Source organism: Lycium barbarum, chromosome 3 (genome assembly GCF_019175385.1).
Source record: "Lycium barbarum isolate Lr01 chromosome 3, ASM1917538v2, whole genome shotgun sequence".
Lineage (NCBI taxonomy): Eukaryota > Viridiplantae > Streptophyta > Magnoliopsida > Solanales > Solanaceae > Lycium > Lycium barbarum.
In genome coordinates, this window is record NC_083339.1 from 126,039,101 (window position 1) to 126,111,189 (window position 72,089).

Here is a 72,089-nt window from a genome sequence, read left to right on the forward strand (position 1 = left end):
AATTACTTTTTTATAGACGACATACTTCTCCAACCAGTTTGCGCGCGAAATCTCCAAATATGTGCTCCTTGTCTCTTCCCAATCGCATCAAAGAAAGCACGGGAACATACACTCAAACTATTAACGAAGACTTGTACAACTTTTTTCTCTTTCTTGAGCCTACAAAACAATAAAGATGGACAAAATCTTACTCCATAGTCAGTTCACTATTAATCTCGACCCAATTTTTTTTTTATGGGTGACGTGCTTCTTTAACCAGTTTGCGCGTGAAATCTTCAAATTTGGGCTCCTTGTCTATGCAAAATCGCATCAAAGAAAGCACGGGAACATACACCCAAATCATTAACGAAGACTTATACAACTTTTTCTCTTTCTTGAGCCTAAAAAATGATAAAGATGGACAAAATCTTACGCCATAATTAATTCACTATTAATCTCGGCCAAATTTCTTTTTTTATAGAGGACGTGCTTCTACAACCAGTTTGCGCCCGAAATTGCCGAATTTGTGCTTCTCGTCTATGCCCAATCACATCAGAAAAAGCATGGGAAAATACACCCAAAATATTAACGAAGACTTGTACAGCTCTTTTTGGCATAGGCTTTGGCTCTCTTACAATAATGGGAAAAGTTAATCTCTTATTTAATTTGCAAGCTTTGGTTCACAATTGCTGTTAGTTTTCTTTTCGTTGTTCTAATCCATATATGTGTCAAAGAGATTAACGTCAATATTATATAGCATACTGTTCGAAGGGTTGTGTCTGATTGTCTGTTAGGAGTACGACGCTTGGCTGGGATTTTTGCAGGTGCAATTTATTTTTGTACGGTAATTAGGTTTTTAAGCTAAGAAGGGTATTAAAGTAATTTAACTTTTTAAGTAAGGGGTTCATGTTTTTAATATAGTATAGATATAGATAGATAAATTGTCACAACCCGACTAGGGCCGCGACGGGTACCCGGAGCTAATCACCAAGCACCGCTCGTTTTCTCACTCGTCATAACCATTTTACATTTCTTTATCATTCATAATCTCATAATCATAAGACAACCATTTTTCATTTGACAACACAAATGATTTTATATACATATGCCCCTTAGGCCATCAAAATAACATATACAAATATAACATAGTAATCTTGTGAGACCATCTAACCCACACTGCGCGTCTACGAGCCTCTACTGACATATTATACATATAGATGGAACAAGACTCCGTCGTGCGCGAAATGCATAAAGGAACCAAAATAATAAACATAAGCACCTCCGAACAATGGAGTGCTCTCAATCAGCTGACAGCTACTAAGAATCTGGATCAAGCTCACCTCCCTGTCTACCTGTGGGCATGAACACAGCGTCCGAAGAAAATGGACGTCAGTACGAATATTGTACTGAGTATGAGAGACATAAACAGTAACAATATATCAATGAAATATGAAGGCATCAATGAGATAAGGAGGCATCAAGAAAGAGCAATCTGTACTGGCTATCAAGTATAACTGAAATAATGCATGCTGACTTACTCATAATCATTATCATGTCATGTATCTATACATATATAAGCTGCCCGTCCATATAGGTACGGTGTGATAATGTATAAGCTGCCCGTCCATGTAGGAGCGGTGTGATAATCATAGCCTGCGTCCAGGCCTCCCGCGTCCGGGGTATAAGCTGCCCACTATAGTGGTGTGCACATCTACGTGCCTGCCCGGCCGACTATAGCGCGGCGCGGTGTGATAAAATACATACATATATATAAAGCATGCATAAGAGCCCAATCAAAAGCCATAACTATATCGGAATGACGTAAGATCGGTGGCTTCCGACGTCATTATGGAACATTCATTGACATCCTGCCTCACCTTGAAGGAATTAGCATATAAGGTGAGTGTAAGCAATAAATAGCATCATTAACATCATAGGATCATCACAACATGAGTATTGGGATTTCTATACTTTACTCATTACCTTGTGCGGCTAATTATGGACATAGACTCATATTTTCCGGAACTTAAGGGAACTCATGGATAAAAAGAGAGTCAAGCTATAAGATTCATGCCATAGAAAGAAAGGACTAGCCTCACATACCTTGAACTCTATCTAATGTCCAACGTCTACTTCTCGAGCTCGCAGGTCTAAAATTAAGATAACATAGGCACAGTTAGATTATCCGCATCACTAACTAACCAATCCAAGTACGAATGAAACTTAACAAAATTCGGGCAGCATTTCCCCTGTAAACTTAACAATCCTCGAAATTCCAACTTAGCCAAACATCAATAAAAATACCAACAACAACAATACCAACAATTTCATATCAAACTAGAATTAAATCCATTCTTAAATTACTCGCAAAACAGCCCAATATACATTCGGATGCCAATGCTTGTATACACTTCTTTATTTCCGTATATCCATAATATAACAGCAACAACTACAACCAATCCCCCGATATTCTAGCCCACAAAACAGTCCATAAAGACCATAAAACAGTCCCGAAAATATCATCGCAAAACAGCCACAAATATTATACCAAACAGCTCCAAAATATAGTCACAAAATAGCCACGAAAATTACATAAAACAGCCCCAAAATATTGCCACAAAACAGCCACGAAAATTACATAAAACAGCCCCAAATATCGGCACAAAACAGCCCGGTATACGCTTTGTATACAATATATTTATACACTTTATTCTCCCAAATTCAGAACAACAACTTATTATCACGACCCAGCTAGGGACCGTGACGGGTACCCGGGGCTAGCCACCGAGCACCACTCGCTCTAATACTCATCTTACTCATTTAATGCTCTTTTACCAATTTTATACACTAATTGTAGGAAAATCATATTTTATATAGAAACATAAATACTTATATACATTTGCCTCTCGGCCATCAAAATAATATATATATATATATAATAACATCTTGTGAGACCATCTGACCTACACTGCGTATCTACGAGCCTCTACTGACATACTAAACATATAGACGGAACAAGACTCCGTCGTGCCCAAAATATGCATATATACCAAAAGAAGAATCATAAGCACCTCCGAACAATGGAGTGCTCTCAATCAGCTGACAGCTACTAAGGGTCTGGACCAAGCTCACCTCCCTGTCTACCTGTGGGCATGAACACAACGTCCAATGAAAACGGACGTCAGTACGAACATTGTACTGAGTATGAGAGGCATAAACAATGAAGAAAGACAGTGATAATATAATGTGAACATCAATATGAAACATCTGAATCTGAATGACAATCATAAAAAAAGTAATGCATGTTATCTTACTCATACTCATCATAATCTCATATATGCATAATATGCAAGCTGCCCGTCCATATCGGAACGGTGTGATAATCAATAACATTAGCCCGCGTCCAGGCCTCCCGCGTCCGGGGTACCATCTCATGCCGCCCACTAGTGGTGTCTGCCCATGCCAAAAGGTCATGGTGTATCCGTATAGCTGCCCGCCTTGGCGGTGACTGCCCGACCAACTAGGCGCGGTGTAATATGATCATGACATGCTCATCAAAAATACTTGTAATAATATGCTTATCATAATATGCTTATCATAGTACATGCATAAGACTCAAGATCAACTGTACTCTATCGGGGTGGCGTAAGGTCGTGATCCCCCGATTTCATTATGGAGCAATTATTGACATTCTGCCTCACCTTGAAGGAATTAGTACATAAGGTGAGTGTAAGCAATAAATAGCATCATTATCAATATGGCATCATCATATCATATCTCTTATCTTATATAGACATTTATGGACTTAGGCTTCTAGCTTTCCGGAAAATAGGAACTCATGAAGAGGAAAAGAACTCATGCTATAGGATTCATGCCATTAGAAAGAAAGGACTAGCCTCACATACCTTTGTCGTTTAGCTATGTTATCGTTCACTTGCCCTCCCCTAATGTCACGTCGTTACCTTCACGGGAGAATTTGTATTAACATTAGTTAATCGATTATATGAACGCGTCGTAAATTCTAGAGAAAATTGGGCAGCATTTTCCCTGTAAACTTGACAATCCTCGAAATTCCAACTTAGCCAAACATCAATAAAAATACCAACAACAATAATATCAACAATTTCATATCAAACTAGAATTAAATCCATTCTTACTTTACTTCCAAAACAACCCAATATACATCCGGATGCCAATGTTTGTACATACTTCTTTATTTTCGTATATCCATAATATAATAACAACAACAACTACAGCCAATTCCCCGATATTCCAATACACCAAACAATTTATAACAACCACCAAACAGTCCACATGGTAACAATAATAATTTATCCGATTTCCGGCATAATTTTTGTATTTCTTTCATCTAGCAATCTAGATACGACTTGAATAAATCAAATACGTCTAGGAGAGAAGATTTCTTACCTTATATGCCAAGAAATACTTTTCTTCCACCTTCTCTTTGAAAAACAATTCTCTGATTTGCTAGGATTCGGAGGAAACCGATGTTATAAACGTAAAGTCGACGGAGGAGGATAACTATACATGGTCTTGGAGCAACTCTCCCCTAGGCCAAATTCCCCATTTTCACGTTGAACCAATGGCTTGAAAATACCATGGTTGGTGCCCTTTTATTAGCTATACATGGAAATGTTAATCTTCTTGGATGCTATGGTTCTACACAACTAATAAACATATATAGCAACATACGGTGGTGCTAGATATCTAGAGAACCTTAATGTTTAAGAACTAATATATCAGATGTGTATATATATATTTATATCCTAGCACAAAAGGAATGCAACAAATATAAACATATGTTGGATACGGTGGTGATTATTTCTATGTAAAGAAATGGTGTCCCACGTGTCTTAATAGAAAGTATATCTTATCTCTTTGTCACCACTTTATGTTGGAAGACGTTCCTTGGTAATAATGATCTTAGCAAAATGACAAAATATCATAAGTAATATTGTCAAATAGAAAGACTTCAACCTTATTCAAATATATATAAAAAATATCTTATAACAATTGACACGTAAATATGGAGATATCTAGAAGAGTATATCGTGTCTAATTTTCCAATCTCATATAAGGAGTACAAATTTTTGTACCATAAATTTTTAAAACGGTAAAAAGATAATTTCTTTTCTTATGAGAAAATAATCTCTATCTTTACAATAAAGGAAAAATCACATTTATAAACTTCCTCATATAAGGTTTATAATTTAAATCATATCTAGAAGTAGTAATTTTAATAACTTTATAAAATCATATCTATCAAACTTTCTACTAAAATATTTCACCTAAGAGAAAAATACGGGATGTTATAGCTTGGACCGTATCTCACTCAAATAAATTTTAAACCTCGACGAAACTTATTTTCTTCTATTTGTTTAACTTCTGATATTTAGAACACATCTGTACCATCAATCTAACCACCTATAACCTTGGGGGATAACCTCATGTCCATTACTAATATCATTTAACTCGTACACTTTCCAACGCATGAGAACACGGGATGTAACACTTATCAACAACATCAACAACAATATCAACAATTATTATACATCATAACTCAGCTAATTCCATCCCTTTAATCCACCTAAAACAACCCCTTAATCCATAAATTCCAACAAAACAACAAACGAGCTTATAATGTTGTTTTCTCCGTTCTAATCCGTTAAAACTCTAAATAAACTTGTTAACAATGAAAAATGGACCTTAATCTTACCTTAAGTATGCAGCAACCACTTCCACCCTCTTCTTATTGGTTGATTTTTAGCTCAAATTGAAGGCAACGCGACGTACAACACTTTTCTCTTCATGAACTTCGCGATTCGGGACTTAGATTGTGGTCAAAATTTGGTTTCTCTCTCTACCTCTCCTCTCTCTCTCTCTCTCTCTATCTATCTCTGAAAATTCTGGAAATTTTGGTCTGAAAAATGAAGGAGAAAGCTGAAAATTTTCATTAAATATCATGGGTAATTAGCCTGACCCGAGTTGGAATTGGGTTGGGCCGAATTCACTGTTCATCTCGACCTTTCTGCCTTAAAATGTCCATATCTCCTTATCCCGATGTCATATGCAGACCCACGACCTATGGTTGGAAAGCTATTTTAATTATCTACAACTTTCATTCTGGGAGTTTTTCCAAATTCCCAAATTCTGATAGGGTTATGACCTCCCGAAGTCAAATCACCCGAAAACGTATATTAAAAATATTATTTTGGAGGGCTTTCACTTTGATTTGGCTCAAGGGTCCTTCTTGGGTTGTGTTTAACTTCGCATATATTATTCATATAACTTGTAATATGTCCTAAAAAAAAAATCTCAACATGTGAACCCCACCTCAGCTTATGAATAATCCAACGTACGAAAATACGGGATATAACATAAATATACATATAAATATAAATAGATAAGAAGAATGTGAATAACCCATCTTAAGTGAGCCTATAGTTATAAGAAGAATGAGAAGTAGAGTGCTTGAGATTGAAGAAGTAAACAAGACAACAATGATAGACACTGCTCCACTATGTTTGAGTGTCCCACGTCGGTTCTCGGATTAGTATTTGGTGTTTCTGTATAGTTTTAGGTAGTGATAAGTCAATTTTTGTGATTAAGTTGGACATAATATCTTTATCATACTATGCTGATGGATGACAATTAGAAAATCGAAAACTGAAAAGCATAACTAAAATTTGATATAGTTGGACCAAACAGACCGGTCAATACCCATAATTTTCATCCGTTTTCTTGCTATCATTCATATGCATTTCTAATAAAATTTTCAGTCACAAATTTTTATGAATTTTAAATAAGTAATATCTAATCTCCCAATTAACTTTAGATGAATTAAGAAGAACAGTTCGGTGCAATAATAATTTTGCAAGCTACATGTAGGTAATAAATAAGGGAAAAGGACATAAAGGGCCATCCGGCCCAACTATTCCCCCCGGATGGCCCATGTTTCTACAACCCAAAGTGTAGCCAGCGCGACCTTTTGTGGAGGCTAAAGTCCGCTGCCAAAAAAAAAATAAGAGGACTAGTTGTGGCAAATTTAGTTGCCACTAAAGATCTTTTTTTTTTTCGTAAAAGCCACTAAAGATCAACTATGTATAGAAAATGTACCATACGTATAAAAAAAGTATCATTGTTGTATAGAATATGTATCCCTACCGTATATCTACAAAAAATGTATCATAGGTTCGTATCATTGTTATGTAAATTGTGTATAATATATGTATCATCAACGTATACGCACTAATCATGCATATATTATACATTGTTTATACACTAATGATTCACATATTATACATACTCCATACATAAGTATAGAAAATGTATCATTGTTGTATAATTTATGTATAAACTGTATCATTCTTGTATAGAAAGTGTATCATACGTCTAGACAATGTATCATACATGTACAATATATAAACTGTATCATTCTTGTATAGAAAGTATATCATATGCATAAAAAATATGTCATACATAGACGTATAGAAACCGTATCATTGTTGTATAAAATATGTATCACTACTGTATGTGTATAGAAAATGTATCATACGTATAGAAACTGTATCATTATTGTATAACATGTGTATAATAAATGTATAATTCACGTATAATTATGTAAAATAAATGTATAATAAACGTATAATTTATGTTTAATAAATGTATAATTAATGTATACTTACTAATTTTATTAGTTTGTAGTTGATATATTTTAGCTTGTTAGGTTTTTGATGATGATTAATTTAGTATAAAAAATGTATAATTGTTGTATAGAATATCTATCCCTACTGTGTATGTATAGAAAATGTATCATAAGTATTATTATATATGTTGTAACACCTCGTAACTTCGGACGAAAGTTTGACTCATAAGATGATAATATAATGGAACCAATATGAGGATTATAGGAAGTGTTTTGAAAACCAATTAAGTCATAAGAAATGTCTTTGGGCAAAGCAAAGTTGAAAACCACTCTACGGAGCATGTTTGCAAGAGAGTTTATGGAAGGTCATACTTCCAACGATTATAACCCCATTATTAATTTGGAATTTGGAAAAACATCCGTGATTAAAGTTGTAGCCCTTTGAAATAGCTTTCCAACGGTATATTATGGAGGTCAAACGGACATCTTTGCAAAGAGTTATGCCCATTTTACTGAAGCCTGTCTTCGCTGGAAAATGGGTGACTTCGACGGGAAGATCGACGTTTCGTCGATCTGATCGACGGTTCGTCGATCTGATCGACGATTCGTCCTTTGAACCGTCGATTGTGCATTGTTCACTGGAAATTTGACCAATTCGACGGAGCAGATCGACGCTCCGTCGATCTGATCGACGGTTCGTCGTTTGAACCGTCGTTTGGTCCGTTAAGTACGTTTTCGGGTCAAAAGTCGGGTTTACGCGTTTTAAGCTATATTTAGGACTTGGGGTTATTTCCCCAGCCTCCCCATTCACGAAAATACTCTCTAAACTCATAGAGAACAAGTCCCAAATCTCAAGATCTTCCAAGGTAAGTTTCTATCATGATTCTAGATTGAATCCAAGTCCCTAATCCCGTTCTAACTTGAGTAAACCCTTCTAATCTATAGAGTTATGATTGGAACATTATAGTTGGAGGTGAAAACCCTAGAACCCGAACTCAAGAGGATTGGACTTCGAAAAGGTAATGTTTCTACTCTCTGAACATTTATAGTTGTGAATTGATGAGTTCTAGGGAGAATAGTAAATGGGTTTGATAAAGAGGATTATATGAACAATGCTAGAGTTTTGGATTGTTGACTTGGGATTGTTGTATTCATATGGGTGATGAAGGATGATGTTAGTTACATCTAATTAAGATTGTAGAATCACCTAGAAGTAATAGAATGGGAATTGGGTGAAGAAATCACCATTAATGAAGGTTGTGGAGCTTCATGCCCACCAAGTGTTTGATAAAATGCTTAGATGAACAAAATATGGATATGATTGCTAATATAGAATCCCTATGACTTGTATTGCTATAGATTGAAGTTGAAGGGGTTGAAGTACATTGTGATACGCTCAAAGGCGGAGGTTAAGGTAAGTAGAACTTCCATCCACATGTGGGAATCTCTACATTCTTCCCCATGATCCGTTTCGTAAAATCCATGAAGTTCAAATCCTAGGGCATTAAACCCAACATATTGGTAGCCCGTAATTATGTATGTATGTACATGAATTTTGTATCTATGTTCGTCATTGTATTCCTAATCTTCCATTACGGATATTAGGAATCCTAGCTAAATCCATGAATCATGAATTCTTCCTCATGTGTTCTCATTATGTTTATATGAAACTTTATGATTTCATCCAGCAAGTTACAAGCATGTTTTCAAGACAAGTATATATATATGATTTCGAACTATTGTTATTACTCATGAACCAAAAACATGTTTTGCAAGACTATGACAAGTTATCTTATGAAACTATACAAACAAGTTATGATTCATGAAAACCATGTACAAGCAAGTTATGATTCATGAACACTATGTACAAGCAAGTTATGATTCATGAACACTATGTACAAGCAAGTTATGATTCATGATATACCATGGGCAGAAAGTGCCACTATTTTACATGTTCATGTTTTGGGAGTTGCATTAATTACCGAGGAGGGCTTCAGATAGCCTGAAACTACGTAGCCACCGTAGGATGAGGATCGCTCCACCCATGTCCCGGACGATCTCTCATAATGACTGGATCCTTTCATATTTTAGCAAATCTCATGTTCCCTGGCAAGGACTGAGTGTTCTGCTGGCGGGACGCAAGCACCAGACCATGGATCGGTTATAAGTTATTGCTCTCCCTACTTATCATGTTTTTACTAATGTTATATATATACATATGTACTCATGCTCATGTTCATGTCCAAGTTTTTCAGTTTCAGTTCTCATCATGTTATTCCATGTCCCATGTTATTTCTTTCAGTTGCTATACATACTAGTACATTCAATGTGCTGACGTCCCCTTTTTATTGCCCGGGGGCCTGCATTTCACAATGCAGGTACGAACTTACAGGACGACGCCTCTGCTCATTAGGATCTGCACGTATCAGCTTATTGGTGAGCCCCATCTCATTCGGGGTTTAGTTAATTTTTGTTTATGATTAGTTATGCATCTGAGGTATGCTGGGGGCCTTGTCCCAGTAAGTATGTTTTCCAGACAGACTCATGATAGAGGTTTCATAGACTAGACAAGTCAGTTATGTCATGTCAAACATTTGTAGTCGTATAACCATTTTGGTTCACTCATGTTTAATCAAGTATTTTATTTAGTATTGTGACTTACCATGTTTTATAAAGGCTCATCATGCATTCACGTTATATTCCGCTTATGTTATGTATTATGCTGATTCAGCAAGCCATGTGGTTCGCTCGGTCACATGCAGTCAGGCACCGAGTGTCGTGTTACGTCTAGGCCATGGTTCGGGGCGTGACAAAGCTTGGTATCAGAGCCTAGGTTCAAGAGTCTTTAGGGAGTCTATGAAACCGTGTCAAGTGGGGTCACTTTTATATGTGTGAGGGCCCCATACATATAAACAGTTGACCACCAAGACATTCAGGATTTGTCTCATTTCTTTCTACTCTAGATCGTGCCATGAAGCTTAGAGCAATAAGTAGCTTCTCTTCCTCTCGAATTACGTACGTTTCGAATGCGCAAGAGATGAACAGGTAATTCAAGGTCCAAGTAAGCATGTTTACCCATAGGGAGTACAATTCTGCAGTACTTGCTGGTAACGAATGAGACTTCAAGTGCTATTGAAAGTGGAATACAATGTAAGTTGCCCGAGAATGGGTGTAGTGGAATGAATAGTATGTTGAATGATAATGATGTTCTTGAGAAAGGAGAATGGGATACCACAGGAAGAGGATATTAGAGAAATTAGAAAAGGAGCTAAGTCTACAGGGAAAAGGTAAATCATGGAGGATCTCAAGGAGGTGGTGGCAGACAGTTTTCTACCGGAGGTCATCAGGACCCACTCCATCTGCAGTTAAAGATTGAAAGGGAAAATAAACAGGAAAGTGTAACAGGTACAATTTGAGTTGGACATATGAGGTAAGTTCATCATTTTTATACTGCTGTTGAAATTGGGAGCCCTGTGTGGCTATGATATGATATGATATATATGTATATATATGTTGGCCTTGTGAGGCATTGTTGGTATTTCCTGCGTGCAGGTTTTTGGGATAGTAAGAAATACAGATGAAACTCTGCCAAAATTTTTCTAGAAATAGAAGGAGAATGAGATATAAGTTCGTAATATGTCTGGAAAAGCCATATCAACAGTAATGATAAGATTTGACTAAGTTACGAGTACGACTGACTTTGAGAAATATGATTTGATTTCCCATTCAGATGAACACCTCAAGTGGGTGACAGTTCGGATACATCCGAATGTGTGTTAGAAACCAAGGGCTTAAGTTAAGTTCAGAGTAGAATGATTAGTGGAAGAAGAAATCAGCTAAGCCGTAAGAGAGCAAACCACAGAAGAATAGCCTTTAAGAGTTGTCAAAAGGGGTTGACCTAAGATTTACAATGTGAGCAGAGTAAAGTCATTAAGATGGGGTATGCCAGTTATGAATACAGTAGCAACCGTTCATGTAAATAAATTTAGTTTTTCCCCATGAGAAATTGCTCAAATGGGAGTCGAAAGATTCATCAATGTTGTAGAGTACAAAGGAGTTACAGAAGATAAGGAATGTTAATTGGATCCCATCAAAGGAGAAGAGTTTGTAAGTATAAGACGTTAGCCTTGGTCTAAGAGGGAGATGCATAAATCTCCAGTAAGTCCAGTGAGATAATTGGAGACCCAAAGGGTTAGTATGAGATATGAAGAACCTTAATTCAGTTAGGTTGGCATAATGAGATAGCCTCCATAGGGAATATGCCTAACCCGAAATGAGTAGAATGATCGTCAAACGAATCGTGTCAAGTTCAATTACTATCAATTAGGCGATCATAGAAAAGCTATAAGATCATGCCCAGTTATGTGTCACAAAGGTAGTGTCATTGCATGAGACTCTAATCTTTAGGGTGCTAGTCATAGACTTAGCGCACAACAGTACTATGAGTATTTTAGGAAGTATCTAAAATCAAGTATGGGAAGTATGGCTCATGATTTAGACAGACAAGAGAACTATGGTGAAAGAATTTCACCGCTTATCCAAGCTAGGAATTCGACTTTCAGGCTCCGAGGTAGGTGGAGTTGTTGCCCAGAAAATGGCTTATTCCTCCTTAGTCATCGAAGTTAGAGAGAAGCAGTTTGGTGATTCCTACTTGCTGCAGATGAAAGAAGGGATTCATGAATAGAAAGCCTTAGCTTTTGAACAAGGGGGAGATAATTTTACCTTGAGATATCGAGGCAGATTATGCGTTCCAGATGTAGATGGGATCAGAGAGCGAATCATGTCAGAAGCTCATAACTCTAGGTATTCCATTTACCCAAGCTCCACTAAGATGTACCATGATCTCAAGGAGATTTACTGGTGGAACGATATGAAGAAGAATGTAGCAGATTTTGTAGCTAAGTACCTGAACTGTCAGCAGGTGAAAGCCGAACATCAGAGGCCTGGTGGTCTGGCTCAGAATATTGATATTCCTGTCTGGAAATGGGAAATGATCAATATGGATTTTGTATCAGGTTTACCTCGTTCAGCTAAGAGACATGACTCCATTTGGGTGATCGTTGACCGACTTACTAAGTCAGCACACTTTTTGCCAGTCAAGACCACATATTCAGCAGAAGATTATGCCAAACTGTATGTTAATGAGATTGTCAGGATGCATGGGACACCAGTGTCCATTATTTCAGATCGTGGTGCTCAGTTTACAGCGAGCTTCTGGAAATCCTTCCAGAAAGGATTGGGTACCAAGGTAAACCTCAGCACGACTTTTCATCCACAAACAGATGGCCAGGCAGAGCGTACTATTCAGACTCTGGAGGATATGTTGCGAGCATGTGTCTTGGATTTCAAAGGTAATTGGGATGATCACTTACCACTCATTGAGTTTTCTTATAATAATAGTTATCATGCTAGTATTGGGATGGCACCATTTGAGGCCCTGTATGGGCGAAGATGCAGATCACCAATTGGTTGGTTCGAAGTAGGTGAAGCAGAATTGTTAGGGCCAGATTTGGTTTATCAAGCTATGGAGAAAGTCAAATTAATACAGGAGCGGTTGAAAACAGCTCAGAGCCGCCAGAAGTCTTATACAGATGTGAGACGTAGGGACTTAGAGTTTTCAGTCGACGATTGGGTGTTCCTTAAAGTCTCACCTATGAAGGGTGTTATGCGATTTGGCAAGAAGGGGAAGCTTAGTCCCAGATATATTGGACCTTACAGAATTCTACGAAAGGTTGGTCTAGTAGCTTATGAACTTGAGTTGCCACAAGAGTTAGCTGTTGTTCATCCAGTGTTTCATGTATCCATGTTGAAGAAGTGTGTGGGAGACCCTTCGTTGGTTGTTCCTGCTGATGCTATAATAGTTAAGGATGACCTCACCTATGAGGAGATCCCTGTAGCCATTCTTGATCGTCAAGTTCGCAAGTTGAGAACTAAGGAAGTAGCCTCAGTGAAAGTCCTGTGGAGGAGTCAGAAAGTTGAGGAAGCTACATGGGAAGCCGAGGAGGATATGAAATCCAGGTACCCGCACTTGTTTCAGCCTGCAGAAGAGATTTATGATGAAGCACCAAGATTTTGAGGTATGGAAGCTTTCTTTTCATGTTTTTGGTCGTGTGTGGCCAATTTATAATGCTATTGTGATGTAGCCCTGTGAGGCAATGATATTATGGGTTTTTGTGACAGGTTGGTAGTGCCTTATTACAGGGGAAACTCTAGCGAAATTTTTGTAGAATCCCGAATGGTTATCATTCGAGGACGAATGATCCCAAGGGGGAGATATTGTAACACCTCGTAACTTCGGACGAAAGTTTGACTCATAAGATGATAATATAATGGAACCAATATGAGGATTATAGGAAGTGTTTTGAAAACCAATTAAGTCATAAGAAATGTCTTTGGGCAAAGCAAAGTTGAAAACCACTCTACGGAGCATGTTTGCAAGAGAGTTTATGGAAGGTCATACTTCCAAAGATTATAACCCCATTATTAATTTGGAATTTGGGAAAACATCCTTGATTAAAGTTGTAGCCCTTTGAAATAGCTTTCCAACGGTATATTATGGAGGTCAAACGGACATCTTTGCAAAGAGTTATGCCCATTTTACTGAAGCCTGTCTTCGCTGGAAAATGGGTGACTTCGACGGGAAGATCGACGTTTCGTCGATCTGATCGACGGTTCGTCGATCTGATCGACGGTTCGTCCTTTGAACCATCGATTGTGCATTGTTCACTGGAAATTTGACCAATTCGACGGAGCAGATCGACGCTCCGTCGATCTGATCGACGGTTCGTCGTTTGAACCGTCGTTTGGTCCGTTAAGTACGTTTTCGGGTCAAAAGTCGGGTTTACGCGTTTTAAGCTATATTTAGGACTTGGGGTTATTTCCCTAGCCTCCCCATTCACGAAAATACTCTCTAAACTCATAGAGAACAAGTCCCAAATCTCAAGATCTTCCAAGGTAAGTTTCTATCATGATTCTAGATTGAATCCAAGTCCCTAATCCCGTTCTAACTTGAGTAAACCCTTCTAATCTATAGAGTTATGATTGGAACATTATAGTTGGAGGTGAAAACCCTAGAACCCGAACTCAAGAGGATTGGACTTCGAAAAGGTAATGTTTCTACTCTCTGAACATTTATAGTTGTGAATTGATGAGTTCTTGGGAGAATAGTAAATGGGTTTGATAAAGAGGATTATATGAACAATGCTAGAGTTTTGGATTGTTGACTTGGGATTGTTGTATTCATATGGGTGATGAAGGATGATGTTAGTTACATCTAATTAAGATTGTAGAATCACCTAGAAGTAATAGAATGGGAATTGGGTGAAGAAATCACCATTAATGAAGGTTGTGGAGCTTCATGCCCACCAAGTGTTTGATAAAATGCTTAGATGAACAAAATATGGATATGATTGCTAATATAGAATCCCTATGACTTGTATTGCTATAGACTGAAGTTGAAGGGGTTGAAGTACATTGTGATACGCTCAAAGGCGGAGGTTAAGGTAAGTAGAACTTCCATCCACATGTGGGAATCTCTACATTCTTCCCCATGATCCGTTTCGTAAAATCCATGAAGTTCAAATCCTAGGGCATTAAACCCAACATATTGGTAGCCCGTAATTATGTATGTATGTACATGAATTTTGTATCTATGTTCGTCATTGTATTCCTAATCTTCCATTACGGATATTAGGAATCCTAGCTAAATCCATGAATCATGAATTCTTCCTCATGTGTTCGCATTATGTTTATATGAAACTTTATGATTTCATCCAGCAAGTTACAAGCATGTTTTCAAGACAAGTATATATATATGATTTCGAACTATTGTTATTACTCATGAACCAAAAACATGTTTTGCAAGACTATGACAAGTTATCTTATGAAACTATACAAACAAGTTATGATTCATGAAAACCATGTACAAGCAAGTTATGATTCATGAACACTATGTACAAGCAAGTTATGATTCATGAACACTATGTACAAGCAAGTTATGATTCATGATATACCATGGGCAGAAAGTGCCACTATTTTACATGTTCATGTTTTGGGAGTTGCATTAATTACCGAGGAGGGCTTCAGATAGCCTGAAACTACGTAGCCACCGTAGGATGAGGATCGCTCCACCCATGTCCCGGACGATCTCTCATAATGACTGGATCCTTTCATATTTTAGCAAATCTCATGTTCCCTGGCAAGGATTGAGTGTTCTGCTGGCGGGACGCAAGCACCAGACCATGGATCGGTTATAAGTTATTGCTCTCCCTACTTATCATGTTTTTACTAATGTTATATATATACATATGTACTCATGCTCATGTTCATGTCCAAGTTTTTCAGTTTCAGTTCTCATCATGTTATTCCATGTCCCATGTTATTTCTTTCAGTTGCTATACATACTAGTACATTCAATGTGTTGACGTCCCCTTTTTATTGCCCGGGGGCCTGCATTTCACGATGCAGGTACGAACTTACAGGACGACGCCTCTGCTCATTAGGATCTGCACGTATCAGCTTATTGGTGAGCCCCATCTCATTCGGGGTTTAGTTAATTTTTGTTTATGATTAGTTATGCATCTGAGGTATGCTGGAGGCCTTGTCCCAGTAAGTATGTTTTCCAGACAGACTCATGATAGAGGTTTCATAGACTAGACAAGTCAGTTATGTCATGTCAAACATTTGGAGTCGTATAACCATTTTGGTTCACTCATGTTTAATCAAGTATTTTATTTAGTATTGTGACTTACCATGTTTTATAAAGGCTCATCATGCATTCACGTTATATTCCGCTTATGTTATGTATTATGCTGATTCAGCAAGCCATGTGGTTCGCTCGGTCACATGCAGTCAGGCACCGAGTGCCGTGTTACGTCTAGGCCATGGTTCGGGGCGTGACAAAGCTGCAGCTCAACTGGTAAGAGGCGCTTCCTTCGGGAGGACAAAGGGCCTGAGGTCACGGGTTCGAAGCTCTGCAGGGCGCAGCGAACTGGTGTGATTTCACTGCCACAATAATGCAGTGTACATGAGCAAGTCATGGAGGGCAACCCGCAGCATGCATGGGTTACACCTGCGGATCCTCAAACACAAGTCGCCTTTTTTTGTAAGGACCCCACCGCCTGGGTCGCCCAGGACCGGTGAGTAGACCCCTTGCGGGCCCCCTCCATGACATGCATGCTTGACATACTCAGGTATTGTATGGACAGGAAATCACACCAGTTCGCTGCGCCCTGCAGAGCTTCGAACCCGTGACCTCAAGCCTTTTGTTCTCCCAAAGGAGACGACTCTCACCAATTGAGCTGCAGCTCATCTGGTGAGAGTCGTCTCCTTTGGGAGAACAAAAGGCTTGAGGTCACGGGTTCGAAGCTCTGCAGGGCGCAACGAACTGGTGTGATTTCCTGTCCATACAATACCTGAGTATGTCAAGCATGCATGTCATGGAGGGGGCCCGCAAGGGGTCTACTCACCGGTCCTGGGCGACCCAGGCGGTGGGGTCCTTACAAATGTTTTGAGATATTTCATGAAGGCTTAATCAATGTATAAATGTACACATAATATACATGTTTTGGAATAATTTTTTAAAGTTCAATCACTGTATAAGTATACACATATTACACATGTTTTGAAACATTTGTTAAAGGCTCAATATGAATTTTAACCTTTAGTAGAGACTTTTTTAATTGCCACTAAAAAAAAAAGTTTATCTTTGTCACCATAAATAGTCCTTTTTTTTTTTTGCAACGGACTTTTAGGGCAACTAATGTTGCCACAGAAAGTCTGTATTTTTTTTTTTAAAAGGCGGTTGGTGTTACACCTCAGAAAAAAAAATTGAGTCCATGAAATAATTCTGCGGATGAACAGTATCCGGTGAACAGTAAAAATCAGAAACTAAAAAAAACGAAAAAAAATCTGATTTTTTTTCATTTTCTACCCCTCTCTCACTCTAAACTCTCTCTAAGCCCTCCCAAAATCTCCTAAAAGCTCTCTAAATCTTTCAAGTTGAATTCCTCCAAATCAAACCAAGATTTCATCGTAGGAAATTGGAAACTAGTTAGGAAAGGATTATAGTATTTGGTGCTTGATGTGTGGCTGATTATTGAAGCTTGGAGCTAGGATTTTAGTTGAGTTTTCTGGGCAATAAGGTATGTAATATACTCCATTCTTGTTAATTAAGTTATTCATGGGAGAATTCCCTAGTTTAAAGTGAAGGTAATTATGTTATGAAGTCATAGATTAGTTGGTTGATATGGTTGCCTTGAGGGTTGTTTTTTTTATTATTGGAACTTTGAGAGATTTCTAGGTGCTTATATTGCTATCTGAGGTTGTTGATATTGTTGTTGATGTTGTTGATAAGTTGTTGTTCTTGAATTTGGGAGAAATAAAGTGTATAAAGATATTGTATACAAAGCGTATACCGGGCTGTTTTGTGACAATATCTTGGGGCTGTTTTATGTAATTTTCGTGGCTATTTTGTGACTATATTTTGGAGCTATTTGGTATAATATTTGTGGCTGTTTTGCGATGATAATTTGGGGACTGTTTTATGGTCATTATGGTTTGTTTTGTGGGCTGGAATATCGGGGGATTGGCGGTAGCTGTTGTTGTTATATTATGGATATACGGAAATAAAGAAGTGTATACAAGCATTGGCATCCGAATACATGTTGGGCTGTTTTGGGAGTAATTTAAGAATGGGTTTAATCCTAGTTTGATATGAAATTGTTGGTATTGTTGTTGTTGGTATTTTGATTGATGTTTGGCTAAGTTGGAATTTCGAGGATTGTTAAGTTTACAGGGGAAATGCTGCCCAATTTTCTCTAGAATTTACGACGCGTTCTTATAGTCGATTAACTAATGTTAATACAAATTCTCCCGTGAAGGTAACGACGTGACATTGGGGGAGGGCAAGTGAACGATAACATAGCTAAACGACAAAGGTATGTGAGGCTAGTCTTTTCTTTCTAATGGCATGAATCCTATAGCATAAGTTCTTTTCCTCTTCATGAGTTCTTATTTTCCGGAAAGCTAGAAGCCTAAGTCCATAAATGTCTATATAAGATAAGAGATAAGAGATATGATATGATGATGCCATATTGATAATGATGCTATTTATTTCTTACACTCACCTAATGTACTAATTCCTTAAGGTGAGGTAGAATGTCAATAATTGCTCCATAATGAAATCGGGGGATCACGACCTTACGCCACCCCGACAGAGTATAGTTGATCTTGAGTCTTATGCATGTACTATAATAAGCATATTATTACAAGTATTTTTGATGAGCATGTCATGATCATATTACACCGCGCCTAGTTGGCCGGGCAGTCACCGCCAAGGCGGGCAGCTATACGGATACACCATGACCTTTTGGCATGGGCAGACACCACTAGTGGGCGGCATGAGATGGTACCCCGGACGCTGGAGGCCTGGACGCGGGCTAATGTTATTGATTATTACACCGTTCCGATATGGACGGGCAGCTTGCATATTATGCATATATGAAATTATGATGAGTATGAGTAAGACAGCATGCATTACTTCTTTTATGATTGTCATTCAGATTCAGATGTTTCATATTGATGTTCACATTATATTAACACTGTCTTTCTTTATTATTTATGCCTCGCATACTCAGTACAATGTTCGTACTGACGTCCGTTTTCTTTGGACGTTGTGTTCATGCGCACAGGTAGACAGGGAGGTGAGCTTGGTCCAGACCCTTAGTAGCTGTCAGCTGATTGAGAGCACTCCATTGTCCGGAGGTGCTTATGATTCTTCTTTTGGTATATATGCATATTTTGGGCACGACGGGAGTCTTGTTCCGTCTATATGTTTAGTATGTCAGTAGAGGCTCGTAGATACGCAGTGTGGGTCAGATGGTCTCACAAGATGTTATTATTATGTATATATTATTTTGATGGCCGAGAGGCAAATGTATATAAGTATTTATGTTTCCATATAAAATATGATTTTCCTACAATTAGTGTATAAAATTGGTAAAAGGGCATTAAATGAGTAAGATGAGTATTAGAACGATTGGTGCTCGGTGGCTAGCCCCGGGTACCCGTCACGGCCCCTAGTTGGGTCGTGGCAGTTGGGTTGCTGAGCCGGCCAGCTCACGGTATTAGTCTCAAAAGCCAAATGTGGGATTACTTTGGCGTTGGCCATTGGATGTCTTTTTCCCAATAAATAAAATGACATTTCACATAATATAATTCATTTGGAATATCCTCATATGGCCCTATACTCCCCACAAAAAGATACGGTGGTTAAAACTAATAACAACTTTAGATCTAAGTAAAGTTGTCATCCTTGAAACGGGCATATGAGACATACGTTAGGTGTTGAAAAGTTAGTTTTGATATTTTAGTTGTGGGCAATTTGCATGATTGCCCAGTGATCTTTAATTTTTTTCTCTCAAATTGGTGATCTTTAATTTTTTTCCTTCGCTAAAACTCTTTTGGTTTCGAATTTGAAAACCCGATCAGTCAAAAAAAATTTAAAAAAATTTGCAAGGTATAGTTTATAGTAAAGTTAGGTCTATTCGGGCCAAAGTTGGGCCTTCATGTAGAGTTTGAAACTCTACCTTAAGGTAGAAGTTTGCATTAAGATAATTTTATTATTTTTGTTTTTGTTTTTTACTCAGTTGCAATTTTGCAAAACTCTGTCATGGCCTAACTTTGGTATGAATAGGCTTAACTTTGCTATGAAAATCTGCCTTGTGATTCTTTTTTTATTTTTTACACTGAGCCGGATTTTAAACCTCAAATCTCGTGGTATTAGGTGAAGGACAAAAGTTAAAGACCACCAATTTGATGGGCTAAAATTAAAGACCAGTGCATTTGAAGGCCAATCCGGACAAAAAAAAAAAAAAGTTAGTTGTTAGACTAAATTTTTCAAATGGTCTCTCAAGTTTCTGAAATTGTCTCATAAAGTCATTGATGTAATTTTTCATGTCAATAAAGTTATTCAACTGATGCTATGTTTCCTATAAAATAATGTTGGTATAACCACATTTTTCTCGGCAAAATCCGACATGCGGGCCCCACAGTGTAATTTTTTGACTCAATAGCAAGACCCACTCGAACAACCCAATACTAAAACAGAGAAAATGGGTCAGTCATATGAAGAAGGGAAAATGTGCAATACATCGCTTTAACTTTGTGATTTAGAACAGTTATATTTCTCGTTAAAAAAATAATGCATATATTTACACTATTTGTGTAACAGTAGAGGTATATATGCACCACTTTTTAACGAAGAGTATATCTACTCTAAATCACAAAGTCGAGAAGTATATTTACACCTTTATAAGGATCATTTTCCTTAATTCCCCCAAAAAACACTCTATCGGGAGCTTATTGCACCAGATTGCTCTTTTTATTTTTATTTTATAATCAAATGGAAAGAATGCTACTGGATTGTTATTTGTTGCTTTGACAACCCCTTAACCGAATCTTTCTGGTTTAAAAACATGAACATTTTCTCCCGTACTTTAAGATCATATTGAATTGATAACGGCGATACATAAATTCAGCTGCATTTTGGGTGGTAAAGTTAGCTTCGCTGGTTGAACTTTCTTGTCAACTTTCCTTTTGTTGAATGACATTGGAGATTACAATCTTAAAGATTCATCAATAATCATGTTCATCTACATTAATGGACCAGAAGAAGTAAAACTTTCTAGACCCAGGAGCGGCTCAGCATAATTGGAGGTCTAAAGCGAAAATTTAATTTGAGATCTAATACCTAAACAAAATTTATATATCTAACTTTTTTTAGATGCAAAATTTGTACTACTTAATAATTTTTTGATTTTTTCGAATAATTTTTTTTCAATTGTTAATTTTAAGTAAGAATTTATCAATTTCAATATGGAAAAACATCCTTTCGCTGAAGCAATCATTATAGGAACCGTTAACATAATTCTATTAGTAAGATTGACAAAATTTAGAGACAAATAATAGAGTTAAGACAAAAAAAAAAATGATTCAATAAGTTGATAACTTGGTATGCTCACTTTAATATGATTGTTGCAAACTACAGTTCACTTCACTCAACACTTCTCGACTGTTGACTATTTGACTCTTTTTTGGATAGAGTATTACTCTAAATTAGAGATTTGAAGAAAGAAAATACAAAAAGGAGTTAAAAAAGAATTAAATAAGGTTGGCGGACAAAATGTAAGAAGGCAAAACAATATTTTTTGATCTCTTTTATTTGAAAAAGGTTAAAGAGAATACAATAATATAAATTTATAAAAATATTTTGCTTTTTATTATAAATAATGAGTTTTCTTTAAGAAAAAATTAACACAACTTATTCTTGGTAAAATTTGGGACCCCCAAAAATTGGGGGCCTAAGGCAATTGCCTTACTTGCCTAGCTAGTCATTGAGCCGGCCATGCTAGTTAGGCCTGTGCACAAATCGGTTCAATCCGAATTTCCAAACCGATTCGAAACAATTTGGATAATTTAATTTGGATAAGACAATTCGATTTCGATTTACAAATGCAATTGTAAAATATTACGGTTTAACGGTTCGGATACGATTTGCTTCAATTATCAACCGAACCGATCCGAACAAACCGAATTTATATGCCACTAGTGGCTAATATGACTAATTTGGTATATGTAATGTGGTGTTTGCGGATTTGTATGCTTGCACAAGTTGTCAAGCTCTTGTTTTGCTATTTATATGCTATTATGCTTGTAAGTTTATGGTTTTTTCTTGGTTAATGTCTTGGTTATAAGGCTGCAAGTTTAGGATCTCATTATTTTTTGTTATGTTTACTCTAAAACTGAAATGAAATAGTTGTTTGTTTAAATTTCGAATAAACCGAACAAATCGATTTGTGTAACCAAACTGAAATAATAAAAAAGGAATCAAATTGAACCTAGAATGGATCGAGTTTGGTTGAGAATTTTAGAATGTCGAAATTCGAAATTTCAACTCGATGATGACCAAAACCGAACCGAACCGATCCAATTTGTGCACAAGCCTAATGCTAGTACTTATTCATCGGTTGATATATGTATGGGATATATTATATAGGGTGTATTTGTTTTTTTTGTTTTTTTGGTGGTAACACATGAATATCGGCACACCAACAAAAACATATTCATTACGCCCAAAGAGCACCTCATTTATCATGCCTCCCGTTACAGATAGAGCAAGAATGTGGCCTAGAAAAAGAAAGCCAGGCATTCTCCGAATATGTATTGGGTTGTTTCAAATACATCATCATCACATAAACAGCATGTAGTGCCATCACAAGCAATCCCTATTCTGCATAGTCTCTCTTTAGTCAGCAAATTTTCCTTGCACTGCTAATTATCACACTAGGAATTTGTGCTTTGGCTTTAGAATTGAGTTCCATATCAGGGTTGCCCCTTCCATGACATGCTTGTCCACCAGAGTCACTAGATAATTTGAAGTCGGAATGTATTCTCCATTCTATGTAGTGTTTAATAACCAGAGAACGACTTTTTTTTTCTGGATTTACGATTTACCTTTTTTTATTTATTTTTTATTTTTTTATGTGTGGCCCAATTGATGGCCCTAACTAATATTTAATAAGAATGAATCTCGTTTGTTAGATCGGTTACTTGACGGACGTATCGAGCTAAGTCACAACTCTCCATAAATTGGTCTTCCCTCCCCCCATTAAGGTTAGCACACATTATCTACATGATTTCCAGTAAGAAAATATCAAAATTTAAGAAAAATTGATATGAAAATATTAATTATTCTAACCATTGTTGAGGTCCGATTATAGTTAATTTAATAAAGATCACTATAATATCAAAATAGAACATATGTTATCCAAGTAAAAACTTAAGGAAAAAATGGAAAGGACCCAAATATGTCATTACATCTAGAGTAAGGAAATAAAACACAACAGCACCTTTATTAGTTATTGCTAACATACATAAATGAAGAATTACATTTCTTGTAACGTATGAAAACGGGAAGCAATGAACATTCACTAGATTAATCTTCGGTCAAATCTTCTGTTATTTGAACCTCTAGTGACAGGACTATTTTAATTAAGGATAAACCTCAATAACGGATCTCAATCCCAGTATAGGAATAATGTTGTAGTCACTAAAACCAGCATTAGAGAAGAGCTTTGCCCAATCTTGTTGACTTCTTTCCTTCCCGTTAGCGAGAGTCATCATGGTCATGTCAAAGAAAAGTTGAGTTTCATATGACTTGTCATCTCCTTTCTGTATATTATGATCCATCAGTACCATGTCAATGATAATCACCTTTCCTCCATTTTCCTTATCTTGAATTGCTTCTTTACATTTCTTCAATATTTGGATACACTCTTCGTCGTTCCAGTCATGTAATATCCACTACTTGTCATTCATCAAACATAAACTATTAATACAAGCACAATTTATTATATAGTAAAAATTTCAGTAACTATGCATAAAATTACAAATTTTACCTTTAGTAAAATTGCATCGGCAGAAGGAATGGACTTAAACATGTTTCCTCCCACATAGCTCAAGTTCTTGCTCCCTTCAAGTCCTTCAATTACATCCGGCAGATCTAAAACAATGCAATTTATTTGTGGAAATGCGTCGGCAATAGCTTTAGCTACGGTTCCGGTGCTGCCTCCAACGTCCACCAGTGATTTCAATCCTTCAAAAACTCTCTTACCATTTTTAATCAACACGCTCATGACCAACAGGGCATCACTAGCCATAGCTTCGTTAAATAAATGGTTAAGCCTGGATTGATCCCCTGCATATTCAAAAAGCGCCTTGCCATGAGCGGTTGCAAATGGAGTACTAGAGTCGTCACCATTCTTGAACCATTTGCTGAGTGAGTGCCATGGTTCCATCATAGTTGGATCTAGGACCATCTGTACAAAGGAGACTAAACTCAAAGGCTCGTCTTTAAGGAGGAGACGTGAATTCGGAGTAAGTAAATAACCCTCTTCTTCTTGTTCTTCGTTGCTCTTGGTTTGAATAAAGAAACCCGTATGGATTAGAACACGCATGAGACGGTAAACACAATTCTGGCTTTCAGCGTTGTTGTTGATGGGGAGGGCATCCACCAAGTGAGAGAGGGTCATGGCTCGGCCATGAGCGTGAATGATATCTGGTATTCCAAGTTGAACTGCACATTTGAGTGACATGGAGTTGATGAAGTTGAATGTATGGTTCCATATATGTGCCTGAGCAGCGAGTACTTCTCTAGTTTTGTCTTGTGGTAATGCCATATTTGTGAGATTTTCTTTTAGATGCTTATGGTTGTGATAATGGTTGAAGTATATATATATATATATATATATATATATATATATATATATATATATAGAAGAATGAGAGGACCCATCATAATTAAATGATATACTAATAGCAGTGCCTACTTCATCGTAGTATAGCCTACCGACCCGATCAACTGGACTTGCGTATAATTATAAAGTTCTCCATTAAGTTTAGAATCTGGCTCCTCTCCAGTAGCCAATCCCTCCAGTTTGTCTAGTAGGTTATTAAATTCACTGCATGTGTCCTCTTAAAAAATTTATCGTCAAGATTTATTTGATTAACCCAACTACTTTAACCATGATTATAAGTTCTCTCTGTTACCTTTTTCACTGCCAAACAAGAACCCCTCTCCCATCCTCCCAAATCTCTCAAAGAAGAGAAAACAAAAGCAATAATGTTGGAGGCACATACAGTTATGAAATTTTACTGATTGAAGAAAAAAACAGAAAAATGGCACTATACTTTTCACAAAAAATTATGTGTTGGAACTTCACGTGGTGATGTTGTCATCACATCTCTGCTTCTCCCATGGGAAAATTGATTCTACGTCTTCTTTGAAACTAAAAAATAGTGTTGCTTCTCTCCCATTTCGGACTAAACACAGAAAAAGGTACCATTAGTTGGTTGCTCAAAAATTGTAGATTAATGCGATTTGCACCAATAGTTCTCCGTAGTTATATCCCAATCGAAGTGCTATTCAAACAAATTTTCAATCTATTTTCTGAATCGAAGAACCTTAAGAAAATAAATCAAACTCAGTAGAAAGATATGGTATACTACTATTTAGAAATAAGCTTGAATTCAGCAACCATTGTTGATTAGCAGCTTCAACAATTAATATCACCAAAACACTCGAAATCTTCATCTTAGCATAGGAACCCGCTTGTTTTGATTTGGTAGGTGCTAGATTTTCTTACAGATTTGGGATGAAGGGGAATACCTTGTTGTTTGAGAGGAAAGAGAGAATTTTACCTGGGTTAAAATGGTTTGGTTAACCAAAATAAATCTGGACCATAAATATTTCAAGAGGACACATGTAATAAATCCACTAGCCAACTGGAGGAACTGGAGGGTTTGGCTACTGGAGGGGAGCAAATCCGTAAGTTTATATGTTTTAGTATGAATTAAACAAATAACTGAACCTATATATTATCTTAATGCATGCAATATCTTTATCTAAGAAATTCTCCCCGTGGTACATGATAATTATCACCTTTTTACTAATCTATCAACAATACATTCATGTATATATATTTTCAAATTTAGCCAAATTTTAATAATTGAAAATATAATTACTCTTAGAAACTTCAACTTAAAATACGAAAGTCAATATGAAACCTAAATGATGATATATTTCATTTATTTTTAAAATTTCGATAAAATACAATCTCAAAGGCAGGAAAGACATATGATCTTATGATATTAGATTGTAAACATGAAATAACAAAGAGATTAAGACCTCATTTGTTTGCATTAAATTTTAATCACTCAGATCTTGGTCATTAATAATTGGCGGACTTTTATGATTGTATTTGTCAACTCTTCTCCAGGCTTTTATGTGTTTGGTTTGATCAATTCTTGGTCAAATATTGAAGATGACTCTTTTACAAATAAGAAAATAAGAAGACAAGATCTAAAATTATATGAAAAAAAGTGTTGAATTAAATTTGGTAAAAGAATAATTTAAGTCTATGATCGCCAATAAAAACAAAGGCAGGTGAATAATATTTTAAAGGAGATTGGGGAAATTTTTTGTTCCTATAAAATTTGAAATTGAATAATTTTGTCATCCAGTGGTATAAATATATATTACTGTTGTCGTTAGGAAATATTTCCTTGATCTTATGGTGCTCCAACCTTGGCAACGAGTTTAAGTCATAATCAGAAGTTAAGGAGTAAATTTGGAGCTATTTTCTCGAACAATTTGGATATATACGTCTCATCCACCTATTATACGTTGGAGTTCCTAATTGCAAGAGCAAACACGATATAATTCGCTAACAACACAAATAACATATAATAATTGAATAATTTCAAATAGTACATAAGTAAATTCGGACTTTTTTCCTTTTTTAAAAATCTTGACTCCTTTTTTATGCTCATGGTCCTTTCATTTCCTTCCTTCTCAATCCTCACATTCCCTTGGGCATTTGAAAGAAGACTTCAAAGTTGTCAACTGGATATTTCGGTGAAAATGTGTACTCATAAATAGTGATATAAGTTTCTATAAATGGATATTATTACTTCCTCCGTCTCATATTAGTCGACCACATTACTATAAATATTCGTCCCAAAATACTTATTCACTTACAAAATCAAGATAAAATTAATTAAGTTTTTTCTACTTTGTCCTTAACATTAATTGTTTTTTTTAAGTAACCAATATTGATTAGAGTGCAATTAATTGGAAAGAGACAAGGGTAGTGTAGTAAAAATATACTTTTATTTATGAGTTCTTAAATGACGTGTAAAAGGAAAAGTGGACAAGTAATATAAGACGGAGGGAGTATAATTTAACTGTCTACTCTACAGCTCCCTAAAATAAAGTATGTAGCTCATAGGATTTTGGGTCGCATTTATTTTACAACCAAAGCTAATACTGTAGAATAGTTAGGAACGTTTGGAGGTGCGCAGTATTAAACTGAATCCATATTTCAAAAAACAGCTTTCTTTAACTTTTCAAATGCATTTTTTAATAATTTAGTGAACCTCAGTGTATAATGCTTATCTGCATGGGGTGTTTGCACCGAATTTATGTAAAATTACTATAGATAAGTGATTTAAAAAATTAAAATTGCATATCAATTAACTATGGTTAAGTGATAATAGTTTGTGCAAATACATATCATTAATCCATTCATTTGATGTAAACACCAAGTGCGGATAAATTCTTACTGTTATCCATCGAAAACTTGAATCTCGATATATTTTTTACAGCGACAATATGTGCTTGAAATTGAAACATTATTTTGCCATTTTAACTAACAACATTATAATATAGGTTAATTACTTCAACAAGTTGCGTATAAGCCTGTCCAGGCCACACGTGAATTCACCTACTATCACTGAATATCAATGGTACGGTTCGGGCAGTTATTTTATAAAATCTATGTCATACTAATTTTTCTTTATTTTGTATAACTAAAATTAGACTTTTCGAAACCGTCCCATCATCTCGATTTTTCTTTGGTATCGGTAAGGTTCGGTTAATAGTCTGTATTTTATAAAAAAAACGTCATATAAAAGTCCCAAGTAGAAGTTGTACATGATACCATGCATACTTGTATAACACTTTGACAAAAACTCTCTAGACATTTTATTGTTTTAAAAGTAAAGAATCAAGAAAAGATGAATCACAATAAAAATAGAGATCCATCTCACTATTTTATATTAGTGTAAGATATTATTAAATAAAGACAAAAAATTTAGATCACACGAGCTGAAAGTAATCAATCAAGATGAGACACAAGAACTAAATCTAATAAGATTGAGTATCCAATAAAAAAATTTAAATCATACGAGAGGAAGATATCTAATACCTTGTAGCTTGCTACTCAAGATCGTTGGAATACCTTGTAATTAATTAATTCAGTGGTTACCACTCGAGGCGCTAGAACTAATTAGTTTCAATAGGGGTAATATAACATGTTTCGGAGTTGGGACTTTAGTGTTAATTACCTGTTGGCGACTTGTAGTCATTTCCATCACCCCGGGCACAAGACGAAAAATTTAATATTTTATTAATTTTAAACTTAATATATAAAATGTATATTTTATTAATTTTAAACTTAATATATAAAATGTATTTACACATATAAATGTATTCAGTACGCTTCGGTAAATAAAAAACCTACTCAATTTTTTGTTAGGGTTAGAAATTTATATAAAAACCATCGGTTTTATTAAAAAAATTCTAATAATCGGTTCGGTTCGTTTCGATCGGTTAAGTCGGTTTTTACAAAACCATTAACACCCCTGCTATTACTTATCTTTTACAATTTTATTCCATTGCATGTCGTGGATTTTGATTAAATTGCCAAATAATCAAGAATACGTTGTACAATCTGCAAATTAGTTTTTCATTATAGTTTCGATTCATTGCTTACATATTCGGACAATAGCATTACCGTTTGTACCTTTGGATTATCATTACTAATATGTCAAAGTGAATTCAAGGTATTATCGATGAAATAAGGGCAAAGATGACAGGTAGAAACATCTCAGTTCAACACTGCTACAGAGAAGGGAACGAGGTTGCGGATGCTCTAGCCAAATACGCTGCACAAGTACAGGCCCCAAGAATTTTTTTGATTGAAGGAGACCTACCTATGGAGGCTAGAGGTCCTTTAAGAATGAACAAACTTGATCTCCCATCCTTCAGGAGACAAGTGAAGAAAAACTCCGACTGGTTCTTCGAACCTCCGTGAGCAAACCTTCTGTAAATGCATTAACTTCTTATAGTTTCAATGCATCTTTATATATATAGTTTGCTAAGACTGTGACTGATAGAAGTTTGTAGCTTGCTAAAAGGATAGTGTAACCTACTGTTCTAAAAATCAAGGAGGTCAGGTACTGAAGCCCCCCTCCAAGCCAGTGTAATTTTTTTGCGGAAAATAATAGACAATGTAGTGTGCATAAAAAAAAAAAAAAAAAAAAAAAAAAAAAACACACATTTGAGTTTTTTTTTTTTCCCGAAAATCAGAACGTATTTCTAAAAACAATTAAAGTTTCCAACTTAGAAACTTTTCTAACCCTAAGAAGCTTTTTTGTACAAAAAGCAAACTAAAACCAAATCAGGCTGCCATCACAGAAAAGAATCCATCAATCATATCTAGGTAGCAGGTGTTCGAATAAGCTTATAAGCTGGTGGTCATATTAATTTAAATGCAATTTTTGTCTCATTTATGTATTTTATAAATACTAAAAGTGTCTATAAGCTAAAATCAGCCAAAGATGAAAAGTTGGTCAGTCCTTTTCATTATATATAAGGACTTGAGACTTGACCAAGTATTCTTTCTATTCCATCCCTGATATCTTTTCTAAGTCTCAAAACACTCTTCCGGATTCCTAACTCCCTCACTCCATTTTCATTGTTCGTTCTTCTCTTTGAACATATACATTTTAATCTATATAATTTTGTAAATAACTTTGACATATTAGTAATTTTATGGCAGAATACCTAAAGGCCTCTCTAAACTTGACGCGTTTTAGATTTCTTTCAAACATACTTGGTCCACCACCACCCCCGGTACTAGGATTTTTTTCCATAATCGTTACCACTTAAAAGGAAAAAGGGAAAGCGAGGAAAAATTAAATGGTACGTAGTTGTATTTTTAATGGAGGAATAGAGAAGATTTATGGAAGAATCGGAGATAAGGAAATAGCCATTGGAATGGCTAAATATAAAAGGAAATGGTATTTAGATATTTTGACATATCAGATTAACATGATCTGGAACATCATTTGAAATCACTTGGATTTAAAAAAAAGCCAAGTAGAAGGGGGTATTAGGACCAGTTATTATTTTAGGGGGTAACGATTATAAAGAAGGCTAAGTACAGGGGGGTAATTTGGATTTAAGATCAGGTATAGTTTAAGGAGAATTTGAATAAAATGTGCCAAATTTAGAGGGGTCTCTAGATATTTGTTTATCAGTATTTTTATGAAACACATCAAGTATTTATTATCAATTTTAACAATTCTACCCAAACACATAATTATTTGCTTATATATAAAATCATTTTTGGTACCAAAAATATTTTTCCAGTACTTAATTCTTATCAGTTATTTTCAACAAGCTAACCAAAGGGATTCTTATTAATCCCTACATTTATACAACAACAACAACAATATATATCCACTGTAATACAACAAGTGGGATCAATCCCTATATTTAAGTTGAAACAAATATTTTTCTAGATAATTAACAGTAGAGTAGAAAACGTCTAGATGATCCTCATTGGCTTCTAAAACTTCAAAATTGTGAATTATCATTCAAACTTTCAAGACCAAACAAAAAAACCATTCAAACTTTGACATCGTTGATCACTTAACTACTTATCTCTAAAAAAAAAAAATGAATCCAAATTTATGACTATCGTCTTTCTATTGCTTATAAGCATGTGCCTTTAGAAATATGGGCTCTGGAAAGGTAATTCTGTAATTGGCTGAAGATAATTTTCAAAAATGTTATAGATATGATCTTTTATCATATAAATCGATTAATTATAAAAATAAAAGTGACTCCTTTATTTCTAGTTCTTACTGTAGGTCCCACAGAAAATTTTGTGTTGCTTCATAATTTTGCCTTTTGATAATTTTGTGTTTACTGCACCTATCACTGATCTCCTGCATCAAACATCACACAGAAATCCCTAAAACTTGCATTGCATATTCGAGTGACATTGAGGTGTTCTTGAATATGTACATTGTTCGTTCCCATAATTGTTTGACTTTATTTAGTGTTATCTTTCTAATTCAAAGTAATTAAGGAAAAAATAAACCAGAACAATACGTTAGTTGCAACAAAATAAATTTTCGAGCCCACAAATTTCACTGCTTGTCAATAAGAATTTTAATCCCCTCATTGTTGCTAAAGGTTTTGAATTAATTCCTCTCAGCATGGAATGGAGAACTTTAAGTTACAGAACTTCGGTAAACACAAAAAATTGAGCAAATTGCACTCAGTGGTGGACCCAAAATTTAAAGGTCCTGGGTGCTCACTTTAAAATCAACAAAAAGTATATTTCTTAGAGTAGGATTCGAACTTGGCTCCTCCATGGTTTAGCATAAAGCCTGCAACCTCTTAATCAGAGTACCAAGATCTTTTATTGTTTCTTGGGTGCTATTTATTATTTTATACCATAATTTCAATATTTTCTATATGTCTACATAGAGTATCCGCCACGGTTAAGGGTGCCCGAGCACAAAAAATCATTACGTGGGTCCGCCCCTGATCGCACTTGACAGAAGCAGAAGCGCGCGAAAGCCAAGTGACAACGGTGCGAGGGCTTGCCATCTTCCCAGCTCTTTAAGCTAGAGTAGAAGTGCTTTTCTATTTATACTCAATAACTTTCTGTCCTTCTTCCTATGTGTGACAAAATGCCCTTCATTTCCCATTCATTAGACAACCCAAAGTTCATGGGATCAATCCATTCACACACACAAAAAAATTCCTTGCATGGTTATCTCTAATAACAATTTGAAATGTTTTCTAAAAATAATTGCTCGGCTATATATTCAGATAGATTTTTCAAAAGAACAGTTCCTTTTAAAGATTCACTTGTTGCAGAAAACTTCGCTTGAGTTGCGAAGTTAAAGTGCCTGTTCGGAGTTTTAAATATTTTCATTAAAGTAGTGGGGTGTGGGCCGGGGGGGGGGGGGGGGGTTGCTAATGTTTTTACTCTGTCCTGTTAAGTGTATATCATCATTGAGTTAAGGTTTGGTTTGTGATATCACAATTGGATTTTACTATGTATGCCTAAAATAATTGAAAACTATTTTTTTTTATCGATCGAGTCGGTCGATTTTTTGTCAAATTTTCGGTAGTTTATTTATAAAAAGACCCGTCTAAGTCCATCCGTTAGTTTCACAAAAAAAATGAGCTTGAACAGTATAAATAAATAAAAAACGAAAGTCTTACACTAAGCACCAATGATCTGGTGGTAGACTAGTATCCTACCACAGTAAAGACGGGGGTTTGATCCACAGATAGAGCATTTTTATAATTGTGTAATTAAAAAAGCGACTTCTAGATATTAGATTTAAGGATAAACCTCAATAATAGATCTTAATCCCAATATAGGAATAATCTTATTGCCACTAAAATTAGCATCAGAGAAGAGTTTCGCCCAATCTTGTTGATTTCTTTCTTTTCCAGAAACATGAACCATCATGAGCACGTCTTAGAAAAGTTGAGTTTCATATAACTTAGGGTCTCCTTTCTGTAGATTATGATCCATCAGTACTATGTCAATGATTATTACCTTTCCTCCATTCTCCTTACATGGAATTGCTTCTTTACATTTCTTCAATATTTTGATACACTCTTCATCGCTCCAATAATGTAATATCCACCGTGTGCCATTCATGAAGCATAAAACCGTAATACAAGTACGTTCATTGTTTAATGACTAGCTATATGCATTTTAGGCCGGACATCATATAGTTACTGAATTTGATGATTAGGTGAGTTTGAGATATTTGGAGCCAAACAGGAGTCAAATGAGCAACGAAACCATCAAAAATGAGTCGGCGCGGTGACCACCCATCACCGTGGGATCACATTTGACACTTAGCCATAATTTTGAGAAGTTTCGATTTGTGTCTTGGGCCGAAATCACGTCGTTGGCGCATCAAAAACACCTGTAGAAGTTATGCGGCACGCCACCCAATGCATTGTGTCAGGTGGGTCGGTGGAGATAAAGAAGGTGCGGCACCAATTATGCGTCGCATCGACCATGGCGCCCAAGTCGTCAGTTTTCCTGATTTCTATAGGAATTGGATTTAAAAGTCCAGACCTTTTTGTACGCTATAAATACATCCTAAACACGATTTTTAGGCATCTTTGACTTATTTTAGGAGTAGAGGAGAGGCTAGGAGCTTACATCAACAAGAGTTTTCTTCTTTGCTTCTTTAATATTATAGTTTCTTAGCTACACTTACAATAATATTAGAGTTTCAATTATTACACTTACAACCAATCGAGGATCACTAGCCATGGCTTCGTTAAATAAATGGTTAAGCTTTGGTTCCTTCTCTGCATATATTCCAATAAGGGCATGCCATGAGCAGTCACAAAAGCAGTAGAGTCCCCATTTTGGAACCATTTGCTTAGATATTGCCATGGATCCATCATAATTGGATCTAGTTGCAATTGCGGAAAAGGAATCATGCTCATAGGCTCATCTTTGAGGAGGAGACGTGAGGTCGGAGTAAGTAAATAACCCTCCTCTTTTTCTTCATTAACCTTGGCTTGAATAAAGAAGCCTGCATGGATTAGAATATGCATGAGACGGTAAATATAATCCTGGGTTTTGGCGTTATTGTTTATGGGGAGGGCATCCACCAAGTGAGAGAGGGTCATTGGTTTGCCATGAGTATGGATGATGTCTAGAATTCCAAGTTAATTGCACATTTGAGAGGCATTGAGTTGATGAAATTGAATGTATGGTTCCATATGTGTGCCTGAGAAGCCAGTAGTTCTCTAGCTTCGTCTCCAATGTTATTATACAATGCCATTGTGAGAGATTATCTTTGAGATGCTTAAGGTTGTGATACTGGTCAAGGTCTATGTATTTATAAGAAGAATGAGAATAGCCGTCGTAACTAAATTAGGTATATATTTATCCATAAGATGATAATACAGGGTGTATATATTAAGGGAATTTTAGTAGCACAGTTGGTTGAATACCTAAACTTCACCTTGTTGGTGAGGGTTCAATTCCCCATCCTGTAATCCTCTCTACTAATTCTCATTCTCCTATCCCCAAATTTTTAAAAAAGTGTATATATATTTTGATGCTTCATGTACAGCCTGTCGACAGGGGCGGATCTACGTGGGTGGGAGGGTGTTCACCCGAACACCCTCAGCAAAAAATTACAGTGTATATATAGGGTAGATTTTCTGTGTTTATGTACATATATTAACTTTTGAACACCCTAAACAAATGCAAAAGGTTAGCTCAAGTGGTCTAGTGTTACACCCCGCACTTTCAGAGAATGAGCATGACATGTACATCACCGTAGCAACGAAGTATCGGAGATGTCCCATGATGTTTTGGAAGATACAGGCCATGGGAAGTATGTAACAACGAAATAAAAAGATGAATTACGATCTCGTAAGTCGTAATCGGGAAAGAGTGTTTTGAAACACGAGAACATGGCCATTATTAGTATAATAAGTGATAAATATCATGTATGGAGAGTTTCGGAATATTTTGAGATCGAGCAAATTGAAGAAAATAAGTTCAACGAAAATTTGAGAAATGCTGGAAGGATTTTTAGTCAACTTTGGAGGGGTATATCTCCATGTATATTTGGAGTTTTAAGGTGTTTTAAAATCCTAAAATGAAGTTCGTCGAGTCTAGATTATACTGCAACAAACCGCTTGTTGATAGGACATCGGCGTAGAGAATTATAGACGTTACAAACTGAACTGTCGCGCAGAAACAGGACGCTACAGTACTGCTACAGTACTGTAGCTACAGTACCGACCCCACTTATTATAAAAGGGGTCAAAACCCCATTTTTCATCATCCAAAATGTTCTGGAAATTCCAGAAAATTCAGCCAACTAAAAGGACTCTTAAATCTCACATAAAAGTGAGAATTTTGGGCAAATTTCAAGGTCTTGGAGTACCAATCGAAATCCGGGCAACGCATAGTCATGAATATAATTTAATTTTGGAGTTGGAGGAGCATGGGAACAAGTAAATGTTGAAGATTTTGCTACTTTCATAAAAATAAGGTATGAATCTTCAAATCTCTCTCTTTATCAAGTTTGATTAAGGAATAATTGCAAGAATAGAGTTGTAGGGTGGTGTTTTGATGTTGTTGAATTATGGATTGAGGTTTGAAGAAAATTTTGGATAAAATATGTATATAATCATCTTGTAGGATGTTGAGGATGTTGTTATTGATGTGTTAGTATTAATTTCAATTTCCTTACGAAAGTAAAGGTTATTAAATAATCGTATCACAAGTGGGTTGGTTGAGAAATTTGGAAAATAGCGTGTGGGTTGTTTTATGGCATATGTTGGTGTTGGAAATGATATTACGACTATTGGTATTGTTGTTGATGTTGTTGGTTATTGAATTGGAATTTCGGGCGAGGCATATAAACAGGGGAAATGCTGCCCGAATTTCGACAGAACCTTAAAAGGATTTTAATTAAAGTTTCGAGTCGAGCGTATGATGATGATTCTAATGATATTATGAATGGTTATATATGTAGATTACGAGGTTACGAATAATTCTTAAAAGAGGTGCAAGACGGGAAGTAAGTTAGAAGTCGAGAATTTTCTTCCAGGTATGTTAAGGCTCGCCCCTTTCTTTCAAAGGCATGATCTTTAGGTTATGATTTTATAAATGTTTCCGTATTTTTCCTTGTCACCCAACGTTAAATGTCCTGGATTCCAAAGCATAATTTCCTTCTTGATATTCCATAATTGTTTCCAAGGTGCCCTATTTTCCAAAACCAAGGTTGTGATTATGTGAGTTCTTATGATAACGACAAAGGATATGTTTTTCAATGACAACGATGATGTCAAAATTGAGAATATCATTATGATGACTATGATGAGAATGACTCCATGCTTAAAGGTTTTAAGTTTATGATTCCAACGACGACATAAGAATGTTGAGTTATTTACTGATTTCTCAATTCATTCATGGATGATGACTAATTTCTTTTAAGATCCCAAAATACATGACTTGATGCCTTATGAGATTTACGATCCTATTCTATGTTTTCTCTTAATTCTATTCTTCATCGATAGTCTCACCTTAAAATAATTGTTCCTTCAAGGTGAGACAAAGCGACGATGAGTATTCCATAATATAATCGGAGGCTACCGACCTTACGTCACTCAGATACAGTTGTGGCTTTTGATTGGCCGTACCGTGCTATAGTCGGCCGGGCAGGCACGTAGATGTGCACACCACTGCAGTGGGCATGTTATGATATTGCCCCGGACGCGGGAGGCCTGGACGCAGGCTAATGATGATAACACCGAGCCTTAATGGCCGGGCATGTTACTATTTATATATCACACCGCGCCTTAATGGCCGGGCATGTTACTATGTATATGTATAAAAATGTTTTTTTTAAGGTTAAGCATGCATGACATCCGCCCTACGAGGCATCCAGATGTATAGGTTATCTCTCTTATTCCTTGTTATTTTTCATATCTATATTATATTGTTACTCATGCCTTACATACTCAGTACATTATTCGTACTGACGCCCCTTCTTGTGGGCGCTGCGTTTCATGCCGCGCAGGTGCATACAGATGAGTAGAAGACATTGCTAGAAGATGTTCCAGCGGGATTGGCGAGCTCCATTTCTTTCCGGAGTGTTGCCGAGTCAGAGTATCCATGTCATGGTATAATGATTTATGTTAGAGACTTTGCAGAAAGAGTCACGTATTTAGCCTGCCAGTCTTGTATGTGGCTATATAAGCCGATGTATTCATTATGCATCACTCTACAGATTTATATGATTACAAATTTTATTTGATTCGAGAAAGATAAAATGAATGTTTTTGTTAAAAGTCTTCCCTATGAATTTCAGTTCATGACTTAAGGATTATGAGTACAATGATGTCACACCCCGACCTTACTAGGGTGTGATGGGCACCCGACCCCATACTTGGAGCCGAGCGAACCCGCTGACTCTTATTACATATATAAACTCTGGAATCAATTCAGAATAAAATACATAGTAAGCTCTCAATTTTTTTTTTCTTTTTATAAGTAAAGTCTATCATCATATAGGACCCGTGACGTGAAACATAATAACATATCGACGGGCGAAGCCGTCTACAAAGCTGACACTCTATACCCACGACTCTATCTGCAAAGTCTCTAACATAGAACAAAACATCATAGTATAGCACGCTGATTCGGCTACACTCCAGGGCCAAGTGGAGCTCGCCAACTTCGCTGGAACATCTTCTATAATGGCTTCGGCTCATCTGGGTGTACCTGCGTGGCATGAAACGCAGCCCCCGAAGAAGAGGGGTCAGTACGAGCAATGTACTGAGTATGTAAGGCATGAATGACAATACAAGGAGAGGTACCAGTGGAGATAATCACAAAGGAATCATATGGCATCTCGTATGGAACATATCATGTCGTGTCATATCATATCATGTCATATCATGTCATATTGTGTCATATCATGTCATATCATAGCATATCATATCGTATCATATCATATCATAGGGAGTCATATAGTGTATCATAGGCTGATTGAGATACCTGTACATATGAATGCCACTTAGGGCGGAAACCATGCATGCTTATCGGGTCATATCATATCATAGCACCGAACAAGTCGGCTCGCCCACATTGCGCCGAAATATGTCGGCTCGCCCATATATCTCGCGTCCGGGCATCCCGCGTCCGGGATGATAATGCCAGCTGACCAAGTGGCGATGAAACATGTGTCCCTTCCCCATATCCTCATATACATGTATCCCTTCCCCCCTCCCATATATATATATAGCATGCATGGGAGCCCAAGGAAAGTCATGTGTCTATCGGAGTGACGTAAGGTCGGTAACCTCCGATTGTATTATGGAATCATCATGGTCGTCATGTCACGCCTTGAAGGAACAATTATAAGGCGAGACTATCAATGAAGAACATTATCTCAGGAGAACATAAAACAGGATCATAACATATTACTTCATATACTTTAAAACCTTCAAAGTAGTCATTATCCAAAAGTAGCTTAACATTTCATATCGTCGTATTCATGGTAAGAACATATCCTTGGCATATTCGTCATAGACACTTTCTCATGTCTGGCTTCATTATTGTCATCATAACTTCGTAGACGTTGTTTTAGTTATAAAAACTTTCAAAATCGTAAAACTTGGATTTTGGAGAAAAATATATATTTTGGAAAACATTTATAACTTTTGGAAAGGAAATCATGTTTTGAATTCATAACTTCTAGCCTTTGAAAACAAGGACGTTATGGGGAACATTTATAAGACTACATCATAGGATTCATGCCATAGAAAGAAAGGGCTTAGCCTTAACATACCTGCGTCGCGCCTTACTAGCTACGCTTATTCGTCCAACTTGTTAATCTACATTCAAAGGAGTTCACACATTCATTAGATCTTTTGTCATATACTTGCCTTAACCTTTCAAGCATATTCATTTATATTCTGCCGGAATTTCGGCAGCATTTCCCCTGTAAATACACCACCCCCGAGATTCTAACTCGGCCAAATTTAGCAACGACAATCCGAGAATGGAACTCGGCCAAACCAACAACGATACCAACAATTTTTCTAGCCACATTTCAATATTCATTTCAATCCGATTCAATTCAATTCAATTCAATTCGATTCACATAATCTTTCAACGACTTAATCAACATATTACTTTACCCAAAACCTTCCAATTCAACAACAACCATGCATATCATCATCATTCATGTATGCTAACTTCGACAACAACCTTCATTCTTCATCGCATAATCCGTAACGACGACTACTAGAATGTCAAATGACATCAATTTACATCAACTTACCAAAACGTCTATTATTTGACCATAACCACTTCTTACATATTTTCGCGCATTTTCATCCATCCCTTTACATTTCAACAATAACCATACCTTTCACCCCTTAACAACATCATTTTCATAAGAGTCTATGTTAAAGTCATATTAATTTTCAAAACAGCCCGCAACCATTACAACTTCAACATACGTCATTAAACCTTCATTCTTTACCATAAATTTTACAACAACCACAACTAGAACACTAAGTAAAATCAACTCTTTCCTTGTCATACCAAATCAGCCCATAAACACAATAGCTTCAACACAACACTTTATGACCCTTCTCCATAACTATTTTCGTTTTTAAAGCTTGCTAGACCTTAAAATGAACTCAACACAAGATATGGGATGAATAAAATACCTTATACTTGCAGAAACTCAGCCACATAAATTTTCTTCAACGCCACACTGGAGTAGAAGGAAGAACAATCACCTTTCACGGACTAGTTTGGCGAAATCTTGTTAAATTCTTGATTTTTCAAACTATAATATTTGGGAGAAATTTTGAGAGGCTTCCAGGACTTTTGGAATACTAATATTGCTGAAAAAATGGGATTTATGGGGTATTTATAGCACCCCTAAGTCGGTTTCACCGACCTCCCCACGTGGGGCCCGCGGTTCTCTTTATTATTTTTTTGGCAGTTTAAGGTATCTCTCTTAAATGGCCATAACTTATGATTCCGACATCGTGTGAGGGTCCACAACCTACCGTTGGAAAGCTAATTTAATTATCTACAACTTTTATTTCTGGGGGTTTTCCCAAATTCCAAACGTATAATGCCGTTTTTGCCCCTCCAAGTCAGGTCATCCGGAAACGTTTTCTTAAATCGTCCTTTTGGAGGGCTTACACTCATATTTGGCTTATGGGTCCTTCTTAGGACTTGCTCAACTTCACATATACTACTCATATGTCTCTTTATATGTCTTTTATAAAGTCCCGATGAGTGGGCCCCACCTTGGCTTATGGTTACGAGGGCTATCATCGAGTGATCACGTTAACCGATTTACTTCCTACGCTCTCCAAATGCCATGTATATACATTCTCATACTCAGATAATATAATCTTTATCTCTGATCCTTGTGTGAAATTCCCGTTTTGCCCCTGTTCTTCCGCATTATTTCCATGAACCATTTTGCGAATTCCTCTTTTTACCCTTAACTTTTCCCGATATTTCCATACTACTAATATTCATAACCAACTTGTACATTAAAATAATTTTGGGAGATGGTCATTCCCTTAGCTTTGCCACGACTACCTTGAAATATCCGAACATATAAAATACGGGATATAACATCCTCCCCCCCTTTAAAACATTCGTCCTCGAATGTTCAATTGATCTTATGGGGTGTCATAATACTTCGGGAGGGTCCCTCTTTATAGTTGTCCTTTCCTTTATGCCCATTCCTTATTCTTTCCCTTACTTTCTTTATCATCGAACTCCTGGGTCTTACACGAGTCCTCATTTCCTGTCGTAGGTTTTCTAATCTACTGCTCCCCCTATTCTTGCTCGTCGAACCTTTAGCTATATTAATATAGCCACATATCTATTCCTTTATTCTTGCTGTCACTCGATCTTTGGTACCCTTTCTTGATTGATGCTTTTTATACCGTAGGTCCGATCGCTGGGACTCACATGTCCACCGATGCAATCATATATGGGATACGCTACACCTTCATATATATATATATATATATATATATATATATATATATATATATATATACTTGCTATCAACTAGCCCACAAAATACTTCCAACCACTATTCAAGCCTATCCTTACCTCAAAGCTGTAATGCGCTTTCTGTCCCTTCACCGATCTAGTTTGTCTCATCCTACGCGTCTTTCCATGGTCTTCAACCATCCTGTATGTCCTAGTTTTCCTTAGGCTACCCTAGCTTTTCATTTGTCTCTTATGTCTCAATCTATAGAATTTCTTGCCAACTTCCTAGGGGGTCACCCATCATGGAATTGCTCCCACCTGAGCACGCTTAACCCAAAAACTTCACTGGAATTCGGTGCCTTAATGCTGATATTTTCGCGTCTGCTTCCTCACATGACCTTTATTACATGTTCTGGAACAAGTCGAAGTCTTACAGCTTCCGAGGCATTTTCGTAGCACGTTCTTCTTTGTACAATTACTATTTTACCCTTTTCGGTTCCCGATGTTCATCTTCCGCCTGTGTGTATGCCTACCTCCTGTCCTGGACTTCCAGATTCCCGATGGTAGCGATCTCACCTTCGTTGCCACGCCCAAATCCATAACCTTTCTGAAACAACGCATCTCACTTATTACCTGTTTACAGTATCTTCTGTCCCCGTCTCTTCCTATTAGGCGTATCTATTCTGACAGACCTCCTTTTCCATTCTTACCTTTCAAAATCTGTACGTAACAAGTACCGACAATACTTCACAGAACACGCGGCTATATGACATATTCAGCCATCAGAACTTCCAGTTCCAAGTAACAGAATAATTATCCAGGCTAACCTTTGTAACTTGCCATCTCGTCACTTGTCTTCTTTCGTCACCACTAGGCGTCTGCGAAAATCGACGGTTAGTATAAAGAATCTTATTGCCTATGACTTGGCTCTATCGCACGATCTAAGAAGAAAAAAAAGCCAACATTTCCTAGATGCCCCGCAGCCTCGTGTTTATAAATGTGGCCGGCTTCACACTCATAAACAGGACTCTACTGGACACGACTTTGCAGACAACCCTTAGACCGACCTGCTCTGATACCACTTTATCACACCTCGACCTTATTAGGGTGTGATGGGCACCCGACCCCATACTTGGAGCCGAGCGAACCCGCTGACTCTTATTACATATATAAACTCTGGAATCAATTCAGAATAAAATACATAGTAAGCTCTCAATATTTTTTTTTCTTTTTATAAGTAAAGTCTATCATCATATAGGACCCGTGACGTGAAACATAATAACATATCGACGGGCGAAGCCGTCTACAAAGCTGACACTCTATACCCACGACTCTGTCTGCAAAGTCTCTAACATAGAACAAAACATCATAGTATAGCACGCTGATTCGGCTACACTCCAGGGCCAAGTGGAGCTCGCCAACTTCGCTGGAACATCTTCTATAATGGCTTCGGCTCATCTGGGTGTACCTGCGTGGCATGAAACGCAGCCCCCGAAGAAGAGAGGTCAGTACGAGCAATGTACTGAGTATGTAAGGCATGAACGACAATACAAGGAGAGGTACCAGTGGAGATAATCACAAATGAATCATATGGCATCTCGTATGGAACATATCATGTCGTGTCATATCATATCATGTCATATCATGTCATATCGTATCATATCATGTCATATCATAGCATATCATGTCGTATCATATCATATTATAGGGAGTCATATAGTGTATCATAGGCTGATTGAGATACCTGTACATATGAATGCCACTTAGGGCGGAAACCATGCATGCTTATCGGGTCATATCATATCATAGCACCGAACAAGTCGGCTCGCCCACATTGCGCCGAAATATGTCGGCTCGCCCATATATCCTGCGTCCGGGCATCCCGCGTCTGGGATGATAATGCCAGCTGACCAGGTGGCGATGAAACATGTGTCCCTTCCCCATATCCTCATATACATGTATCCCTTCCCCCCTCCTATATATATATATAGCATGCATGAGAGCCCAAGGAAAGTCATGTGTCTATCGGAGTGATGTAAGGTCGGTAACCTCCGATTGTATTATGGAATCATCATGGTCGTCATGTCACGCCTTAAAGGAACAATTATAAGGCGAACATTATCTCGGGAAAACATAAAACAGGATCATAACTGTTATATCCCGTATTTTTTTTTACGTCGGATTATTTGTAAGCTGAGGTGGGGCCCACACATCGAGATTTTTTTTTTTGGACATCTGAAAAGTCATATGAATCACATATGTGAAGTTAAACACAACTCAAGAAGGACCCTTGGGCCAAATCAAAGTGGAAGTCCTCCAAACGAATATTTTGAAGAAAACGGTTTCGGGTGATTTGACTTCTAGGGGCAAAAACGGTATTATAAGTTTGGAATTTGGAAAATACCAAGAAATAGAAGTTGTAGATAATTTAATTAGCTTTCCAACCATAGGTCGTGGGTTCCCAGGTGACATCGGTACAAGGAGATATGGACGTTTTAAGGTCGAAAGGTCAGTGGGCTAGGCCCATCTCGGGATCAACCGAGTTGGCCCAAAAAAATAAAAAACGAATTAAGGCCCAAAGGAGAGGGGTGGCCGGCCATCTTATGGCCCAAGCCCACAAAATTAATAAATTTCCCATGTGATAATTAATATAAAGGATCATTAAATTGTCTTGAAACATTTAGAAGTTTCAAGACAATTGCGAAAGAGAGAAACAAGAGAAAGAAGAGCAAGAATAAGAAGGCCATTTTCGGCCAAGCTCTAGACCAAAAAAAAAAAAAATTTTCAAAAATCATTTTCTACCAATTAAAGGGTCCTTTACAACTTGGTGGAATTATTTTGGAAGAAAGAACACTTGTTTCTTCAAGTTGACAACTTGGTCAAGTGAAGAAGATTGTAGAAAAAGGTAAGAATTAATCCCTTTTTATTATGTTATGAAGGTTGGTTTATGTTGTAGTATGTAGAAATGAGTAGAATTTATGGAAATATGGAAGTTTACAAAGTGGGTGTGCATATATGTAAGTGGACATATATGTATATTGTTGTATAAATAATATGAGTTGAATTTTATGTTGTATTCTAGTTGTGGTTATGGTGAAATTTATATTGGAAATGGAAGAAAATGGTTCAAGTTGGCATGGAAAATTATTGGAAATAGTTATAGGAAATTATGTGATTTTAATGAAGTTTTTATGTAATTATAGAAGTGGAGTTTTAAATGTGAATTATTATGTTAGTTGGTGAATTTGGAAGGATAATAGTCCATATTGACATGAAAGATTGGTTGTTAAGTGGTTATGAGAAGTTTTGTGATTTTATGGTAGATTTATGTAATTATGAAAATGAAATTATTAAGGTGCAAATTATGATTATGGTTGATGAAATTGGAAGATGGAAATATGTTATGAATATGTAGATTGAAGATTTGAAGTTTTGGATGGATTATGGTTTTGGTGGAAAGTTTGTATATTTTGTGTATCTTGTGAATATTTGGTAGAAATGATATGAAATGCTTCCGAATTAGATTGTAATGATCTTGATTAGTAATGAATGTAAAAACATTGAGATTGGTTTGGAAATGTGAAGTTGGAACGAAAGCTATTGCATTATGTTGGAAAGAAGACTAGTTGTGTTATATTGTGTTTTGTAGTCATGGTTGTTGTCATTGTGTTGATAGTTTGGCCGGGTTTAATTCCCGGATTGTTGTTGATAAAAAATTGGCTAAGTTGAATTTTGGGGATGGTGTATTTATAGGGGAGATGCTGCCCAAATTTTTGTAGACAAGTATTGGTTAAGATTGAAATCTTAAAGCCTTACAATTAACATTTGGTAATTGTGACCAAATTGTAGATTTTGGCGAACTTGAAACTTGATTTTGGAGACGTGTATGAAGCGGAAAAGGTATGTAAGGATTCACCCTTCCTTCTATGGCATGTCTTAAACGTAATAAGTTGGATACGAGCCTCGGGGACAACTCTATTTCCCGGAATCCGCACTTAAAGTGTCCCCTTTTTCATTCAGTAGAATTGAATTAGAAATTGTGTAAAATATTGGAGAAACTTCCTAAACATCTAGAACTGGCATAAATATGACCCGACTACCTTAAAACCCTCACAAGTGACGTCATGAAATATAATGTACGTAAATTTGGTACGCCGCCTCATTTGACCCGAGGTGGGCCCATTGTTCCCGGATTTTCCCTATTGCTCCGTTTGACTTATTGTGGGAGTAGAATCCAAAGGAAACTTTTGATCCTCGTTCCGATTATCAAACGATAAGTACTGTACCATTCTAATGGAAATATGTATATGTATATAAAATATGTATATGTATATAACATATGTAAAAGTATATAAGACATGTATATGTATATAAGATATATATATATATATATGTTTATAAAATATGTACATGATATACGTATATGTATACGATGAAAGATCCAGAGCGCTATAGACGCTGATATATGTATATGATACACGTATATGTGTATGATAAAAGATCCAGAGCGCTATAGTCGCTGATATACGTACATGATACCAGTATATGTATATGATAAAAGATTCAGAGCGCTATAGACGCTGATATATGTACATGATGTATGCATATGTATACGGGGAAGATGGGAATAAGGGCAGAGCGTTATACACGCATATCCACCTGATCAGTTGGCATTACATGACATGATATCGTCCCGGACGCGGGATGCCCGGACGCGGGATGTGTATTTATGGCTAAATGGATCGGCTGCCGACACCTCGGCAATATGACATGTTCTATTTTTATATATATATGAACAAGAAAAGATTTTCAACGGAAAGCTAAGCTATGATATGATACGCTATGCCATGATATGATACGCTACGACAAGCTATGCTATGATATGATAAGCTATGCTATGATATGACAAGTTACGCTATGGCATGATACACTATGACACACTATACTATGACATTGACATGATATAACACGATACGACATGCTGTAGTAAGACATGACATTACACGATATAATATGCCATGATAAGACACGATAGGATACGACCTGATATGCCACGATAGGATACGATAGGACACGATACGACAAGATACGACATAATATAAGTTCTATTTTCTACGTTCATGGAGGGGAAACGTTTTTAAAAGGGAAAGACAAGCCATGCATGATAGCCGCCCAAAAAGGGGCCTTCCTATGTACAGGTTACTTTCTTGCCTCGTTATATGTCCTGTGACTCCATGATATTATTAATCGCACTCTATGTTATTGCTTGCATTGTCTTCCATGCCTTACATACTCGGTACACTATTCGTACTGACGTCCCTTCTTGTGGACGCTGCGTTTCATGCCGCGCAGGTCAGCAGACAGGTGGACGTGATCCTTAGAAGCTCTACCAGCCGCACTTGACAGCGCTCCAGTTGTTCCGGAGCCTCACTCCAGCGGTACTATTTTATGCATATACATTCGGGCTTGGTAGCACCCCGGCCCTTTCTATGTATAAGTGTACTATGTCTAGAGGCTCGTAGACAGATAGTCAGTCAGGTACAGATATATGTATAGTGTTTTGGCATGTTAATATTGTTGTACAAGGTAATAACGGAGTTTATTAGTTTATGTTCAAGTAAAAAAAATGGCTCGGTTTACACGGCTTGCTAAGAGGTACAGGTAATACGATAGATAAGGGGTGCTCGGTACAAGTATCGGGTACTCGTCACGGCCCCTAGTCGGGTCGTGACAATAACATATTACTTCATATACTTTAAAACCTTCAAAGTAGTCATTATCCAAAAGTAGCTTAACATTTCATATCGTCGTATTCATGGTAAGAACATATCCTTGGCATATTCGTCATAGACACATTCTCATGTCTGGCTTCATTATTGTCATCATAACTTCGTAGACGTTGTTTTAGTTATAAAAACTTTCAAAATCGTAAAACTTGGATTTTGGAGAAAAATATATATTTTGGAAAACATTTATAACTTTTGGAAAGGAAATCATGTTTTGAATTCATAACTTCTAGCTTTTGAAAACAAGGACGTTATGGGGAACATTTATAAGACTACATCATAGGATTCATGCCATAGAAAGAAAGGGCTTAGCCTTAACATACCTGCGTCGCGCCTTACTAGCTACGCTTATTCGTCCAACTTGTTAATCTACATTCAAAGGAGTTCACACATTCATTAGATCTTTTGTCATATACTTGCCTTAACCTTTCAAGCACATTCATTTATATTCTGCCGGAATTTCGGCAGCATTTCCCCTGTAAATACACCACCCCCGAGATTCTAACTCGGCCAAATTTAGCAACGACATTCCGAGAATGGAACTCGGCCAAACCAACAACGATACCAACAATTTTTCTAGCCACATTTCAATATTCATTTCAATCCGATTCAATTCAATTCAATTCAATTCGATTCACATAATCTTTCAACGACTTAATCAACATATTACTTTACCCAAAACCTTCCAATTCAACAACAACCATGCATATCATCATCATTCATGTATGCTAACTTCGACAACAACCTTCATTCTTCATCGCATAATCCGTAACGACGACTACTAGAATGTCAAATGACATCAATTTACATTAACTTACCAAAACGTCTATTATTTGACCATAACCACTTCTTACATATTTTCGCGCATTTTCATCCATCCCTTTACATTTCAACAATAACCATACCTTTCACCCATTAACAACATCATTTTCATAAGAGTCTATGTTAAAGTCATATTAATTTTCAAAACTGCCCGCAACCATTACAACTTCAACATACGTCATTAAACCTTCATTCTTTACCATAAATTTTACAACAACCACAACTAGAACACTAAGTAAAATCAACTCTTTCCTTGTCATACCAAATCAGCCCATAAACACAATAGCTTCAACACAACACTTTATGACCCTTCTCCATAACTATTTTCGTTTTTAAAGCTTGCTAGACCTTAAAATAAACTCAACACAAGATATGGGATGAATAAAATACCTTATACTTGAAGAAACTCAGCCACATAAATTTTCTTCAACGCCACACTTGAGTAGAAGGAAGAACAATCACCTTTCACGGACTAGTTTGGCGAAATCTTGTTAAATTCTTGATTTTTCAAACTATAATATTTGGGAGAAATTTTGAGAGGCTTCTAGGACTTTTGGAATACTAATCTTGCTGAAAAAATGGGATTTATGGGGTATTTATAGCACCCCTAAGTCGGTTTCACCAACCTCCCCACGTGGGGCCCGCGGTTCTCTTTATTATTTTTTTGGCAGTTTTAGGTATCTCTCTTAAAATGGCCATAACTTATGATTCCGACATCGTGTGAGGGTCCACAACTTATCGTTGGAAAGCTAATTTAATTATCTACAACTTTTATTTCTGGGGGTTTTCCCGAATTCCAAACGTATAATGCCGTTTTTGCCCCTCCAAGTCAGGTCATCCGGAAACGTTTTCTTAAATCGTCCTTTTGGAGGGCTTACACTCATTTTTGGCTTATGGGTCCTTCTTAGGACTTGCTCAACTTCACATATACTACTCATATGTCTCTTTATATGTCTTTTATAAAGTCCCGATGAGTGGGCCCCACCTTGGCTTATGGTTACGAGGGCTATCATCGAGTGATCACGTTAACCGATTTACTTCCTACGCTCTCCAAATGCCATGTATATACATTCTCATACTCAGATAATATAATATTTATCTCTGATCCTTGTGTGAAATTCCCGTTTTGCCTCTGTTCTTCCGCATTATTTCCATGAACCATTTTGCGAATTCCTCTTTTTACCCTTAACTTTTCCCGATATTTCCATACTACTAATATTCATAACCAACTTGTACATTAAAATAATTTTGGGAGATGGTCATTCCCTTAGCTTTGCCACGACTACCTTGAAATATCCGAACATATAAAATACGGGATATAACAAATGAGATCCAGCGGGTTCGCTCGGCTCTAAGTAAGGGTCAGGTGCCCGTCACACCCTATCGGGATTGGGGTGTGACATCTAGGGTGTTCAAAATTGTCTCTAGCGTCCTAGGTTCGATTCTCGTCGACAACATTATTTTTGATATTTAGCTTTTTTGTTTTTTTCGAACCCCTGAGTGAAAATCCTAGATCCGTCAGTGCCTGTCGACATAGGCTTGTCCTGCTTCATTCTTGACTTGTGTGCCATTTCACAAAGTTTTCTTGCTGACGGAAGTGTGCCTTCAGAAATATGGGCTCTTGAAGCCCATACATATACTTAATGAGGAAATGTACCCGCGCTTCGTGCGGCTGTACAAATGAATCGAAATACTGATAAATAAGTAATCTTATGATTTTATTAAAAAAAAAGGGGGGGGGGGGGGGTCAATCTTTATACATTTATTTATCAAATAAGCGGTGGCCAAAAGAAAAAGAGAAACATATTATAGTAAAATTACGGTCTCTGAGATAGCCCTTAGAGCTAAAATTCCCAATAGTCATCCTCAAAATTGATTAGAATATAATTCTTCTTGTATTTTGATGCTATAGTATTTCGATATAAAAAATATTGAGAGTACAAGTTTATTATTAAAGTACAGGGGTTATTCACTTTTACTTTACCATTTATATTGAAAGAAAAGAGAAGATTCCAACTAACAATATTGGCTTCTAGTTTACATAATTTTATTTTTCAGAATCCAGTAAATTAATTTAGAAATTTTACAACGGTTAGTTTATTTTTATTTTTGTTATCTATATGGTTACATTTATATTTATTTAGACAAATATATCTAGAATTAATAATTTTTCTTTCTCTGCACATTTAATAGTTCGGTTTATGTCCTTAATTAGAGATTGAAATAATAATTTTTCAAAAGTTTTCTCCATTGTTAAATCTAAAGAATTGTCAAATTATAGTCTTCAAAATTTTCAATTTACCTTTTTTTCTTTGAGAAATTTTACAAAGGCTAGTTTATTTTGTTATCTATATTACATGTATATTTATTTAGATAAATATATCCTGACTCTGCACATTTAATAGATGTTTGGTTTATGTTAAGAGAGTCAAATAATGCTTTTCCAAAACTTTTCCCATGCTGATCAATATATAGAGTTGTGCTTCAATGTGATGTGCTTACATAGTTTGCAAATAATTGTGTACATCATTATAGGGTGGATTATTAAAAAAAAGGGAAAAAGAACCTGGAGGAAAAGTCGCGCCATTGCCGGAAGCCTCTGTTAGTTTTTACACGGACGCAAATATTTGTTTTCACATTTTACATTGTTGAACATCTGGATTTGTGGTTGATTTATTATTGCAGAGACTGTAGGGGTTCTTTTCTTCAGTAAATGAGGAATACGAAATGTTGCAATGGTCTCTCGTAGAGATGCGAATGTTTCGTTTATTAATGGAGCCGAAAAGACACGATTTTTTGGAATCTTAAATTAAAATAAATAAAGCAAAAAAATAAGAAGAAAAGGCCAAAAACATGAGGAAAAAGATAAATATATTTTCTGAACTAAGAGGCTGTCACCTCACCAGGCTTATGTCTCTGCTTTATATATGTATAGACTAGTGAATTTACTCGCGCTTCACGCGGCCATAAAAGTATCGAAATAATGTTGAGTAGTCCATGCTTTAATTTTGGTAAAAATAATTATTCTTTAATAATCGGCGATATTCATAATTCTAGTACGAAAAATTACAGAAAACTAATAACTCATTCATAGAAAATCGGGACGAAAACCTTAAATAAAATTTTGTCAAAGATTATAATCAAAGAATAGTACTTTTTATAAATGGATTGAAGCCTCGCCAACCTCTAAGCTTGGAGTAGCACCAGTAGCAACACTGGAAGCACTAAAGACTGGATATGAAAGTAGATGATGCATTTTTCTGGTAACTTTCCAATATCTTTTTGTTATTTTTTGAGAATATATATTTCACCTTTTGCTATTTCATTTTACTTAAGGTTTACATCAGATTTTTATGCAATTTTTCCTATCGTGCTGCATTATCATAGTGTTCATAATATATTTGAAGTATATGAAACAGTTAGTAGAATAGGGATCATATTTAAAGTCTTGTAAAACCCATGCCCTTTTCACAATTTAGGAAAGTCTAGAATTTAATATATAGACAATTACCACTTTAACTTTAGGAGTTGTTGCTTTAATATAGATCTATAATTAAAAGGGACTCATTCCCTAAAGACAATACATTCTCATAGAATTTCTGGCATACTTGCTAACATCAAGGCACCAATAAATTAAGCATAGTTATACACAAACTTGTCCAAGAGAAAGGGGAAGAGGGAAAGAAACCTCCTTGACTAAATTCATGTATGAAAATATTATTAGGATTAATACTAACATCGATCTCTTACTGGATCGTTGGATGACTTAATTCTACTCTAGCATCAAAATTTGAGTAGATTTCTCCAAATGATAATCAACTTAACGACAAAAACTTTATTAATAGGAGATAGATTAACATAAAAAAAAAAAAAAAAAACCTACGTTTTCCTGTCATTAGCTATAGTACTAACACACAAGAAGAAAAAACACAATCAAAGGTGAAAGTCGCAAAACAACGAAGATATAACAGAGAGGCAAAGGATTTTGCATAATCGAGAATTCGAGATAATACTCGAAACATTTAGGATCAAATTGCTAAATTCTTTCTTAAGTTCTACTCCACTGATATCTTCCTCACACTTTGAAAGGGATAAGTATGAGGAATGAGAGATTGATCCCACTATCCACATCCTAAAAACAAATTCAAAATCAGGAAGGGAACTATTAAAATAAAGAATCAACAAAAATGCTAAAGAGAGAAGGGAGAAAGTGAAGGAAAAAACCCTTTATAGTAAAAAAATTTTAGAAAAATTCTGAAAGAATCAATATCTGCAATAAGGATTTCATTTTCAATTATATATTCAACGAATGCAAGTATATATATAGTAGAATTATGAGATTCTAACATAAAGCAAAGATCACAATCCTAGCTCGGAAAGCTTCTTAATAAAAACTTTATAAACGTTGCGTCAAGTGAAGAATATAAAAAAAAACGATTCTAAGATGAAAATTAAACCAACTCATAGATTGTGAATATGTGAACATCAAAATTTCATTTTCTGGCAGTTCTTACGTCTTTCATTGAAGACCCACAACATAAGAAAAATTCAAAACAAAATTGTAACACACTCTAGCTAAGTCATCCCAAAGGAGATGAATTGCTAAGAAACTTGGTAATAGGGGTATCTACTTGGAATCCTTAACTGGTGCTATAAAAGTAGTCACAAAGTCATTAGGCTTCTATATACCATAAATAGATTCTCTAGCTCTTCCAATACATGTTGGACCTACAACGTGAACAATAAAATCCTATGGCCAAATCAAATAAGAAAAAGTATAAGTTAAGATCCCAAGTCATCTAAAATCAACAAAGGGAATGGATAAGAAAAAAAATCTTAATGACTGACATTATCATAATACCCTCTCGAAGCAAGCTCTATGAAATCACGACAAGTTATTGGATACATCTACTCTAAAAGTAAGAATATCATTTTTTCCCTCGTTACCCAGAAAAGCAAAATGCAAAATAACTAAAATAAAAATCAGAAGAATATATACTTAAAGTTTAAATGAACCAATGGAGTTTCTAGAGTGACCGTTACAAGCCCTTGTTCTGTCCTTAGCCACATCTCTGTAGGCCCTCTCCAATCAAGCTTTATGAAAAGACAACACATTCATGGCACATGCTGATAATGTATCACATTTTAAAGTACGAATTTTAATTTTTTTTCTGTAACAGCCTAGGCCACCACATGTAGAAATTGTCCGCTTCGGAGCCTTTGCCCCTCACGGTTTTAAAACGCGTCTACAAGGGAGAGGTATCCAAGCACTTATAAAGCACTCTTCGTTCTCCTCCCCAACCGATGTGGGATTCGCCTAAACCGATGTGGGATTCGCCTAAGGTAAGCCATACACTCACCCCCCCCCCCCTTGGGACTCAGCGTCCTCACTGAGGTTTGCCCCACCACCGGGTTTGCCCCACCACCGGCCCGGCACCGGCTCTGATACCAATTGTAACAGCCCAGGCTACCACATGTAGAAATTGTCCGCTTCGGAGCCTTTGCCCCTCACGGTTTTAAAACGAGTCTACAAGGGAGAGATATCCAAGCACTTATAAAGCACTCTTCGTTCTCCTCCCCAACCGATGTGGGATTCGCCTAAGCCGATGTGGGATTCGCCTAAGGCAAGCCTTACACTCACACTTCTGTCACGACCCGACTAGGGCCGCGATGGGTACCCGGGGCTAACCACCGAGCACCGCTCGTTTCCTTACTTGTCATAACCATTTTACATTTCTTTATCATTCATACCCTCATAATCATAAGACAACCATTTTTCATTTGACAACACAAATGATTTTGTATACATGTGCCCATTAGGCCATCAAAATAACATATACAAATATAACATAGTACTCTTGTGAGACCATCTAACCCACACTGCACGTCTACGAGCCTCTACTGACATATTATGCATATAGACGGAACAGGACTCCATCGTGCGCGAAATACATAAAGGAACCAAAAGAATAAACATAAGCACCTCCGAACAATGGAGTGCTCTCAATCAGCTGACAGCTACTAAAAATCTGGATCAAGCTCACCTCCCTGTCTACCTGTGGGCATGAACACAACGTCCGAAGAAAACGGACGTCAGTACGACTATTGTACTGAGTATGAGGGGCATAAACAATAAAAATATATCAATGAAATAGGAAGGCATCAATGAAATAAGGAAGCATCAAGAAAGAGCAATCTGTACTGGCTGTCAAATATAATTGAAATAATGCATGCTGACTTACTCATAATCATCATCATGTCATGTATCTATACATATATAAGTTGCCCGTCCATATAGGTACGGTGTGATAATGTATAAGCTTCCCGTCCATGTAGGAGCGGTGTGATAATCATAGCCTGGATCCAGGCCTCCCGCGTTCGGGGTATAAGCTGCCCACTATAGTGGTGTGTACATCTACGTGCCTGCCCGACCGACTATAGCGCGGCGCGGTGTGAGAAAATACATACATATATATATATATATATATATATATATATATATATATATATATATATATATATATATATATATATATATATATAAAGCATGCACAAGAGCCCAATCAAAAGTCATAACTATATCGGAGCGATGTAAGGTCGGTGGCTTCCGACGTCATTATGGACCATTCATTGATATCCTGCCTCACCTTGAACTCTATCTAATGTCCAACGTCTACTTCTCGAGCTCGTAGGTCTAAAATCAAGATAACATAGGCCACAGTTAGATTATCCACAACACTTACTAACCAATCCAAGTACGAATGAAACTTAACAAAATTCGGGCAGCATTTCCCCTGTAAACTTAACAATCCTTGAAATTCCAACTTAGCCAAACATCAATAAAAATATCAACAACAACAATACCAACAATTTATCCGATTTCCCGCAATTAATTTCGTATTTTTCATTTCACAATTTAGCTATGACTGGATGAATTTAAATATCTCAAGAATAAAAGAATCCTTACCTATGAAGCTCTTGGACAAGCGGAATGAAATCCAAGTCGTATTGGAAAAGAGTTGCTCAATTGAGTGAGCTACTTTTGATCAGAATGTTATATCCGTGGAGGAACAGAAAAGTGCATATCTAATCGTTTTATATAACTTGGGAAGGATTGAGATTTTTTTATTTATTTTTTAGTGTAAAGAAACATATTCATCATTCACTTAGTGGACAATCACGTGTAAGGAAACTTAGACACATAATTGTCTTACACGAATAAAGTAATGGGATAATTATCTTCTCCTCCCTTTCTTTTTTTTGACCATCCACGTGGATTTCCATTCCATGATTTACTAATCACTTTTTCAACAGATGACATATCACCTTTGTGGCATAATTGTTCTTGAACAACACAATTTTCAAATGATCATTTCATGCTTGCCCCTTGTGTTTTACACGTAGGGTTTACTTGGCCCACATATAAGACACTTATTCAATATCCATTGCTGCCACTTCATCCCCCACTCACGTTAACCTTGCTAATTAAAGAATTAACCCACGTAAAAATTATACCATAATTAATTCCTTAATCTCAATTCAGTTAAATAAAATTGTTTTTTAATACACTTTATATACTCATTGCCGTGATTATGTGGCATAGCACTAGTCCATAGTCCCTTTTGGTACACATAAAATATTATTCTCAATCACCGTGGTCACACTTGTTAAGTCCTAAATTATTTCAGGACCTCAAACTCTTTGTACACCGAGCTCTCAATTTCCATCCTTGAATATGATCGAATTTTATGGGCTCGGGTAATTTTTGCTCATATTGGACGATTAAATTTTTCTAATAAAAAAATACGGGATACTATAGCTTGGACCGTATTTCATCAAATAAATTTCGAACCTCGACAAAACTTATTTTCTTAGATTTGTTTAACTTCAAATATTTATGACACATCTTTACCATTACTACAACCACCCACAAACTTGGGAGGATAGCCTCGTTTTCGTTACTAATATCATTTAACTCGCACCCTTTCCAACACATGAAAATATACGGGATGTAACATCCTTCCCCCCTTTAGAACATTCGTCCTCGAATGTTAAACTAGTCCTGCGCTCCTAATAATTCCTTAAATGTTCTTTTATTGAATTATGCCCTTCACATGCCTCTTTCGTTGGTCGATTCCCTTCAATTTATTATAACGCATTCCAGATCTTTAAGTAATTATTCCCGTAATATTTCCTCTTTCTGTTTCTTCTCGAGGTAATAATTCCACGTCGTTGTCTTTACTCTCCTCTTCATTTCGCAGTTGGTTGACAGTTGTATTGCGAATTCTTCTGCTGAAATCTTACTCTCTCCCTGGTGTACTTAGTCATAACTCGACTTTTTCTTCTTTAAGCAACCAAGAGATGATATAACCAAACACCTAAAAGTGCATAGTCACTTAGTTGCTGCCCTTGTGATGCCACGTCGTCCACTTAACACTTCTACTATTCGTGTTTTTTTTTTTTTTTTAATGGGGACTTTGCCTAACTTAATTTTAGAAAAAGGAAAATACATATTTTTCCATACTAGCTCATCGTTTGCTGGTCATAGGAACATTTACACATACATTCTTAAGAGGTAAGTATATTCATCAATGGTATGACAATAGTTATAGAATATTAGTGGATCGTGGGTCTCCCCCCTTTTGCCATTACTCTAAAGAAATAATGTCTGGTCCTACATGTGTCACCATTAGCTATACTTAATAGTAAATAGTCTCTTGGTCCTATTTTACCAGTGGCACGTGGATTACATATTCCTTAATAAAACTTATCTATTAATCGATATATTTACTTCCACTAGACATCCCCCTTAATCAATTATGCATAAAATTTATTCTTTGATCAAATCCTATCACTACTGTTGACATGACTTTTCAAGATTTATTATTATTATTATTATTATTATTATTATTATTATTATTATTATTATTATTATTCTTTTTAGAAAATTTTGGCAGAATTTTCCCTGTATTTCTTACTATCCAAAACCTGCACGCAGAAAATACCAACAATACCTCACAGGGTCAACATATATATAACATATCATAGCCACACAGGGCTCCCGATATCAACAACTGTATGGAAATGATGAACTTACCTCGTATGTCCAATTCAAACTGTACCTATTATACTCTTCTGTTCACTTTCCCTTGTTAATCTCTAGCGACATTTCAATCATACCTGCAACATTCGCACTATATCTAACATATACCATGCTTACTTATCTTTTTACAAATTTCTTCAGCTTCTTCTGTTCACACTTTGTAATTGAACTTATCATCAATATGTATACATTCAATCCATTTTCTTACTATATTCACAATTACTAACCGTGATGATGACCAGTCGCCATTCTGTATATACAATTTCTGATAATGTAACCTCAATGAAATATTACCCTCTGTAACTTCCAGTAGCATTATTTACCTTCACTTGTCGACACCACTCTCTTGCTGAAATCAAAGGTCAGTACATAAGGGATATCATTTCCTATCTCTTGGCTCTATCGCACGATCTAGAGTAGGAGGGAAAGGTAACATCCTAAATGTCCTGTAGCTTCCTGTTTATAAATGTGGCGCGCAACACACCATAAACAAGACTCTACTAGACACGGCTCGTAGACACTTCCTAGGACGAACTGCTATGATACCACTTCTGTCACGACCCGACTAGGGCCGCGATGGGTACCCGGGACTAACCACCGAGCACCGCTCGTTTCCTTACTTGTCATAACCATTTTACATTTCTTTATCATTCATACCCTCATAATCATAAGACAACCATTTTTCATTTGACAACGCAAATGATTTTGTATACATGTGCCCATTAGGCCATCAAAATAACATATACAAATATAACATAGTACTCTTGTGAGACCATCTAACCCACACTGCGCGTCTACGAGCCTCTACTGACATATTGTGCATATAGACGGAACAAGACTCCATCGTGCGCGAAATACATAAAGGAACCAAAAGAATAAACATAAGCACCTCCGAACAATGGAGTGCTCTCAATCAGCTGACAGCTACTAAGAATCTGGATCAAGCTCACCTCCCTGTCTACCTGTGGGCATGAACACAGCGTCCGAAGAAAACGGACGTCAGTACGAATATTGTACTGAGTATGAGGGGCATAAACAATAAAAATATATCAATGAAATAGGAAGGCATCAATGAAATAAGGAAGCATCAAGAAAGAGCAATCTGTACTGGCTGTCAAATATAATTGAAATAATGCATGCTGACTTACTCATAATCATCATCATGCCATGTATCTATACATATATAAGCTGCCCGTCCATATAGGTACGGTGTGATAATGTATAAGCTGCCCGTCCATGTAGGAGCGGTGTGATAATCATAGCCTGCATCCAGGCCTCCCGCGTTCGGGGTATAAGCTGCCCACTATAGTGGTGTGTACATCTACGTGCCTGCCCGACCGACTATAGCGCGGCGCGGTGTGAGAAAATACATACATATATATATATATATATAAAGCATGCACAAGAGCCCAATCAAAAGTCATAACTATATCGGAGCGACGTAAGGTCGGTGGCTTCCGACGTCATTATGGACCATTCATTGATATCCTGCCTCACCTTGAAGGAATTAGCATATAAGGTGAGTGTAAGCAATAAATAGCATCATTAACATCATAGGATCATCACAACATGAGTATTGGGATTTCTATACTTTACTCATTACCTTGTGTGGCTAATTATGGACATAGACTCATATTTTCCGGAACTTAAGGAAACTCATGGATAAAAAGAAAGTCAAGCTATAAGATTCATGCCATAGAAAGAAAGGACTAGCCTCACATACCTTGAACTCTATCTAATGTCCAACGTCTACTTCTCGAGCTCGTAGGTCTAAAATCAAGATAACATAGGCCACAGTTAGATTATCCACATCACTTACTAACCAATCCAAGTACGAATGAAACTTAACAAAATTCGGGCAGCATTTTCCTCTGTAAACTTAACAATCCTCGAAATTTCAACTTAGTCGAACATCAATAAAAATATCAACAACAACAATACCAACAATTTATCCGATTTTCCGCAATTAATTTCGTATTTTTCATTTCACAATTTAGCTATGACTGGATGAATTTAAATATCTCAAGAATAAAAGAATCCTTACCTATGAAGCTCTTGGACAAGCGGAATGAAATCCAAGTCGTATTGGAAAAGAGTTGGTCAATTGAGTGAGCTACTTTTGATCAGAATGTTATATCCGTGGAGGAACAGAAAAGTGCATATCTAATCGTTTTATATAACTTGGGAAGGATTGAGATTTTTTTATTTTTTTTTTAGTGTAAAGAAACATATTCATCATTCACTTAGTGGACAATCACGTGTAAGGAAACTTAGACACATAATTGTCTTACACGAATAAAGTAATGGGATAATTATCTTCTCCTCCCTTTCTTTTTTTTGACCATCCACGTGGATTTCCATTCCATGATTTACTAATCACTTTTTCAACAGATGACATATCACCTTTGTGGCATAATTGTTCTTGAACAACACAATTTTCAAATGATCATTTCATGCTTGCCCCTTGTGTTTTACACGTAGGGTTTACTTGGCCCACATATAAGACACTTATTCAATATCCATTGCTGCCACTTCATCCCCCACTCACGTTAACCTTGCTAATTAAAGAATTAACCCACGTAAAAATTATGCCATAATTAATTCCTTAATCTCAATTCACTTAAATAATAATATTTTTTAATACACTTTATATACTCATTGCCGTGATTATGTGGCATAGCACTAGTCCATAGTTTGGTACACATAAAATATTATTCTCAATCACCGTGGTCACACTTGTTAAGTCCTAAATTATTTCAGGACCTCAAACTCTTTGTACACCGAGCTCTCAATTTCCATCCTTGAATATGATCGAATTTTATGGGCTCGGGTAATTTTTGCTCATATTGGACGATTAAATTTTTCTAATAAAAAAATACGGGATACTATAGCTTGGACCGTATTTCATCAAATAAATTTCGAACCTCGACAAAACTTATTTTCTTAGATTTGTTTAACTTCAAATATTTATGACACATCTTTACCATTACTACAACCACCCACAAACTTGGGAGGATAGCCTCGTTTTCGTTACTAATATCATTTAACTCGCACCCTTTCCAACACATGAAAATATACGGGATGTAACATCCTTCCCCCCTTTAGAACATTCGTCCTCGAATGTTAAACTAGTCCTGCGCTCCCAATAATTCCTTAAATGTTCTTTTATTGAATTATGCCCTTCACATGCCTCTTTCGTTGGTCGATTCCCTTCAATTTATTATAACGCATTCCAGATCTTTAAGTAATTATTCCCGTAATATTTCCTCTTTCTGTTTCTTCTCGAGGTAATAATTCCACGTCGTTGTCTTTACTCTCCTCTTCATTTCGCAGTTGGTTGACAGTTGTATTGCGAATTCTTCTGCTGAAATCTTACTCTCTCCCTGGTGTACTTAGTCATAACTCGACTTTTTCTTCTTTAAGCCACCAAGAGATGATATAACCAAACACCTAAAAGTGCATAGTCACTTAGTTGCTGCCCTTGTGATGCCACGTCGTCCACTTAACACTTCTACTATTCGTGTTTTTTTTTTTTTTTTTTAATGGGGACTTTGCCTAACTTAATTTTAGAAAAAGGAAAATACATATTTTTCCATACTAGCTCATCGTTTGCTGGTCATAGGAACATTTACACATACATTCTTAAGAGGTAAGTATATTCATCAATGGTATGACAATAGTTATAGAATATTAGTGGACCGTGGGGTCTCCCCCCCTTTTGCCATTACTCTAAAGAAATAATGTCTGGTCCTACATGTGTCATCATTAGCTATACTTAATAGTAAATAGTCTCTTGGTCCTATTTTACCAGTGGCACGTGGATTACATATTCCTTAATAAAACTTATCTATTAATCGATATATTTACTTCCACTAGACATCCCCCTTAATCAATTATGCATAAAATTTATTCTTTGATCAAATCCTATCACTACTGTTGACATGACTTTTCAAGATTTATTATTATTATTATTATTCTTTTTTTTAGAAATTTTTGGCAGAATTTTCCCTGTATTTCTTACTACCCAAAACCTGCACGCAGAAAATACCAACAATACCTCACAGGGTCAACATATATATAACATATCATAGCCACACAGGGCTCCCGATATCAACAACTGTATGGAAATGATGAACTTACCTCGTATGTCCAATTCAAACTGTACCTGTTATACTCTTCTGTTCACTTTCCCTTGTTAATCTCTAGCGACATTTCAATCATACCTGCAACATTCGCACTATATCTAACATATACCATGCTTACTTATCTTTTTACAAATTTCTTCAGCTTCTTCTGTTCACACTTTGTAATTGAACTTATTATCAATATGTATACATTCAATCCATTTTCTTACTATATTCACAATTACTAACCGTGATGATGACCAGTCGCCATTCTGTATATACAATTTCTGATAATGTAACCTCAATGAAATATTACCCTCTGTAACTTCCAGTAGCATTATTTACCTTCACTTGTCGACACCACTCTCTTGCTGAAATCAAAGGTCAGTACATAAGGGATATCATTTCCTATCTCTTGGCTCTATCGCACGATCTAGAGTAGGAGGGAAAGGTAACATCCTAAATGTCCTGTAGCTTCCTGTTTATAAATGTGGCGCGCAACACACCATAAACAAGACTCTACTAGACACGGCTCGTAGACACTTCCTAAGACGAACTGCTATGATACCACTTCTGTCACGACCCGACTAGGGCCGCGATGGGTACCCGGGGCTAACCACCGAGCACCGCTCGTTTCCTTACTTGTCATAACCATTTTACATTTCTTTATCATTCATACCCTCATAATCATAAGACAACCATTTTTCATTTGACAACGCAAATGATTTTGTATACATGTGCCCATTAGGCCATCAAAATAACATATACAAATATAACATAGTACTCTTGTGAGACCATCTAACCCACACTGCGCGTCTACGAGCCTCTACTGACATATTGTGCATATAGACGGAACAAGACTCCATCGTGCGCGAAATACATAAAGGAACCAAAAGAATAAACATAAGCACCTCCGAACAATGGAGTGCTCTCAATCAGCTGACAGCTACTAAGAATCTGGATCAAGCTCACCTCCCTGTCTACCTGTGGGCATGAACACAGCGTCCGAAGAAAACGGACGTCAGTACGAATATTGTACTGAGTATGAGGGGCATAAACAATAAAAATATATCAATGAAATAGGAAGGCATCAATGAAATAAGGAAGCATCAAGAAAGAGCAATCTGTACTGGCTGTCAAATATAATTGAAATAATGCATGCTGACTTACTCATAATCATCATCATGCCATGTATCTATACATATATAAGCTGCCCGTCCATATAGGTACGGTGTGATAATGTATAAGCTGCCCGTCCATGTAGGAGCGGTGTGATAATCATAGCCTGCATCCAGGCCTCCCGCGTTCGGGGTATAAGCTGCCCACTATAGTGGTGTGCACATCTACGTGCCTGCCCGGCCGACTATAGCGCGACGCGGTGTGAGAAAATACATACATACATATATATATATATATATATATATATATATATATATATATATATATATATATATATATATATATATATATATATAAAGCATGCACAAGAGCCCAATCAAAAGTCATAACTATATCGGAGCGACGTAAGGTCGGTGGCTTCCGACGTCATTATGGACCATTCATTGATATCCTGCCTCACCTTGAAGGAATTAGCATATAAGGTGAGTGTAAGCAATAAATAGCATCATTAACATTATAGGATCATCACAACATGAGTATTGGGATTTCTATACTTTACTCATTACCTTGTGTGGCTAATTATGGACATAGACTCATATTTTCCGGAACTTAAGGAAACTCATGGATAAAAAGAAAGTCAAGCTATAAGATTCATGCCATAGAAAGAAAGGACTAGCCTCACATACCTTGAACTCTATCTAATGTCCAACGTCTACTTCTCGAGCTCGTAGGTCTAAAATCAAGATAACATAGGCCACAGTTAGATTATCCACATCACTTACTAACCAATCCAAGTACGAATGAAACTTAACAAAATTCGGGCAGCATTTTCCTCTGTAAACTTAACAATCCTCGAAATTTCAACTTAGTCGAACATCAATAAAAATATCAACAACAACAATACCAACAATTTATCCGATTTCCCGCAATTAATTTCGTATTTTTCATTTCACAATTTAGCTATGACTGGGATGAATTTAAATATCTCAAGAATAAAAGAATCCTTACCTATGAAGCTCTTGGACAAGCAGAATGAAATCCAAGTCGTATTGGAAAAGAGTTGCTCAATTGAGTGAGCTACTTTTGATCAGAATGTTATATCCGTGGAGGAACAGAAAAGTGCATATCTAATCATTTTATATAACTTGGGAAGGATTGAGAATTTTTTTTTTGTTTTTTTTTAGTGTAAAGAAACATATTCATCATTCACTTAGTGGACAATCACGTGTAAGGAAACTTAGACACATAATTGTCTTACACGAATAAAGTAATGGGATAATTATCTTCTCCTCCCTTTCTTTTTTTTGACTAGCCACGTGGATTTCCATTCCATGATTTACTAATCACTTTTTCAACAGATGACATATCACCTTTGTGGCATAATTGTTCTTGAACAACACAATTTTCAAATGATCATTTCATGCTTGCCCCTTGTGTTTTACACGTAGGGTTTACTTGGCCCACATATAAGACACTTATTCAATATCCATTGCTGCCACTTCATCCCCCACTCACGTTAACCTTGCTAATTAAAGAATTAACCCACGTAAAAATTATACCATAATTAATTCTTTAATCTCAATTCACTTAAATAATAATTTTTTTTAATACACTTTATATACTCATTGCCGTGATTATGTGGCATAGCACTAGTCCATAGTCCCTTTTGGTACACATAAAATATTATTCTCAATCACCGTGGTCACACTTGTTAAGTCCTAAATTATTTCAGGACCTCAAAATCTTTGTACACCGAGCTCTCAATTTCCATCCTTGAATATGATCGAATTTTATGGGCTCGGGTAATTTTTGCTCATATTGGACGATTAAATTTTTCTAATAAAAAAATTCGGGATACTATAGCTTGGACCGTATTTCATCAAATAAATTTCGAACCTCGACAAAACTTATTTTCTTAGATTTGTTTAACTTCAAATATTTATGACACATCTTTACCATGACTACAACCACCCACAAACTTGGGAGGATAGCCTCGTTTTCGTTACTAATATCATTTAACTCGCACCCTTTCCAACACATGAAAATACGGGATGTAACATTTTCCTCATCACCCAAAATCAACTATATGACAACAAAAACAAATTCTAATAGAAGAATATAGTACCTCAAGTATAAATAAACCGTCAAAAAATTTCAAGAATGACCTTTGTTGGCCCTCATTATGCACTCGTCCACATCTCCACGACAAAACTATAAATAATTAGAATACAAAAGGAAATAGTGAACTATTCAACCCGATAATAACACATAGCTGAAGCGTTTCACCAAAATGATTTAAGAAATCTAAAAAGACCTGTTTGAAAGAAGAAAGCACAAGTGTGTGAGATTAGCTTTGCTCACAATTGTTGAGGAGAGAACCGGGACGTCATCATAGAGAGCAATTGTTAAAACTTGGAAGAGAAGTTCAACGCGAAAACGATTCAACTAAGTAGACAAATTTGAAAATCCAATCCAAACATCCTCTAGCTTTGCTTACAATTGTTGAGGAGAAAAAGGATGTTTGATGGTAGAGAGCAATTGTTAGAACCTCAAAAAAGAGTGCACGAAAATTAGCTAGTAAGCGATTCAATTAAGCAAATTAAATAGACAAATTTGAACAGCAAAATTGCAATAAGAAAGCTAAACTATTTGTCACACCCCTTTTTCCGCCCCGCGCGATAAAAGCACAAGTTTTATTATTAAAGGGTTTTTCTATTTGAAGTGACGATTTTGAAAAGGGATAATTTATTTCCAGAGTCGCCACTTGGAATTGAGTTTTGGTGTTTCAAGTCACCTTATTGAATCCCTAATCAAAAGGAAATGATTTTTTATTTTTGGTCCGCAAAAACAAAGATCGGGTAAGGAATTCTGTTGACCGGGAGAAGGTATTTGGCATTGTCCCAGTCCCTTGGTTCTAGCACGGTCGCCTTTATCGACTTATACTTCAACTAATTCTGGATAAATTATGTCCTGAGCCTTGATTGTCTCTGTCTACACCGGATCTTGACATACACCGGCTTAGAAGCATAACCGCTTTCTTCGCTCGTATGTATCGCACCTAAATTGTCTCTGTCTACAAGTCTTGATTTGAATTAATGAAAATTAATTATTAGAACAATTTGACCAAGGTGTGTAACCGCATCCTTGGGTTTCTTTTAAGCGTCTCAAAATAAGATGCGTAACCGCATTCTTAATCGAAACGAAATTTAATAATTAAGGGAAATCGGCCATCCTTGGAATTATTTTAAGTGTCTCAAAATAAGATGTGTAACCGCATTCTTAATCGAGACAAACGTTTTAAAACGTGCCTAAAGCTCATCTAGCGTTAAAAGCATTTATTTGTCTCTAAAATCGAGACTTATTATTATTTGGTTAAACTTTCGCTCTTTTGACAACTTATTTTGAAACGTGTTCGCAACTCATCTCGCTCCCTCACAATTGATTTTTCCGCTCTTTTCTTTTATACTTGACAACGAGATTTGAAATAATTCGTCTCGCGTCTCTCTCATCTCGCACTAGTAATTAGTTAGGCCTTTAACATTTATCTAGGCCAAAAAAAAAAAAAAAACTAACGTCATAACCCCCGAAGAATTCAATAAAAAGGAATAATTCAACCCCACATTTGTTTGGACTGGATTCATATTGACAATAAGCAATCAAATCACGTTATAAAATGAACCCCAAGATGCATTTTTGACCTTTTGATTATGAAAATAAACTACCTTGTCAATTAAAAAGGTAAAAATATATCAAAAACCGTTTCACTCAAACGTCCAATTAAACAAGAAGCCAACTAGTAAATAGGAATGGTTAAACGACTATATTTTCCTAACTTAATTGAAGCAAGGTCAGTTACCTTATTAACTTAAAACTTAGTATTTCAACAAAAGGTTAACAAGTAGACGAGACAACAAACAAAGCAAAATACTAACAAAGAACGAAAAAGAAGAAGATATTTGATGAAATAATAATTGAAATGGAAAAGATTGCACCTTTAAGAAACCTCCTTGCTTTTATTAAAGAACCTTGAGTTGTCCAACAAGGTGAAAATACAACCAAATCCAGCATTGAACATCTACGGAAAATAACCATAACCGAAGAACCTCACCGGAAACCTCGACGGACTCGAACACTCAGAAACGTCACTTGACCTCCATCGAAAAAGACGCTGTCTTGGGTTTTTTTAATGGTTGTTTACATGGTGGAGAAGGTAAAAAATGGAGTTATTTTGGCTGGGTTTAATGGTCGTTTCGGGATTGAAATCTGGTGTTTGGAGGTGGTTAATGGGTAGTTTTCCGTCACTGGTTTGAGCTAGACGGACAGAGACAATGATCTGTTTCTTTATATTTTTTTGGTTCACGGATGGAACGGACTGGTTTTTATGGTGGTATTTTCGGGTGGTTTTAATGGTGTTTATCGCTGAAATTGTGGGATTAATGGCTTTCCCTATATTACTAGACAATGAAAGATGAAAAAGAAATATCAGATCCTTTTCTTCTCATCTGCGGCTGATAGGTTATTGTAGTAGTAGTCTCCATCGTTTATTCTAGGTCTAGGTTTCTATCTATAATGCGACACTTTTATCTAACATTTCCCAAAATGTTCTTGTAAGATGGAATGTTTTTTTCTCAAAAATTGGAATATGCCATGAATATGGATTGGGTGAAATTTTGCCTGGTGGTGGGCTATCATTGATTCGTTTTTCTTTTTCTTTGATTAAATAAAAACACCCAGATAAAATATTAATCAACTACTTTTAAATCAAAAAATAAGAAAACTTAAATCATTACACTAAGGAAAAATTTAAAAGGTAATTAACTGAAAAAAACTAGATTAAAATAAACGTATTTTTTGTTATTTTTCTTTCGTTAAAACACGAAACTTGTACTCTAAAAATAGTGAATATTTCTGTTCTTTTTTTCCGTAAATAAACCTACTAAATAAAATAGAATAAAATCGACACGTCAAGATTAAAATCAAAAGAAATATTTAGACACTAGAAGTGAAACACCCCGGGGAGGGTCAAAAATCACGTGTCTACACTATCTATAATATAATTACCAACAATACCTACCCCAAAGGGAAAAAACAAAGTTGGAAATAAAGAAATCCCCCAAAGCAAAAGTTTAACTCCGCCTGTGTGAGCTCGCTCACATTGCCGGTCCCAAGCCTGGATAAAGGAGGAGGGTTGCCGAGGGTCAATCGGAAACAGCCTCCCTACCCAGGTAGGGGTAAGGCTGCGTACATCTTACCCTCCCCAGACCCCACTATTGTGGGATTACACTGGGTAGTGACCAAGTGACCCCCCAAAGCAAAAGTTTACAGAGAAAGGCCATGTTATACCCACAATCCAAAGAATCAAGTGTGCAAACATAATCAAAACATCGGAACAAGAAATAGACAATGAGATGGAGCATTCAAATGGAAAAGGGAAAGAATAGGAGAAGAAGCAGTAGGTTTTGGTGAGGAACGTTTCTTTTCGGTTACAAAAAATTTATTAAGGAGACGACTGTTGGAGTCGGTAGTAAAATAGAGTGTGGTTTTCTCTTTTGGCTGGAGCATTTTTTAAGTCAATTTTTTAAAGGAGAAAATGACAAAAAAAAAAAAAAAAAAAAAAAAAAAGGAGAAAATAGATAAATATAAATTTTGACTTTTGAGATGTGTCAATCACCGGGCCTATATCTCTCCTTTATATAGATATATAGATTATACTGCTGTTATGGATGGTTTCTGTAAGGTGGGTAGGTCCAATGAGGCATTGGAATTGCAATAATGTGGTTACTTAACAGTACTCTGTTTAATGGGCATTTCAAAGAAGGCAGGCCTTTAGATGGGATTGGTTTGTTGAGGTCTTGGAAGATGCATATTTTTTATTAAAAATAAATAAATCAGGATTTGATGTTTGATGTATATTATTCATGAATAACACAAAAGTAGGGCGGGACTAGACCCTACCCCAAGTATACATCACTGATTGCATAGCAATCTAAACAAAAAGAGAATGTTCAAGCAGTTAGTGTTGTACATTCTCACTAATATGAGGCAATACAATTAGATAACAAAAAAGTTGGTATTATCATATCTTATCTTTATACTAGCTAGAAAGCTGCATTTTATCCAAAAAATAAGGACCTTTAGCACCTTCTGGTAATTGTTCAAGCCTGTGATATAGAGTAGCCTGGAAGATGCATATGCACGGTTTGTAATAATGCAGAGTCGAAGACTAGTTATAGACCCTTTGGTTATTGAAGCTTTTTGTAGTGGTAAGAAGTTGGATAAAGCTCTGGAGAATTGATATGATCAACTCAATAAGGAAGAGTATATTATTTTGAACTCCTTCATGTGCATACAATCCGAAACACTTTGCTGAAGACCCAGTTTAACAAATAAGGGAAAGAAAACTTTATGTAGTTGATCCATACTTTTTTCTTCCTTCTTAACTTTCAATTAATTAATCAGTATATTACTTTTGCAATTAATGTAAAAATACAACATGTTTCACATTTTACATTCTGAATTGGCTCAAACATCATGAAATAATTCAATACCATTTGAATTTGGACGTCAGAGATGAGGAACTAGGAGGACATATCAAAATTTCAGAAAATATTAATTATTCTAACCATGGTTAAGGTCCGACTATAGTTAATTAAATAAATATCATTAATAATATCAAAATGGAACATATGTCATCCAAGTAAGAACTTAGGAAATTGAGATAAACAAAAACGGAGAGGAGTCAAATCCGTCATTACATATGGAGTAAGGAAATAAAACACTAAGAGGTTCCTTTATTAGTTATTACTAACATACAAAAATGAAGAATTACATTTCTTGTAAAGCACGAAAACGGGTGTAACGATCCGTTTGGCTAGGGTACTTTTGACCTTGTTGACCTTTTTTCGAGCTTCATTAGTTTATATTAGACTTGCGGAGACGGGTGGTACGATTTCCGAGGTCATCAGGTGAATATTAGATTGGTTTTTGTGATAATAAGCCTTAAAGCGAAAAATGTTTGACCCAAAGTTGACTTTTGGGTAAACGAACCTTTTTCGAAAATCCGTCTATTCCGAGAGGTCCGGATGGTCATTTGTGACTTGCGGGTATGTTCGATTCATTTCCCAATGCATTAGAGTGCGTTTTGGGACTTGGGTTGGAAAGTTGGTTTTGGGGTATTGGGGGTTGACTTGGTCAATGAGACCCTCGTTGGGAAATCCGAGGCCACAGGTGAGTTCGTAGCGCGCGTTTTACGTGTGTTTGCATGTTTATTTTGTATATCTGGGGCCTCGCGTGATAGTCGAATTTCGAGTTGAGAATGGTCAAAATCAATAATTTTCTGGTGACTGGTGTCCGCCGCAACGGCAGCGGTATCGCCGTGGAGATGGCCCTGCCGCTATAGCGGCTTAGTGTAATATGGGGTGACCATCGTAGCGGTCATGTCACTGCGGCAGCGGTTTCGCCATAGCGAATTGCAGACCGCTATAGTGGTCAACGGGGACTCAAATGCCTTAAATCCTTTTTAAAACCGTATCACTCCTCATTCATTCCTCACAGTTCTATAGCAATTTTTAGAGCAAAACAAGAGATTCTGAGGCAACTCTTCATTAGGGTAAGTTCATCTAACCCTATTCCTCATTTATGATTCATAATCCACCTTAGAAACTCTTTAATTCATGCTAGAGTCTTCCAATAACATAAGGATTAAAGAGGGTTTTTGGCGTTTCTTTCTTGAATGAACTTTTGATTATCAAACCTTTATTTGTTGATGGAATAATATTATGTTAGTATGATGGGTAATAGCTATATAAACATGAATCCTTCATTATTAGTAACCAATCTATGAATTTGAGAGTTAGGGTTCATACCTAAAATTAGAGGTTTCACTTTAAATATGAATTCAGCTTAATATTGAGTTGTTTTCGGAATTGATTAGTGGGTTTTGATCACTTAGACTTGAATTTCATGTTTCACTTTTGAATTTCTCGTTTTGCCCTTGTGGGCCCGTTTCCCCAAATTTCATAGGCTTAAGTTGACCAAATTAAAAGCCTAGCAATATGGGTCTTTTTCTTCATGATTTTTAATCTAGATTACGTTATAAATAGACCTTGAGTATTTGGGGGCATTAAGGAAGGGCAAGGTGCTCGCGTGATTTATTCGGGATTCCTGTTCGGCACTCCAAGTAGGTTATGACTTACCTTTTTGGTTAGACTCCGGTTAGCGACTCGTATGTAGTACTAAGGAATTGTTGGAAACATCGTGTGAATCTTCGGGTATGAAGTTTGGGATGGAATTCTTAGGTTGGTATTGTGTGACTTGTGTGTTCGGGCTCGTGGCCTGTAGAATCCCTAGGTTTATGCTTGGTATTTCTTATGTGAATTGGTGGTTTCTATGTATTATGGGAGACTAGTTGGAAGGAACGGATTCATGTGATACTTGTACTATGATGGTTGTCCTTATATGAATTAACTGGAATCCATATGTTATTTATGATATTCTAATTGCATGACATACTTTCTCATATCCATGATATATCTGTCTTGATCTTGATATTGGAAGATGGTGATGACGGAGGTAAGTATGATTCATGCGACATTACTATATTTGCGTAGCCATCTCTATATTTGCGTAGCCATCTCTAGGCTATGTGATACGGAGTGGTTAGCAATCATATTAGATGAAGGAGTCATTCTAGGTTGTGTGATACGGAATGACGGTACATGGACTTAGCGGTCCCCTATGGATCATGACTGTCGAGAGGGGGACATCGTCCCCCTGGAGCATGTGTGTATCATTGCATTGCATTCCATTTGCATACACATTATATGTTCTTATTGTCAATTGGAGTGATATTGATCTTCGGTGATATTTGAGTTATTGGGTGATTATTGGGTTATGTTTGGATTCTGTCATGCCCCAAACTGAGGAGCCGTGATGAGTGCCCGACCTTTCTGATCAAGCACTCCTACCTTCGTACTTGCAACATCACTGAACATCATGGTGGCCCATATATGACTTTTAACTGAATTATAAACTTCTGTGATATCAACATAACAAACTCCACGTCTAAAACTCAGAACCATCATTTACATATATGTACAAAAAATAACACCGTAAGCCGACTAGGTCGCTACATTAGTCGTATAATGGGATGAGAACTGACAAGGCTATCTAACTTTCTAACTACATACAAATGTCTACAGACCTCTAATGGAGTATAAACTGTAGGAAGGACCGGACAAGGCCTCGTCATACTCATGTGTACATATCAAAATATCATACGAAAAGACTGCGGTTCTGGACCAAGTGGAGCGCACTGACTGCAGCTGAGAAAATCCTACTATGCTGGGCTGCTCGCCTGACTACCTGAACCTGCGGGCATGAACACAACGTCCACAACAAAGGACGTCAGTACGAATAATGTACTGAGTATGTAAGGCATGAATAACAACATAATATAGATATGAAAGGTAACATGGAATAAGAGAGATAACCTGTACATCTGGATGCCTCATAAGACTGATGTCATGCATGCTTAGCTTTAAGAAAAACTTTTTCATACATACGTATATATAATATCACCATCATAATGTACCCGAACTTTTCAAGACTCGGTGTGTAATTACCCGGCCCTTTCGGGACTCGGTGTGTAAGTACCCGGCCCTTTCGGGGCTCGGTGTGTAAGCACCCGGCCTTTTCAGGACTCAGTGTATAAGTACCCGGCCCTTTCCGGACTCAATGTGTAAGTACCAATTGATCAATGGTTGCACAATAGGTGTCGTACCCGGCCGACTATGGCGAGGCTCGGTGTAAGAAAATACATACATATATATATAAAGCATGCATGAGAGCCAAATAAAAGCTATAAATACATCGGAGTGACGTAAGGTCGGTAGCCTCTGATTTCCGTTATGGAATTATCATCATCGCTATATCTCACCTTAAAGGAACGATTATTATAAGGTGAGATCAACAACAATGAAATAAAATGAGAAAATCATGAAATAAGCTCAACAATCTCATCATAGCATTTAAAATCATAAACTTTGAAACTTCTAGAAACGGAATCATCATCATTTTCATCATGAAAACATAATCATCTTTAGCGTCCTAATAAACTTTAAGAATCATGAATCTCTGGCTTATGGAAAAAGGCATTCGGGAAAATATATTTATAAGTCGCAAGAAAAGAGTCATCATTGTCATCATGGGCATCATAGAAAACAACTTGTCTTTAATATCGTA

At 36.4% G+C, this 72,089-nt stretch overlaps 1 protein-coding gene, 1 long non-coding RNA gene and 1 pseudogene across 5 annotated transcripts; all 3 read right to left on the reverse strand.

Moving 5' to 3' along the window:
- Nucleotides 1–1,018: 1,018 nt before the first annotated feature.
- Nucleotides 1,019–4,938, reverse strand: LOC132632312 (uncharacterized). 4 transcript variants are annotated; one of them, XR_009579310.1, is made up of 4 exons: nt 4,408–4,938; nt 3,885–3,941; nt 3,051–3,123; nt 1,019–2,129 (listed from the first exon to the last, which is right to left on the reverse strand). It is a non-coding gene; the product is annotated as an uncharacterized LOC132632312 (long non-coding RNA). The 4 variants fall into 4 exon arrangements; XR_009579309.1 differs by having other exon boundaries at nt 3,051–3,941; XR_009579308.1 differs by having other exon boundaries at nt 1,019–1,331; nt 2,083–3,941.
- Nucleotides 4,939–23,537: 18,599 nt separating this feature from the next.
- LOC132634128 (trans-resveratrol di-O-methyltransferase-like) lies at nt 23,538–24,903 on the reverse strand. Its single transcript, XM_060350430.1, has 2 exons — nt 24,103–24,903; nt 23,538–24,007 (listed from the first exon to the last, which is right to left on the reverse strand). The coding sequence occupies exons 1-2, from the start codon at nt 24,880–24,882 to the stop codon at nt 23,696–23,698; spliced, it is 1,092 nt and encodes a 363-aa protein (XP_060206413.1). The 5' UTR covers nt 24,883–24,903; the 3' UTR covers nt 23,538–23,695.
- An 8,688-nt stretch (nt 24,904–33,591) lies between these two features.
- On the reverse strand, nt 33,592–34,171 carry LOC132631297 (probable O-methyltransferase 3; annotated as a pseudogene).
- Between the last annotated feature and the right edge of the window lie 37,918 nt (nt 34,172–72,089).

Bases quoted from the DNA above. Each gene is read 5' to 3' on its own strand.
- LOC132634128 (XM_060350430.1), bottom strand. From the start codon at position 24,882: ATGGCATTACCACAAGACAAAACTAGAGAAGTACTCGCTGCTCAGGCA. The intron at 24,008-24,102 runs GTAAAATTTGTA...AATGACAAGTAG, and splicing joins CCGATGCAATTTTACTAAAG to TGGATATTACATGACTGGAA.